The following is a 72,089-nucleotide window of genomic DNA, read 5'->3' as shown; positions in this document are numbered from 1 at the left end:
ATTGGGATGGGATAGTCAGCTGAGCTGCAGTTACATGCTGAAAACACAATATTAGTGTCCATCATCGCAGGACAGGGTTTCGGTTTCGGGTTTTTTTGGGGGGGGAAATCAAATTAGTCTGCCAGACATCCAATTTGCGTTTTGGTTTAGTCAAATGTAGCCGCTGCATAATACGTTGGAGGCCACAAGGCGAGAGGAGAGTGGCTCGTTCTTGTATGACATAACACACAGATGTAATGCCACTGATATTGAAACTTTTTATTTTTAAAGCAACACTTGACGCACTGAAGAACTCGCAATCAAACAGCTCTCACACAGCGAGCCGCTCGGCGAATCTGATGTGATTAATACGTTTCCCTTAAAAAGGCTCATTAAAATAATTGCTGGTCAATAAACTAGCGAGAGGAGAAGTTTGCCTCCAAATGGTCCGAGGGATTGTCGAGCTTCTGTGGTGAGCACACAGTTCCTCCACAGCTAAATCATATCAGATGGACTATTGACAGCATCCTGTCAATAGCTGAGCACCTTGGAGGTTTAGCTATTTGCACATTGACTGATTGACTGTTTCTTAATAGACACATAATTGGTGACAAAGACCTTCCAATGAAGTGTCATTTGCCAGAGCATTTGTGATAATTCACAGCCTGTCCCGTTTTCTGTTGGACACCGTCCCAAAGTAGGGGCTGTGATGAGAAACATGATCCACTAGACAGTGTCACACCGACCAGAGAAAACCTACAGTGTTTGTGAAATGGTGCAGCAAGTCCTCGCAATGAGTACAAGACAAACAAAGCAGCCGCTATGGAATCTATACTGCAGATGGAAACACGGAGGATGCAATATGAAGCACCTCAAACTTTGACCCGATATCACATTATTCATTGGCAGTAATATTACAAGCTATTTCCTCTCATTCCAGGATGTGGACAATGTTGATGCAATTTTCACATGTCACTTTTTGTTTACCTTATTTATCTTCCCGGGTGTCTGACATAACCATCATTGCCTTCATCCGGGAGACAGAGGAATTTACAGCCCGGGCTGCTGTGATTGCAATGCAGTGCAGACATTTAAGGAGGAAGAACAAGAAGAAGAAAGAGAAGGGGGGGGGGAAAAGAAAGGAGGAAAAAAAAATGCCCCCGCGATCCTGCCGCTTTTCATGAAGGCACTGCTTTTCAAACCAGCTGCTTGGAGGATTTTTAACATCTATTAATGCAGAATTACTCCAATTACAAGCCTTCTTTGCACCAAGGCCCCCTTCCGCTGCCTGCGTTAGATAGTGCACACCTCTGGGAGCCAATCACAGCCTTCACAGCCACTGGCAGCAGATGTAAGCAATTTACTTCTGATTTCTTCATATTCAGTGTGAGACAAGCTCCTGGTGACCCACGACCCCGGAGCCTGCAGGATTCTAACCCTATCAAATTAAAGCTCTCTGCTCACTTATTCCCTAGCGCTCCTCCGGTGCTAAGCAGCCATCTCGCTGCATAGCAACGCCGGCCGGGCGTGCTCGCTCATACGCCCTGCCTCATCAGCTGCTATTAGGGAAAATATACAGTGCTCTAATTGGATGAGATTCAGCTAAGGAAGTGCAGTTAAAGGTCATTTTCCACCGTGTGCCTCCTGCTCTTCAGAATAATTTCTGTGTCCTCCGTCTTTGGGAGCTGTTAAACAAAAGGGCCAAAGTTACAATCCTTTCTCCCTTTCCCTGACAGAGTGCCACAGGCCGTGATGAGCAGCGAGTCCTGAGAATCATGTAAACAACATAGCCAGGCCGTGACTGATGTGCTCCGTGTCAACGGCACTGTCTTCCTTCAAAGTGTCCCGGTGCCTACGTCGTAACCTTGTCGTTAGTCAATTTCATAAATTTGCAAAAGGTTAGAGACGACCGCGTACCGTTCTAATTAGTAGTCATTTACTGTATTTTCTCCTTACGGCGTCACCTTCCTCCAATAATGGATATAGAAGTAAAAAAAGATGAACAAATATTTACAATGTGTCTTCTCGGGGCTAATATGATGCTTTGTGATGGTCAGTCCTCGCAATAGCCAGTGATTACCAGGCGATTTGAGCCTTTAGAAGGTATTCGGCTGAAGTACCAATCATTAACAACAATGAAACTGTCAAATACTTTGATGTAATTTGGCTTTAAGGTGCCGCTATCGCAAAATTAATATTTTTTAGAACATTCCATGGTGGTAAGCGTTGAAGTAGTTAGCATTAGCATGACCCGAGCAATTTTGCTTAGAGCTTGAAATAACGTTCTATTCTGAAGATATGTTAAATGTCAAATCATGCTTGAACAACAGAGGAGTGAATTGTTGCACCACAAGAGTCTGATGTTAAAGTTTGTGTTACTTTCTATCATATAGGATCATGGGAGCTGGAGGCTTCTCTGAAGCCACAATAAACAGCTTTGGAACGATGACCAGTGACTTTGTTTAAATGCACATTGGTCGTTTTATGATAAAACGTGTACTGTAAATCCCACATAAGATCCATGATCCTCTTAGGTCACGGGCCACTTCATAAATAAATGATATTCTCCACTGAGGGGCTTGTGGCTCCAGTTTAGTTCAGTTCACTTGCTTGTGATGCAATAATGATGAATGAAGATCTAAAGCACTTTCACTTAGTACTCTAATGTATAGAGACTTTCAACGCAGGGATCACGATACAGAAGCAATGCTCGAGTAACAAATGATGCGCAGCCATATTTCCAGAGAGTCGTAACATAATGTGATGTTTTCCAAATATTGTTGGATGATTCACTGGTTGATTATCTTAGTGTATTTTATATTGTGTACCGTTTTGTGAGTGTTTGTATTTTATTGTGTATTGTATTTTGTTGCGTCTGCTTGGTCACGCATCTTTTTATTTGCTGAATAATCAATGTAATGATGCATGTTGTCCTTTCACAAATAAACTAAAACATTTTTTTTTTTAAAACAACAATTTTGTCAAGAATTTTGTGTAGTAATATGATGTAGTTCAGGATATATCGTTTTGGTTGGTTGATTTAATCAAAACTAGTGAGAAATAAAAAAAAATACCAATTATTTCCTTTTTTGATTTGACCAATATTTATTGCTGATTGAATAATTTGAGTTGTCTACTGTCTAGAGCTATGAAAGTAATCTCACAAATCACTTTCAAAATGAGATATGTTCCTCTAGTAATCAACATAGCAAATCCATTTACACAACCCGACTGTTGATGCAACAAATACTTCAAAACACAAGGTGTTACATAAGTTCATATTCTAAACAATTATGATTAATTAAACAATCCACTTTGTATAAACAAATATCTGCTTTCACTGATTACACTTCACATAGTTTTAACAATAATGCCCTTTCAGACCTGTATAATAACCCATCTGTTACGTGACAGAAAGTATTTATTCACTGTTGAAAACACACTACATTGCATACAATCTTGTATTTACATGCAATGCTAGTTTAATTCTCAATAAAAGTATGGAAAATATGTTGTTTTCAGTCCCCATCGCTGTCTGATGTGGACTATGCTATAGCCTGGTTTAATCCACGAGTAAATACTGCAGATTTGTGTGGACTCACTGTAGTAGGGGATTTTAGAGGCTCCCCGTCTGCCAATTTTACAGCTGGAAGGGCAAAGGCCTTTTGAGCTCCACTGGAAAACTGAGAGACATTCACCAAAGGAGAGGGCCCGGGCCCTGAGTCCCACAGCTTGTCCCACCTTTTGTCCTGCCTGAAAGGCCTCACTGCCTGAAACGCATCACTTGACGCCCAGTGTTTGCTGTTGGGGAAACCTGATTAAAGTAGGCGAGACGTACACATACACAGCCTAAGCCTATCAATGACTCTCACAACCCCCCAAGATACTGTATTTGTCCTTGCAGCTTGGGCGCTCAGAGTGAATGCTACCGTCCATTGATCTTTGTCTGATAAAGCCGCTGGCATGGTGTGCATGATGCCTTATGGGCTTCATTCCACTCAGGCGAGTCCATTTCAGTGAGCTGTGGTTGAGCTAATGTGGGACACGCTGCGCCAGTCACGGCCTTTGGGATTTGGCCTAAGTGCTGTGTGTTATGACGGTTTGCTCTGAAATTCTCAAGCACAGGCAGCCTTGAAAGTCTTTTACACTTCTTTAACAATTCCTTCTCACAAACATCTCCAGTGAGGGAAAACGGGGCTAAAGTCAGGAGATTGATTGGACGATATATTATCGCTAACAGCTATTTGATTACGTTAATAATTGTCCTCTTGATAAACATCCTTTTTAACTAGTGTCAAATGACATTTAAGAATATCTCGCCATCCACAAAGTATTTCTGTGTCTTTAAAAGAATGCCGTCTGATTGCTGAGCAAACACTCCTGTCGAACACATCTGACAGATGCTGTTTGAGTTCTATTGGCTTAGATCCTGCTGCCTGTCACCTTTCACATCTCAATGGGCCCAGACGTGACCTCTCTGTTGCCTTGGAGCTCCATACGTTATTGGCCCTAACACAATCAAATGCACGTTCAGCATTTGGGGGTCGAAGCGGTGGCAGCCACTAAGGTGCCCTGGTGCACAGAGAGGGCCAACTGCTGTGACCTCTAGCACCTGAACCATGACCCTCATTTACAAGCAGGTCACCTCTGCAACAACTGCATTTACGCAGGGTCAGCTAAGATCTCTGCAAACCAAAAAGGTGGATGTAGGGAAAAAGGAAACAATATGTAGGGTTTTCTAAAAGTGTGTGAAAACATTCATTTTTATTTTACTGTGTTTTTATAATATAAGTGATGGTAAAAACATGCAGCCTATCCCTTTATACTGTTTTTCGAACACGGAGTAGAGTAGGACTTAATTTCCCAAAATCGTCTGTTTCCCGTTTTGCAATAGTTTTCTTTAAATTACTGTTCATGTATTAATTCTGTAATTCGTGTATTATATTGTTTAAAAATATTATATGGCCTTTAAAACTGATAAAGGTTTAGTTTTTCCTGTTTTAGGAAAAACTATTGTTTATTTCCGCGGGAGGAAGTCTCGAGAAGTTCTCCGGGACAGAGCCGAGCGGCTGTGTTTTTCCTCGGCAGACGACGGTGACGGCTTTTTCTTTTCTCGAGCCGCGCTGTTGTGAGTTAGCTTGGTGCCAGAGAGCTAGCCTGCTTCACAACACGGACGCGAGGAACGACATTCGTGCGGGTCGTGAGGACGGAGCGGACGGCGGACGATGTACGGCAGAGAACAAGGACGTGTTGCTGGGAGCCCGGGCTACGGGAGATGTCTGGACATCGCTCTACGGCCTGGCTGGCTAACGCCATCTTGCATCTGCGACGGCAGGTTGCGTAAGTACTTGACATTGGAACGGAACCGAGAGACGAGACTGTTTTAAAGCAGACTGTGTGAACTGTCCTGGTTTCCAAGTTTAACGTCTTGTGACCGGATAAAACTTCATGTGCACCAACGCTACGAATGGGCCCCAACTATTGGGGTAAATTATCCAAGCGCTTGGGTTAGCTTTTTGGGTGGTAGCATTATCATTTCTTTTCTATTTCTATGTGAACTGTGAAAATACGTTGGTACAGGAAATGTTGTTTTCTATATACTTATCCATGTCTGAAGCATTTCTCCAGGTATTATTCCAAAGATTTAAAGAGGTTTAAAGCCAAATAAATGTTTGTGTCTTACCTTTACATATTGTTCGTGAACATTCTTTAAGAGTAAACTGTATTTATTTGATTTCTGAGGGCTTACATAATTTTATGCTAGGGCATAGCATAGTGAGTTTTCAGTGGAGGCACTGCACTAGATACATGACATTCCCTTTTGTTTTGCACTGATGAAGTCCCTTGCTTAATAGAGAAGACCCACAGCGAATTCACCATCTTTAGCTGAGAACCTAGGACCTGTTTTATTCTTATTGGGTGACCTCAGTGTAGATTTTAAACACTAAGGAAAAAGGGTTTACAAATATAACAGTTTGTATTACAACATTAAGAAGAGTGAAACCAGCTTTTTATTTAGTCACGTCAGACAATTTCTCCAACGTCCCAAAAAGTCCCAATCTATGTGTAAGCAAATATGAAGAAATCTTGCTCCAAAACACTCTTCTGCTCTACTACTCAAATGATAACACTGGTCCGCACAGTATGAACGCATTTTGCAAAACAATATGGAAATCTATTTCGTCAGTAATATGAGCTAACCATGTTTCAGCCATAAACCAAATCCCCCCACCCCTATTTTTTTCCGAATCACAGCCGTCTCAAATGTGATGGCACAGAGACATTCATTGTTGGTGATTGGCCTGTCTTGATATACAGCTGTGCTGAAACAGTGCCCTTATTGCTGAGACATCTCAATAAAAGTAAAAAAGGGGTCCTTTAGCTCTGACCTTCTGGCGGCTCTAAATCGCATAAATAGGAATGACATAATGCACCATTTTATGGTTAATCAAATTCCCACAGAGCAGAGAATCAGGAGAGCGGCTTTACAGTTGACAGATGTTGTCGCCTATTGTCCGCCCAGCCCTTATATTTATAAAATGATCCCGTGACTATCATCATTAACGAAAGACTGATGTATTAAAAGCTACGCCTTTATGGTGAAGAATGTATCCCCTCCACTTTGGTAGATCAGTCTGAATAAAGAAGGAATTTCATTTGATTCATATTCTGCTTAATGCTGCACACATGCAGCGATTCACCTGTCATCTGCTACACTCTCATAACACATTTATAGAGAGACGGACAAAAGGGAGCGAAAGAAAAGAGGAGGATGTGGAGGGAGAGAGAAAGGAAATAAATTGAGGGAGGGGGAAAGAGAGAGGGAGAGGGAGGTCATAGCGACCGTGTGATGGTCGCTGACACAGGAGTTCAGCCTGCGGTCAAGGGAAGCAGTTGAAGATGAAGCAGACACACAGGCAAGGCTCTGTGTGCAGGTGCCCCCTTGCTGCCCCGCTCGCTTTCATCCCCCATCCACTCCCACATTGCCCCGCCAGCCCCGCCTGCTATCCACCAATCAGGGCACAGGGGGGCGGCGGCACAGTGGGGACACATCAAAGCGTTCTCTCGGTGAGAGGCTCAGGGCTGATGCTGGCACAACACAGAGGAGCACAGAAGAAAGCAGGGACGGCCAGTTAAAAAAAAAAAAAAAAGAGGAGTCCAAATGGAATGGAAAAAAGGAGTCTAACCAGAACAAAACATTTCATTCTCCTCACAAACCAGCATTATGCCAGCCGTGCATCCAAAAACCCAGACACATTTTTCTCACTGCCTTGAGCCAATGGCCCCCTTGAGTATGTGAACAAGGGGGATAATTTAATTAAGAAAATCCAATCTTCCAGTTTGAGGGAACAAAGTTAGATTTGAATGAGCGCAATATGTTCCCTCCTTTCTTTTTTCAAATTAAAATTTCATAGCTGAAATCAAAGCGTCGCTGAGGTCTCCGCGTCCCCATTGAGTGTGTTCTTTCAGAAGAGACGCGAAGATGAGGAAAAACTGCATGTTTTTCTATGTCCTCAAATCTAATTAAAAATATTTATAACGTTTTGCTTCTTCAAAAATAATGCAATGGTCTGTAGGTGAACAAAATACCCCAAACAAATGTGTTCTCAGTTCTGGGGGGAAAGAATGCAAGGTTATACCTTCCATCTTTGAACTAACAGAAAATAGATAAACAGTGGATATGTGTAAAATTAATAATGTCCAATCTCCAATAGTGTATCCAACACTGTAGCACTTTCAAGACGCTCAAACTCATATTAACGTCTTCCCTTTGATGCGTGACCCTTTATGTTCGCTCACAACTTACAACGACTTTCTTTGTGAAAGCTCTCAGAGTGAAGAGAGCGTTCCAAATGAGAAGCACCCCTACAATGACGCCGAGCGGCCCGCGCACAAGTACGAGCCTCAAAATACGAGTGTGTCAAGTCCCCGAGTGAGTATGATGCACAATCCAACAAGCTTGTGCATATGTTAAGGAGGATAATAGGTTCCTATGGGAGAAAGAGGCTAAGGCCCAAACGTGAACGTGCCTGTAAAAGTGCTGTGAAGGGGATTCGCGCCACATGCGAAAGTCATTCCATTTTTAATTTTGAACTACATAAAGGAAATAAAGCTGCACTTTCTACAGGCTCGGCGTCACCTTCCCTAAGGCACTGTCAGTAATTTGAACAAAATGTCACGTAAAATACAAAGAACGGGAGAAAGACAAGAGAGCATGTGGTACCCTTGCTCAAAAGCAGAGCTTCTGATTTACTAAACGCTCTCTTTACTCATCTTTCCCCAATGGAGTCCTCGAACACGGAGTGCAACGTTAAGATCAATACTTAACAAAAAAAACAAAACAAACAGCAACAAAAACAACACCCCGGTGACTTTGTTGGATTGAGCTGCGAGGGAGCGCTACCGCCGTTGCTATCCTCTCATCACCGCCGCCTTTCTCAGGCCCCCCGTCAATAAGACGAGCAACGCCTTGAATTTCAAATGTTTGAATTCAACCTTTCTCTAAATAAACACAGTTAAAAACCATGAGGTGGTTGGACGCGTTGCAACGCCTTGATGACTGGAGGTGCGGGATGAAGACAGCGCTTTCATCATCCGCTGCCCCGGGAAGAAACCATCGCACCGTATTGACTGAGAGCAACCCCTTGTTGATCATTACGCCAGTGAGGACATACAGGTGTGGAAACATGAAGTCTTATTGACGGAAATATCAAAGCCGCAGACAGGCGCCGTTGACCCTTTCACCATGTCAATGCTGAGCTCTTGCTGTTGGGTACCGTTTAAGTGATAATATAGACATGGCATCTCAACATAATGAAAACCTATTGATGCCCTGTGCTGCAGTAATGATGAAATTGACTGAACGCACCGAGCTGTTATTTGTATTATTCAGAGCGTTGACATGTGTCAATGTCCCAGGAAAGAAAGGGGGAAGGTTTTTATCTGACTGGTGTCAATCACTTTAAAGCACATTATACACATATTTGACGGCAGCGGCGGCGTACCCCGTCTGAACAATGAAAAATGTGGCAGTTGGGACAAATCTCAGGATTTATCACTGAACAATAAAACAGAGCTGCTCAGCAGGAAACGGGACACACCGAACACATGTTCCATGGTGTGTGCAATCTCATGTAAAGACCCAGCTGACATTCTGGCAGCGTCCCTCCTTTCTGTTTTCACTTTCTCGTTTCTCTGCTCTCGTGCCAGCTTGTCCTGCGTGTGTGGTCTTTCGCTGCGACTTGGCACTGTACCGCCGCGGCTCAGATTACCAACGTTCACGTCCGTTTTACTGAACCAGCTCCGCAGTGGCCTTTTCGGGTTGGAGGGAGAGGGCAAACGCAGCGACACGGACGACGTGGGCAAGGTCGGCCGTCAAAAAAAGTGCAGAGTTTTTAGTAAAGTGAGAGGTGTCAGCTGAGAAGCTGTGGTCACGGGGTTTGCCGGCATGTATTTGGGACGACCTTCCCATTGTTTGCGAGCCGAGGCTGCCCTGCCCCTGGTTCGGGCTGGGTCTGTGCCTGCGGCCAACCTCATCAGACACTCCGTTACTGCCTATCAATCTTCCCTCATTGTGCACAGAGGTGACAGCTGGCATTCGGCTGTTTGTAAAAGGCCTTTTAAAAAACACGCAGGGCCTCCGTACTCGGCTACATTAAAGTAATTAGCTGCCAAGCTAGTAGAAAGCAACCCCCCACCAAGTGCCAGCAAGACTGCGGATTGAAGTCGGCATCCTGTTTGACACATCTGGGCAAGGGAGAGTAATGAAAACAGCTGCTTCTGCCCATATGGCATCCAAAGGCTGGCAGCGTGGCTGTGTGCTGTGCCAACCTTAGGCAAATTATCCATCATTAATCCCGGGATCTGACCAGCATACGAGTTGCTGCTAATCAAAACATCTGGGGATGGAGGCAGAAAAACGGGGGAGGTCTCACTTGAAAGGGCCGTATTTTGTGAGTGGAGTCAATGCAAGGCGTTCAACAAAGAAACCCTGGGCAGATTACAGGTGTGACGTCTGCACACAAATAGTGTTGAAATAAGGCAACGAGGATCTGAATAATTGTATAATCTCAAAGAGAAAAATAATGCAGCTTTATTATGTTTTCCTTCGTGTTTCTGCCACATTTTCTCCGACAAAGTGCGGCCATCAACGTTTGGAATTTAACACGAACCCAACATGACTTTTAAATGTTGTTTTATGAAATCCTTACACTACAAACAACCTCCCACCCCCCACCCCCCCCTAAAAAAATCAATTCCCAGCTATTCTTTGATTAGCTGCAAATTGCCTTCACATTTGTTTCTGCGTTTTGTGTATTGTGTGTCCTTTCCATTCATAGGCTGGCCCGCTCAAAACCAGGCTTCAAATTCCCTCAGAAAGTCAGTGACATTAAAATGTCCTTTGATGTGCCTTCCCCAAGCAGGGAGCACTAACAGTAATAGTGATTCTGTCACTTAATGCTTTTCCGGGGATCAATAGCTCTTAAATGCTAAAGTGGGACAATTAAAAATAAATAGGAGGTTGCTCTAGTCTAAATCAGATTATACATTGCTGCCCCTAGCAGGTCCTCAAAAGCACAGTATGCCTCCTCAGTGAGTCATCTGCACAGCACCCTGGTTTGTGACTGATGCATATGTAAGTGAGGATGAACTGGAAACACACAGCTCGTCTTTCCCTGCCAGCGTCAGTCAATACAAATAATTTTTAGGCGAATGCAAAATGGCACGTGTTAAAAAGGCACGCAGCTTAACGTACCGTGCGCCAAATGTAACCGGTATCTAATGAAGAATAATAAAATGCAATTAAAACCCGGAGCAAACCGCAAATGGCAAAATAATGACATGACTTAGATTTATATTGGCTTTTGAGGATCCATCAGCCTGAGCCATGGCGGCGAGGTCGCAGGTTGGCTACCGACTCCCCCGTGGCTGCTGCTGTAATGTCAACTCTGGCAGTAATACAGCTGTAACTGGAGGCAGAGCGTGATGGGAACCCGCTCCTGACAGACATGACCAAACCCAACACAATTAGCTCGTGACAGCAGGTGCTGCCTAACTCCGTTGCGTTAACACGTCTCAGGTTTCCTTGTAATGGCCACAAAGTGATCCTAACTTTCAATTAACACATCCCCTGCCTCCACCGCCCCGGCCAGCCACTCGTCTCCACATCCCCGCCATTAGCTGCGTGGGAAGCACTGCTTTGGCACTAGGCTAGCGCCGAGAGTTTCCACAAAGACACTCATGTACTCACAGTTTCCTTTTTTCCTTTCTCTCCAGCTCTCTCTCTGTCTGGCTCTCGCACACAATGCAAACACACAAACACTCCATTCTTCAAGGGTATAAGCAAACACTCCATTCTTCAACGTTAACATGGCAGATTTACCGCAAAGGCAACTACGGATGCGAGAGGCTGCATATCGGTCTCTGTCCAGCACAAAGGGGAAGTACTGATGCTTCTACTCCAGACTAAATCAGGATAAATGGCTGGACCGGAGGCAGCTCCGCCGAGTGCACAAGCACACACAGACACCTTCTCATGCGCAGGAAGAGGTTCATCTATCCATCACTTCTTCGTGACTCCACAACAAAGGCCTGAAAACCACACGGCTGTCTGGGGATGCATCTCCGTGACACCGTGCCAGGGGAATTACATGGCACATATGATTTGCCCAGGTAGGGAGCGGGTGACTGTCGGAACAACGCTCTCATCTTTAACTGACTCTCCGCTCTCCATCAGAGCAGAATGAAGAAGTGTTCGGCTCTGTCATTTGAGTCTATTGACCTCTGGTGATTCACTGGCAGGCTGCACCTGAAACAACAGACAAGGGGTGAAGGGTTTGGGCCTAACCTACGCACTGGCATACATCACACAGCCTGATGAGTGACACGGCTCTATAAAGTGTCATTTACCTTGTCAGCTGGCAGGTACACCATCCATATGGATGGACACGCATCCTCTCTAGGTCACACACGCTCTGCCTGCACACGGAATAGCAAATGACCGCATGGGACGCAAGTTCAATTTCTGTGATGGAAATCTTTTGTCTGGCGTCGTCTGTACAGCGACATATCTATACAGGATATGGCCCGTGTGAAAGCATTAAATACAGTAATTATGCGTTCGATACTTCAAACTGACTTTGTCTTGTGATGGGTTGTTGCTGAAATGGAGTTAAATCACGTACGGAGACATGTGTAAGATGAACCACCATGCTCGTATTAGAGAAAGCATTTCATCTCACACTCTAATTGACACACACAACAGTGGATGTATGGTGCATATGCCAAACCTGGTCTCAGAGGTGCAGTACCCAGTAGCACTTGTCATGCTGGCTCTATCACAGTTTTGACCTTGTTTGAGGGGCAATGAGTCGTCGGGAGCTCCCTTAACTTCCTAGGGACTCGGTAAAAAATGACAAGTCCCTGTGGAGTCTGAATAAACATGTGCTTTAGTGAAAGTTGTGTGTAATTTGCTCTTTGCCATCTTAACTGTAGTTATTACTATTTTAAATGGATACATCTGTCTATGTGAAGTCTTTCATTACCTCCACTCATTACCAAGCACATCACAGTGCTCCCCATGGACACGCCTTTTACGTGCTCATCCGCTGAAATCCACTTTAATGTTCTGAATTTGATGCCTGTCTCAAAACAAATTTGTCTGAAGCAATTAAAAGTATCACCTCTCAAACAGCCCCTCCTAAGTGATATGTTTTACATTAGCTTTTCTCCTACTGTCTGGTAAACATGCACAGCGTTACATGTTTGACCTCGCTTTAAACTGCATGAATACATTAAAAGCTAAAGGCTTACTTTTGATTTCACATGTTTTGATACATCCAATATTTGTGTATCAACTTGTCATTTTCAATAGTTATAATGGCTCTTTAGGTTTCAAATGTGCAATGGAACAGCATATATTACAATATACCTAGACTCGTTCAAGGAATATGAAATGATACCAATTTGCAACTTACTAATTTACATGGTGCACACGAACTCCTCAGCAACATGATATTTAGTCACCACAACACTGTGTGACATGCATTAGTATGTCCAACTCCTTAGTATGTAACGAGTAATATTGTAAAAGTAGAGTAAATAAAGTAAATATCACCGTATGAAGTACAGTGGTGCTAACGCAGCAGTGTGCTAACACAGGAGTTTGCTAACGCAGGGGTGTGCTAACCACCGCTAACGCAGCGGTGCTGCTAACGCTGCAATGTGCTAACGCAGCAATGTGCTAACTATGTCATGTGATACACATTGACCCCACACAGTCCAGCCATATACTAGGTTTCACCTAGTTTTCTTATAAGTGTCTGTTGATGCTGGTAGAAATTATTGAGAGTGAAAACCATGTTAAGGCTATAAAGCCAGCTTTAAGTCGATTGTAGGTCTGGGTACTAAATGTTGTGTTTATTTTTGTATTCACCTCTGAATAAGTAATAAGTAAATATTGTTCATAGAATGTTGAGCTACATGCATTTTAGAGAAAATGTTTGCATTTTGATGTTGGAAAGCCTTATACTCTCAGTTCATGTATTGTTTTGGACTCTAAGAAGTGACTTTGGTCTGTATGATTGTAACCTTTTGTCAATATATTTATTATTTGGGAATTGCTCATGAATATAGTTTGTAGTTTCAAATGATGTTATAATGAAGGTAAAGTTCAAAAGATTTGGAAACAGGGACCCTTTAGAGCCCAATATGTGAATGTCGACGGGCCACATTTAATAGGTTACATTCACAGACACCGTGTTTGTGCAGATCTTAAAATTCCCTAACGTGGAACTATCCATACTGCAAAGGTTTTCTAACCTGAACGCTCTACCCCACCATGACATCAGACGTCTACACCAGCACGCCTCAGACACACTGCCATGCTCAATAAAATCCAAGTCAACATAATACCGGTTGAAGCGTAAAAGTAGCTAGAAAGGTCTCGACTGCTGCAAGTGGACAGAAATATGAGCCTCTTAGGAATGTAAGCGTTTTAGAAGTCATGAAAAAGTGCAGCTGTTGCTGATGAAATCAGATGGTTTCAGCCCTCATTGAAAGGTCAGAGTTGGCCAAAATGACAATTGCATAGCATAGGGCTGTGATTCAACATATGCCTGCACTTACCTTAATTACATTTTGAACGTGGCTCTAGTTCATATTTACTTTTGAAAGTGTTACTTGAGTACAGTCCAAAGTACCCAATGGTTGTGTTTAAAACTATGAGAGCATGTTGGAAATTATTAAGGTCACAGGGTGGAGGTTCAGTTGCAAGCAATCCACTCCTTGTGTCTTCATCTCTACCTTGCCCTTGATTTCTGGTTGAATTACTGGCTTCCTTTTGAAAATATTTTCCCAGTTTGTTTAATAATGTTTATACAGCTGTAATACTGACCTGCACATACGTGCTGGCAAACTGGTTTCCTGTCTCCTCTAATCCAGTGTCTCGTAGACGTCATTGGCTGTGACACAGCTTTGATCCAAAAAGTAGGACTGATGCACCATTCAGTGGGTATAATGGGTTTGGTGTGGTAGGCTGAATATACACAGTAGCCGGTGGTCAACGTGATGGGTTTTATAGTCAAATTTAATTCTGAATTTGTTCTGTAATTTGTTTAGGATACAGTCACTTAATTCCCACTGAACACTGAGGTCAAGTAAATGTGACCTAAAATGTGTATTACTGTATTTTGGGGGATTTTTACCATGATGGAATAATATACAAAATTAAGAGGCATTAAATAATATTTGGAAATAATTTAACAGTTGTTTTATTTGAACTTTTTCCACCCCACTTCTTTTCACCACAGCCAAAATGGGACAAAAAGACTTTGGTGGGCCGCCACGGTCTAGGATTCCTGGGAAGCACTGTAGTTCTGTTAGTAATTATCACTGCAAGGATTTAACCTGTTACGAGCAGCAGTGTGATACATGAAATAAAAATGTATGTGTAAAAATGTATAGCTGATCTAAATTAGGAGTTTCTCCACCACTGGTTGCATATTGTAGTTGGACGTCTTCCACTGCCTTGAATTTACATTGTCAAAATATGCTACGTTAATTTAGTTGAAGTCTCAGTCGGCAAGTCTGGCAGATCGAGTTGACTGGAGTCAAATTTCAAATGTTTACAACACTCACGCCCCTCCCCCTCTACCACCGAGCTCTTCCGCTCCCTCCCATCGAGTGCTCGTTCGTGCGCGTCACCAGATTCTGTGAATGCGCCCGTGTCTTCTAATGTCTAAAATTCTATCGTCATCTGTTATTCCCTTACTTTTAGCCCTGGTACTGTTTCAGTATTGGTATCGAGATACTAGCATCATTTGGACCACAGCACCAGTGAAGGTGTGTTCACAATAAATGCAAAGGGAATTCTTTGCTCAGCGCTATTGCACACAAAGTCAATGCAAAGATACAAATTCCTGCCATGCCTGCAAATAACACAACGCGAATGAGGAAAATACCTCGAAATCATTTGCATATTTGTTCATGTTGAAATAGGCTATTTATGCTACAGTGTTAGCAGAGCCTACCTCTAATCGATCCAAACTGCATTCAGAAAACAAGCATTTGCAAACTTGTTTACTTATTGTTTATACGTTTTCCCATGATTTAGGACTTTTTATAAATCATTATGCTGTTATTTTCATTTTATTGCAGTTAAATCAAAACAACATTGTTTATTTTGTTGTCATACCGCTGTAGTAAACCAGCCGATGTTTGGCTAGCTTGAATATCATTCAGGACATTGATAGAGCACCTCTGGGTGATGCTATGAAAGCAGACAGGATGCGGTTTGACCACCAGGGGTATCTGGGACTTCCACGAAATGTACAAAGCAGCAAGTTATTTCAGCCATGATTTATGTCTACATGGAGTTAAGTCCCCTGCCTCTGGCGCATCTAGTGACGCAAATAAACACAACTGATCCTGTGAATAAACATAAACCAAACTCGTGTGAGTAACGCAAGGCTCATTGCTTGAAAGCTTATTTCCCTACCATTCTTTTGTCTTTTCAGAGTGCACATTTCATTAGAAACATAAGTTTTGCAGAATGGGTTTGTGGGTGTTAAGACACATCCACCAATAACCTCATGCTGTCAGGCAATAGCACCTCATTGGAAAAAGCCTGATGAAATAAATGCTGGCTGCTGACTCCTCCAATTTTACGGCAGTCCTCATTGTCACCCTGAGTGCCTTTCTCAGATTGAGATATTTGCAAACTGTCTTCTCCCATAAATAGCTCTGTGGTCTGATGCCGCCAGTACTCCCCTGACTCCGATCCTCAGAAGCTTTGGTGCATGATTTCCACATCCTCGCCCAGCTTGTCTATTAAAAGTCAGAACTGCTGCAAAAGAAGCCGTGACAGTGACTGACTAGTGATGGAGTAAATACCCGTTTAAACAACACACAAGCACTCACATATCTATGCATATACCCTTCCTCACTTCACGCTGTCACTCACTTCCCATGCCTCCTTATCTGACATGCTGCAATCTTTGAACTCCATTAGTGGAAGCAAATCCCTCTCCCTGTCTTTGGGATAAAATGGGCTTTGGCATAGTTCCATGCTGAGATTAAAAGTTGTCATGTCTTGTGTGGCCACAGAGGTTTTCATGGCTCCTCAGGATGTTATCTGGCAGCTCATTATTTCATGCACATTGCTATTGGTATCCGATATAAAAAAAAAAGAAAAAGATACGTTTTTTTTTCTGGATTACAATGTCATAATAACTTGAATGTGATACATTTTGTAAAAGATTTTCTCCAGTGCTCCTTATCGTCAGGTAGATGTTGCTTCCATTCTTCAAGTTACTATTGGGAATATGTTTGATGAGGCCAATGTTGGGCTTGTATTAACATAGTATGGTTGTCGTTATAAGTTGGTATAATCAGACATTAATGCTAAAGGTGCTGACATCAATGTTTTAATCTGATGCATGATTTTTTTAATCTTATAAAAACCATCAACGCCTCTGCTTGCTACCTTAGAAATGACATTGATTGAGTGCTTGAAGGGTAACTTGACCGATTTGTGTTACTGCAGCATGGACAGTATTTTTTGTTAGATTTAGTAAAAATGAAATGTTTGGATTAATAAATCTAAATTAGCTGATAGATAAAAAGTATTGAAAATGAGTTCATGGCAGTTCTACAAAGACAACATAGGTTTAACAGCATGATTTGTTATCCTATGCTTGAATAAATGCCATGTTATATTGTGCTGTTTATCCTCTAATAATAACACTTCTGTTTATTGGCAACCGTTCTGGAAACATAATACCCCACATGGAACTATTGTGAAGACGTGGCAAGGTAAATGTCCAGCCAATAACAAGTGGACTCAATTTGCCAAAGGAATCCATACATGCAACAGTGTGAGGCTAATTGAACATTAGAAAAGGCTGGAAGAGCATGAGCCCTAAAACACATTTATTTGGCCATACAGTTATTTCTTCTTCTCAGGCCCTCATTAGGAATGGCACCATTGAGGCTAAGCAGAAATACAATACTGTTTCAAATATGGCAGAGGAAGTTAAAATGAGGTTAATGAGAGGTTTAACAAAGCGCCATAAAGCTGTGAAAAATAAACCGTAAAAAGCTGCATTCGCGACCATTAAAATGGTTGTTCTTTCCTGCTTCTCCAGCCAGTGTCTCACTGTTACAACAGGAAATGCAGACAGGCTGTTAGGCAACACAGGCCTTTATGAGCTTAGTTATTACCACTGCTGCCCCACTTTTAATAGCCATATGATCCACCCAGCACACAATGGACTGTGCCTCATAATGTCATAACCAAGTATTTACCATGGAGCCGTTTAAGATTTCCCAGATAAAGCTGAAACACTAGAGCTGCAAATTTGTTAATATCATTAAAAGATGTTACCAGTAACTGAAGCTGAGAGAATATGATCCCTCAAGGCCCCAGTCTGTGGAAATAATTTATAATGTAACAGCTATAAAACATGTACAAGTTATCAGGTTCAAGACCTGTCCCAGTATCTAAAGGCTCCTGTTACACATGGCACTGTCTTTAATACACGTGGTAAAACAATTAAGGGGAATGGATTTTCCACTGTCAGAAATCAACTCTGCAAGTCTGTCATAAAAGCTCCAATCAGAGTAAGTAGAAGCATGTTCTTTACCTCATGTCTGGATGTAGACGATGTGTTTTCTGGTAGATTTACCACATTATAATAAATGGTATGATCCTTGCAAACACATTACATCGACAACGCCCCTTTTAAACAAAAATATATATTTGGGAATAAGCATGATGTTCATTGCAAAATGTAATAACCTGATCCCACAGTAAGTGGGATAAATAACTACTCCTTGGGGCTGCTGGCATCCTTAGTAGCAGGCTCCGTTTTTCTGTTCAGACTGTAGGTCAATCTGATTTTGTGTCTCGAATCAGATCTCTAACACAGACTGTCAGCACTATACGTTATTTGCAAGAGTGATCAGATCACATTTGTCCATCCAGACATCACCAACATGTCTGCATGGGTTGCTGTGGTAACAACGTATAGGCATCAGTGACTACACCGAGCATGAGAAATGTCCATCAAACAATCGCTGTGAGGCCGCATTGCAGAACGTGTGTGTGTGTGTGTGTGTGTGTGTGTGTGTGTGTGTGTGTGTGTGTGTTTGTGTGTGTGTGTGTGTGCATTATATTGAAAGGATTAGTAGGATCCTTATTATCTACAGCAAAACAGACTTAGTGACAAGGCAAGCATAAAAGGATAATACTCAAACACATCATTTTGTATTTTCTGTAAAATATATATATTATATATCTATTATAAGTTTTTGATACCCAATTGCAGCATGGATATTTCTGTTATGTTCCTCAAGGTCTTGGTATTCTAGTATGTAGATTTTTGATCATTTTTCATCCATTATCAAGTGGTAAAAAGTGGTTAAATCACTCTGTGTGTGTAACAAATTGTATCAACCCCAAATAGCTGCAGCAGCAACTGCATAAGTCAGCATGGAAATGTCCATCATATACTTCATCATCATTTTTAGTCCTGTATACACTTTCAGTGTTGAGCTGCATCTCAAATTGATCCCCAGGTTCTCAGCTTTCAGTTGATGTATATCAACTCTATGTGACATCTGCTGTTGACCTGCTATATCCCCTTAAAAAAATATCCCACCATAAAAACAGAAGAAGAAAATGGTTTATGGTAAAGAGGAGTGGAGTGGAAGAGGTTAAACCCTGCCACAAATGAACTGCATATCTACACTATCAGCATGCTGTATGTATAGTATCTATCTCCTTTGTCTAAGGTGTCATTTGTGTGCAATAAATCAGTTATAGCAAATGGGGCATAATGGCCCCGTAGAAGAAGCAAGAAATGGATGGTCATTGAAGCTGCCATAGTGTTTAGTATCTCCTTTATTGTATTCACGGTGGTAATGTGATATGTCACACTGTTGCTAATACACTTCTGTACGCTGTCATCTGGCTGTAATGCTTATCAGGCCTGTGTTGATGATTCGCCCTCTTGTCAGGGCCAATTATGCTCGGATGTGTCATGGTGGCAGGCTGTGTGACTGCTATTACTGGTGCAGAGGGATGACGTGAGGCTGTCGCAAACGGCCTGGCCTCCGCACCCAACCCCAAGTTAGCAGGTGCTGCACAGCGGTCTTCCTGCTGTAGGTCGATGCGGGGCGAGAACCCATTTTCAGGTGACATTTAGCATGGATTGTTGAATGAGTGAAAATTGCACCTATTTTTCTTGACAATATTAAGTGTCAGTATATGATCTACCTTTGTTTGTTTCTTTTTTTCTCTCTCCATATCTTTACCTTAAGGCAAAAAGAACCATTCTTGTGTCACATGACCTTACCTCCAAGGTAAAGCTAAAGAAAAAGACACGAAAAGACAATCAAGCAAAGCTAGTTACGTAAATGTTACAAATAATAATTTGTAAAGAAAAGACATTTTCAAGGAGCTATGAAAACAACTGTATGCATGCACATCCGAGTAAAATCATGATATCAGAGAGCTTGAAAAGCTCAATAATTAAACCACATTTTAAACATCTGAATTGCTCTCTTTTATTCCACGTTTGTTTGAAGTTATACCAGTTTGCAACATTTGCCCTTGGCTTTGATTAGTCAGACATTTGAAAATATCGTGTCCGATGCAATGCATGCATTTCAAAAAGGTATGAAATTAAAATTCTATTGCCGAAGTACATTGCTGACTATAGTAATTCTTGCCACCAGGACGACTATATAGGACATACGCTGTCAAGTCACTGGAACTTTCTAAGGTGTTAGTTGCCTTTAGACTATGATAGTCAATCCCCGGACTAGGACTTTGTAGTGTTTCCCTTTTAAGCTCTGTTTGGTTCAGAAACAAGACAGTTTCCCAAAATAAAACTCCTCTCAGTGACCTTCCCTTTCCACTGAGTAGTGCAAATCCCCATTTTCTCTGCCAACAAGGACTCATTACTCCCCGTTTTAAAGAGAGCTTTCTGGTCCAGGAGGCCTCATTACAGCTGAGAAAGACACCCATGGGACATGCAAGGGAAAACAGTGAAGACCCCCCCTTGAGTAATAAGCCTGCAAACTTCCACACAAGATTCAGTGAAGAACTTACAAACTGTAAAGCGAGCAGCCCCCTGCTGTTCCATAGGAAAGGTGTCTTTGAGGTGTGCAGATTGTATGGCTCAGTAGTCAGGAGAAGTTCCAAATGCTCACAAACTGATTAGCGCTGCACAACGGTTCAAGACAGCAACGCAGATACTTTGACACAACTGATGCCTTCACTGTCAAACATTTCCAAGAAGAACATACTTTGAAGCTTCCCTTTCAGCCAAATGTCAAAGCCAATGCGCTGTTTCTGTCCTATCCAGTTGTCAGAATAGATTAAGAATCCACTCATTAAATTAGCTTCATTAGTCAAATAATCTGCTGAAAAAGGCTGATTTCTTTGATAACAAACACGTCCATACGTGAAACGAGCACAGTCCCCGCATCTGAATCCACAACAATTGTTGAAACAAGGAATTTTCGAGGGAGTTATTTTTAGCCGGTGTCTATTGAGTGACCTTGTGAGCAGGACAGAAAACACAGCTGCTCATTTCTTTGGACCAAAATGTTATCTCAACTAATAAACTTTGGACGGCAGTTTACTTTAAGAGAAACATTAAGGGACCAAAAAACTCACAGTTCAATTTTCCCACAAAGTCTTTCAAAGGTTTTTGTTTCAATATTGCTGCAAGCTGTGATTCCCACGTGAAAGGCATCAGCAAGCTGCCTCCTCCTGTCACTCACTGCTAAGGACAGAGAGCCTGGTACGTCGGTGTCATGACCCCACGCTCCAGGCAAGTGTATCCACCCACAACCAACTCCATAGTGTCAGTAACACCGTCTGGACTCCATCACCATGCTGAATCCAACTATTCTACTTTGGGCCACTGAACAAAAAAACAACAATAAAACATGTAAAATGCATTTGCAGCGTGAGGAAGGAAGTTGACAATTTTCTTCTTCTGCATTTCTTGAAAACAACTTCAGATTTTTACTCCAAAAAAAAGGTCAAAGAATGAGTTTACACGCACGCACAGAGACATGCTGGCAGTAGTATTATATTTTATACCTGTCAGTGAGTGTGCCTCTCAGGATCTGATCAGGTTTGGATGACTTCATTGTCTGCAGAGGTCAGCATTCCCAACAGTTAACACAGTGGCAGATGGCATCTCCATAAGATTTAGTAACACATGTCAACTGAGGTGCCCTTAGGGAGTTACCCGGCCCATTTATAGCATCAACTTCAATCTCATCTGTAACAACAGAGAGGTGAGTGCAGCTTGCGCTCCTTATGCAAATGCAAGGTTTTTTCTTTTTCTTTTTTCTTTGTTTTTAACTCTTATTGCACCTGTTATATCTTGACCTTTCCTTTTTTAAACTATTCATTTAGTGATAAGATTTGTACCATGTATGGAAATATAGGGGGGATGGATGCCTTGTTTTGTATTATGTACAACAGCTTTAAATCACAGTCATCTACATAATGAGTCGATCATCCTTGAATTCTTGAAGGAAAAAAAACAAGGCTGTTCATTTAGGTTTAGGGTTGTTATCTACATTCTTAGACAACTAACTGACTAATATTCCAACAACAGCGAAATCTCTAGAAAACTTTAAAAAAAATTATATTCTTAGTTGACATGTTTTATTTATCACATTTAAATTACCCATGTACTCACACATTTATATATAACACTAAGGTAACGTTACTTTTTCATTTTAATGGCAATAACATGTAAGAATGAATTGTGTTATGACATTGAGATGCAATTACTGGAAGAAAGTGTCTTTGTAACTGAGCCACATCCAACACACTTCAACAGGTAGTGTTGAGTCATAGGGGACTGTTTATTGACGGGCCTTAAATGTTCAAGTCATTTTAATTGATCAGCCTGCAGGCTGCGAGTCGGAGGGTGCAGGGGAGTTGTAGGGCCACGGAACTTAAGAGCCATTAGGCACAAGTGAGTGCACAATCGTTGATGTGAACAGATTATTGTGGCTGGTCAAGCCTTAAAGAACACTGATCGCTGTGATTATCTTTTCACCGGGAGCACTCAAAGTGCACTGACACTGGCAAAACATTTAAGAGATGTCCAGGATGAAGTGCAACTGGAGAGGATTCCTCTCACCACCAGATCAATGTGTCATGGCCTTGCAGAGTAAGTGGCTTGCTGTTGACAGGGGGTCATCTTAATTTTTATAAATGTATTAATTATTTACTGGGTTGTGATACCTGCATTACAATACACATGGAGAGTAACAACTCTTACAATGCAGCTTTTAGTTCTGCTACCAAGTGTTAAAAGAATCGATCCTGTTACGGAAGGTTCATCAGTTAAATCCCTGCAGCATATAACACATCCAATTCATCATCATCCTTTTAATTTGCTGTATCCCAAACTCCTATATACTCCCTCACTGCAAGGCAATATACAGTAGATTAGAATATTACCTTTTACAGTGTAGGATATCACCACGGTCAAATGCACACTGTTGTAAGATGAATCTAAAATACTATATGTTGATGCATGTAATGCATTGCTTTTTACTGCACATATTTTAATTCCAGATACTCCGATGGGAGGCACTGCGAGTTATTTCTGTAATAAAAAAAAAATGCTCTTTGTTTGCTGAGCTGTCACACTTTTTGTTTAGCGATACCCATAGCAAATTCTGTTTGAGTGACAGAACATTGCAAAATGCCAAAGTTGGAGAGAGCTTTCAAGTGGAGGGAAATTGAGTATGCAAGACTGACACTGACTGATTTAGCAAATGTCAAGCAGTTATCTTGAGCAACAAGAGCCACAATCATAATCGGAAAAGGCTCACTTTCAAGTAGCTGTTGAAAGAGAAGATATTTAAAAAAAAAAGAAAAAGAAGAAGATGTTTCATCTACTCTCCTGTTCTGCTCGAGTCCATAATTCTTGAAGATTTCTGCACTCCTGTTTTCATAATGATAGATATAACCTTGATATTCCAGATTCCTTGAATCACATGACTGGGGGAAAAAATATCTGCACAAACTTTGGATGCCGCTGAGAAAAAGTGTGCACAACACCGTTCTCGGTGTATTTCGAGCTGTCACTGAGTTGTCAGAGTACAGTGATGCTGACAATTGATTCATGTGCAAATGTCTCCGCTCCCCGGATGGCAGTCAGAGTATATAAAACTCACTTTTCCCTCTGTGAGAATGACAGGATGCAGTGAGTCAAGACAACAAAGCTGTCACAAACAGCTGTCTGCACTGACAATTATCAGATTTATTTATTGACAACGATCGGGCAGAACCACTTCATGAAAAGCATCGTCTGACGACAGGGACATCCTCTCCTGTCAGACAGGACGGACAACTATGATAACACGCCGCACACTTACACTGATAGGATGTTGTCAATCACCTCCCCCTTTGAAAGGCGGCGGAGTGATGGCTGGAAAATTCTCTGAGGCACTCGTTCATTACCTTTCACCGTCCTCTTATAGTAAAGAGCTCCCAGTCAAGTCAGCGTTGAAGTACCAGATATTGAACTGGGTCACGATAAAAAGAATGTTCATCTGAGTGAATTCAGTAAAAAAAAAAAAAAAAAAAATAGCCTCAATAATGAAGATTTACTGTGTTAAGCACATAATGATCAAAAGGCTAACACTGTTACAGACCCGGCTGCCCCCGCTGTCGTACCGCCTCTCTGAGGACGGTTATACGCCGCATCTCAGGAAACACTGGATGTAGGCCGCCGCCCTCGAGTGGCTTATGTACTCCTGGTCACAAATGCAGTGCCCTGCGGTTAATTTAATGATCTCTCCGTCCAAAAACCCCCTCTGAAAGGTGAGAGTAATAACACTTGTAACCCCTACTTGTTTGGCAAAGAGCAGGCCACGCATGTGACTCGGCTGTGGGGGACGCGTTTTAATCCTTGGCGGCCCCCGATAGCATCAGAGGCAGCGGTCCTTCATGTCTCATCATTTCGTCGCCGTGCCCCACTGCTACCCATTACATAAAGAGGCCGCGCTGTTTGTTCGCTGGTGGAAGTGTCAAACCTATCTGGAGAAGTTCATTTGTATTAGTGGACGCGCACAGCAGGCTCGGGCCACTCCGCTCCTCATGGGGGAGACGTACACTGAGGGCCACCAGCTGATTTGGGTAACAAGGTTTTTTTTCCCAAAGAGCAAATATTTGGATTGAGGTAGCTTCCAAGTGGTGCTGAATAAGAAGTATGTAATGAGTAGTGTGGTATTAGATGTTGGGCTTTGTGTCATGATACTCCTGGTGACAAATCCTACTTGTCCACATGTCAAACATTGTAATATATCCAATAATGCCCTGGATATTTGCAGCTAAAGATAGAAGATGTAACCGCCGAATCCAAACATGTGTAAACCATCGCTCCTTATTCTTTTTTCATAAAGAGTTTAATCATGTTTTTGCTGATCAAAGTACCACTGCTTTTGATAATTTACTCTCATTTTCCAAATGCGCCTTGGTGATGTAGTACAAATACTTTCTAAAATTAGAGGTCAAATGATTCAAATTATTGCCATCATATTCGGTCCCAGACTAAATACTAGTCAAACAAACGGGGGGAACAAAAGACATGGATGTGGGATTTAATTTCATTATTCAAATCAGAAAGCTGCAGCGTAGTCGACATGAAATACCGTCTTCTGTCATAAGGAGTAATGAGTGAAAGGAGAGTAACTAAAAATACAAGGAGCACCCACACATGGACTCTGAATACAAAACAGCTCTTTTCTAAAAATAATATTTCTTCAAAAGCAGAAGGAATTAACGCATTTGATAGATAGCCCAACATGTTTTACCCTGACAGGGAAGAGTGAACTGCCCGAGAAAATACGGAATAAGGGTGATATAATGTAGAACATCCGCCACAGACATGATGTCTGACCCCTGGGTGTCATTTGTCCATACAGTATCCATTAGGTCACATTCTCACTTGTGTCTTGAGGCTGTTCTTCTCACACGGAGTGGCAGATATAACTTCCCACAGTGTCGGCAAAACTTTGGAATGTAATGCATCTTCTGCTTAGCTGAAGTGCACCAGTGAGGTCTAAACGGTCTGAGAGCATACAGTAATGCATTGAAGCCCACACACGTGCAGCCATTATGCCCGTGGTCTGAATGTGGGACATTTTGTGAGTGAATAATGTCAGGCGCTCTGAATGCCGATGTGCAGCGAACGTTGAACTGACATTTTATAATGGAAATTCCTCGATCACAAGCAGCTGATTAAATGTAAATTCACTGTACATTGGTTTTAAGACACATTTTTTTACATCCTACAAAGAAATAGAGCTGTAATCAGTAGCAAAGTTCCATTCCAGACATGTTTTTTTTCTCTAATTCAATCTATGCAACATTTTCACTGTGGTCACTGTGGGCTCACCTGTAGTAAGTAGAGCAGCAAATCTTAACAGCACCATAAATTAAACTTTTTTTTTTACTTTTTGTTACAACAATGCGTTGAAGCATAGTGGAAAAACGAGAAAGAGAGACTGAATATAGTGCAAAATTCTAAATTGGCGTTACATATTTGAATATCGTTCTGTTATCGTGGACACACAAGGACCATTATCGTGGTCAACCAGTATCATGTTGAACAATAACACATATCGCCCAAGGCTAGCCGGCATACACAATGCCAAGACCGTGAACCTGAAGCAGCTAAATGGAATTCAGCCATAATTCATTTTATTATTTATACCGTGTGATTTCCCCCCCTGTGACATGTCAAAATGCTCTAAAAAACACATTTCATTCTACCTTTTGACATCATTCCATGATTAGTTCTATTTTCTGTGAAAGGTCTGTATTTGTGGTTCACTAAGTCCGTTAAAGAACACTTCACCAAGTCTGAGGCTACAATTCTCTCCCATTAATGGTTTTCACATAAGCAGATGGAAAGTACAAAAAGTCTACACTATCCAGGACGTACAATAAGTATTGTTGTGGTGCACCGTTTTCACGTCACACAACATGGCAACCAATGCACTATTTTAGAAAGTTTGTAAGAAAAGCGAGGACTTTTAACATTTAATACATTGCACTTCAGTGACTTTCGTCTACAGCATGGATTGGTAAACAAATCATTCACAAATTATGCCGGGATGGCTCATTTTCTTATTGAGTCCCAGGTGCCGCTATTTTAATCATTACCTAATTGTCTGGCTGCTCAATCGACAGCATAGAGACCTCCCACTCTGATTCTGCTGACTCTGGCAGGCCCTCCAAGATCTGGGTTAACCTTTCGATGTCCATTGACGCTCCACAGGCTGATGATGATTGATCGAGGTGGCCCTTGCTGTTAGATAATACCTAATCAGCGTTCAGAGTAATTTGTGTAAATGAGACCTCATTATTGATGTTAGGCAACTTTAGGAGCTTTCATGCACGCTGAATCCAAACAGGGATTGGATCAGCAATAAAACTTTGTTCCATGCCTTCTGCATCTCCTGTTTGAGATTGAGGGCAAGCGGGCTGCTTGAACTGTCGAATGGCAAATAAGTGGGAGAAGATGAGTTGCACATTGTGAATGAGAATAAACTGCATGCAATACCCCGGCCCGACTGAAATGCTGTTAGCCTATATGTTGAATGGTTGGACTCGTCTCACTCTTTAATTTGGTCAATAATAAGATTATCACGCAAAACAATAATAGCAAAATCCTCATTAGGCAAAGAATGCTCGTCTGTGCTGCCTGAAGTTTTCTTTCTATTTGCTTAATGCGACTTAGATTTGTTCCTTCTTATCTTAATTGAGCTATCTGTGATGAACCAGAGGAAAATCATTTCTCCTCTCCATAAGACGACTTACTCTCAAACCATTCTGTCAGCACCACGGTGGAATAAGTCCAAGCAGGGTATTAAAATGATAATAGAGCGTGTGGGTGCTTGACGAGCCATCCGCGGTGGAGATTATAAAAAAAGGTAACTATTATATTCAGCTCTTTACAAATTTCAGCTCTAATGGAAATGACTGCCAAAAGACGGACAAAAGTCAGCAGCTGGACAGCGGTGCCCACTGATAATAAGCCCGCGTTGGAAACACACCATTATAATCACATACAGTACCGCCAATTACCTTTTGATAAAACACATCTGCCCCATCATCTGGTCGATGCTAGGTGCTGGTCATGGCAGAATTTTACTGTAAAAAAAATCAAAGCCAACGCTTCAGGTGCTGCTGTTTTCTGAGTCGTTGATGTTTGGAGGATGGATGGTTGCCCCAAGGACATGGCCCAGTCCCGGCCCCCTGTAGATGACGCTCCGGCCCGCCAGTCACAGCGCAAGGACCCAGGCTCTGACATGACCACACCAGGCCTTGATGATGATTGATCATGTTGTTTTCTTCATTACTTTAAACCCAATCAGTGCTTGCTGTAATTTGAGTGATGATGGCTCATTATTGGCAATTGCAGAGTTTAAGGGCTTCTTTATTTTACCCCACCAGTGGACCCTTTGGGACGACATTAAAGGATCGATGATTTTCCCTTTTTTTTTTTTTCTAGCACACCCTGCTGGCTTGGAAATCTTATTTCAACTGTGAAGTTCACATTATTGGCTGTAAGATGGCTTTGTCTCTTCACAATATTTGTAAAAAAAATTAAAAAAAATCCAACTGCTGTTACTTTAAAGCTTAAAGATCCTATGAATCACTGAAATAAAACTGAATTTACTGCAGTCAAATGAGCGAGAGGGCCACCAAACTGACTATGGTAATCGGGTCCTTGATTTGATCAATACATTATAAATGAGATGTAATGGTGCAAACACACCAGCATATTTTGAATCTCATTTCAATATAATTAAGGTGAATGGAAACTAGCTAAATATGAAAATACAAAATTTGAAGTGGTATAGGGCATTTTGTTTCAGAGCCCTTAATGAGCAACTCATTAGGCATACAACACTTGAATTAAACTGATTACTGCAGCAGATGTACTTACTTTTAATAATTCAATTAATTATAGACTTGTGTATGATCATATAAAACGTGGTGGAAACCTAATGTCAGACATTTTCTTTAAACCTGAGGCAGGTGTTTTACCTTTGCTGGATATTTGAATGTGAATGATGCGGCATTAAACTAGTTCATGTCAAATACTGTGAAACAGACACTTTTTATTTACATTTTATGCAACTTAAACATCTTCAATTTGTATATTTTGATATTTTGCCCTCAATTACTCCATAATTTGAAACGTCAAACATACTTTTCAAGCATGAGATATTAATACATTTATAAAATCACACTGAACAAATATGAAAATATAATGTATGTATAAGAAGGCACAATGTATGTAACACTTTGATCATAAAACATGCTGAATATAATTATGACATTATTACATACAGTTAATAAATACACGTTTGTTAATTCTGTGGGTTCTGGTACACAACTGTCATATGTTTGCCCAAAGATCTGAGTGTGGAAATGAAAACGCAATTTGTTCCCAGGGCTCTATGTGTTCTGAGCTTCAGCTGGATGCTTACAAGCTTTGACACACATTTGACGTCGCTAATAGTCATCTATTGATCCCAACCATACAGATGTGGCTGCAAAAGACGAATAATCAAATGGCGCAGTTATTAAAAAGTAATATACAGAATGTGACAGCTGTTAATTAAAACTAGCGTGCTGATCACAAAGCAAAGTGACGCTGAGCTATGATGGAGACAGACACCACTGCTGATATCTGCAGTAAACACAAAAAAACTACCACTTCTAAAGCTGAATGCTGCAGTTGAACACTCCATCTATAGACGCGGTGAAGTGTAAAGGTATATCTAAATGAAACTGTTTCGGAGGTGGATTGGGATCATATATTCTTAGATGAGGGAACCAATGCGAGCTGACCTTTGTAATAAATACCGTGCAGGTGTTTAACAAAACAATCACAGCAAAGAGCATTTCCAATTTCACTCGATGTCAACAATCAATCATAGGTCCAAAGATGGGACATAGCAATAAAGACACCTGCAAAACCATTAATGAGCCTTGCTAGTGCTGAGAGACACAGATGCTGAGAGAGACCCAAGCAGGGGAATTGTAAAGGAAGGTCATGCCACAACTTTACACAGTCTGATCAGAATCAATACAAAATTTGGAGATAGAATATCAGCCGTCCTCTAGGATTCAGTGGCAGATGGGGTGATTAATCTTACTAACACTTTATTATTACTCCTATTATTCTTTAAGGTCACAGCATATGTGCACAGGACGCGTTCTCAGCACACAAAACATATTAAAATAAAGTGTCGCCACCGCCACTGTAACAAGCCGACTATCACACGGCATTATGAAATCTGCTGCATAAAAGAATGCTGCGAGACACATGAAAGAATCTACAGGAGTGAAGTCTATAACAATTCCTGTTTGTAGCCTTGACAATGTTGATCCTGTGAGGCACTAATGCCCTGAATTAGAGCAGATGAATGGGCCACTCTGCCGGTCATGACAGGGTTTCACTAGCCATCTAGTCTCTGCCTTTTCATCTTATTCCCTTTGGTGGATCCCCCGGTCCAAATGTTGTCCCCCTTTCTTCTGGTCTCAATTTCTGTTCATCAAAAGAAAGGTGAACATATGTCCAAATCCCGTGGCCTCAGCCACAACATACCGTGTCATTAGAGCTGAAATGGGAGGGTTTTTCCTGCAAACACACACACACACACACACACACACATACACATATCGAACATATCATAATGGTGGATAAAACGCAAAAATGTACAGAACACACACACACTCAGTGGACACTGGCACACACAAACATACACAGAGGTATTTGATGTTCCCTGTGTTTGAAGCCAACTTCTTGTTATCACTGCTAGCTATATACCACGCTCCATTTCCAAGGTTTTTTGAGGAGAGTCCAGCGCTTTCATCTGAGAGCCATCGTCTCTACAGCAGCCAACACTCTTAAGAACCGGTGACATGCTGACTGATGGTTAACATTCCTAAAACCCCTTCCCTTATATTAACACATGAAGACACACACTTGCTCACACAGATACTTAAAGACCCATGCAAATCCGACTACCCCCGTCTTCAAGCATAAGCTATATTTAACTTTTTTTGATGTCATATCTCATCACTCTATTAAGTCTTTCTGCCCCCCGCGGCGCACCTCAACCAATAGCACCCCTCTCCTCCCCGCACCAACACCCACTCCTTGTAGCTCTGTAGAGAACCACTTACAGACAGAGTAGGTAGACATTAGCCATTAAACCCTGTTGCAACCATTTCCCGTCTCACATTAGCACAAGCTTGGACTTTGAGCGGCAGGGACTTGAAGAGGACGACGGTTCCCACTTGTATAAAACATCTGGGGTGTGGGCGTGGACTTCAGGCATGTTCCACAGTCTGAATGTTTTTCATTTTTCACCTCAGTGAGGGGCCCTTTTTTTCTCGACGTCCTGCGTTTAGACGGTTTAAAAAAAAGGAAAAGAAAAAAATATGGAACCACAAAATGACTAACCATACTAACGGTAATGAGCTAGGAGGTGAGAGAATCAATAAAAGCTTGTATAAGATGATGTCATCGACAAATGGTAGAAATTGGCCATGTTCCCACTGGAATGCATTAAGCTATAGAACTAGTATTATTGTAAGGGATACATGGTAGTTTTTTTCAAATAAACTCAACACTATTTAAAGGGCAACAACAGTTTACAATACAGCTGATATATTTGCTAAGAAAATGAAATATATTAACTATAAATTTAAGCATAAATACTTTTTAGTAAGTGCATAAATAAATGTCTTCTGGTAAATAGTGAAGACTTATCAGAGTTTGTTCATATCCACAGCTTATCTAGCAAATGCAAAACATGCCACGTCTCTGTTCCTCTTGCAGAGGAGGTTTATGTAAAACAAAGAAAGAAAAAACAACAACTGGACACTAGCTACTAGATAGGTTTCTCCATTTTTGACTCTCCGGCTCTCCATCCCTGAGTGCTTTACAGATGCTGTGTGATCAGTAAACAGTGTGAATTTGTGTTAAAGTTGAACACTATGCAAATTGACTTCATCTTGGCAAGTAAATCCAGCGACTTTTATATTAAAAATGATTTACCACCACGTGAAAAAGCTGAAAAACCTGATTCTGACCCCGTTTAAATTTGTACATTTTTTTATCTAGTTTATTTAATATATTTTAATGTGTTATTAAATCCTGTTTGTCTTTTTTAATCAATCTTAAACTACACTGCCCTTTTTTAAAACAAGTTAATACCATTCAGCTAAAAGTTAAAAAATATTTGAAAAATAATATGTAACTTTGATTTCCGATGGCATGGATTAATAAATATATTATTAACAATACATTACGGTGGTTTCATGTCATCGAAGTCGGTGCATATCATCATGCCTCTCCTTTACTCTCTTTGTTGCTTGTCAAAAACAATGGCATTTAGGGTGTGGCCAAGAGTATGAGCTTTTACATATGGATGAGGTAAGCGCATGCTTTTTCTCCCAGTGTGCTTCTCCTCATTATCCTCTCACTCAAAAAGTAAACAATAATGGCAAATAGAAAAAGTGGTGCTTAGAGCTGCAGTAATTAATGTTCACCATTTGGGGGTACAGAAACTCCACAGCAAACTGAGTACAGGAAATCTGACATATAAACATTCTAAAGTTGATATGGTGAATGCGTTCTATTGACAGAGTAAGTCAGCGTAATTGAATTTGCCAGTCACAGGTACTGACTTGTCATCGCGACAGCACCAAGAACTTAGTCATACCAGATAAACAGGCAGAGAAAAGGCCGTGGTTTCAAGTAACGGAAAAACGCACTGAATATGTGAATCCACCCAGAATGTGCTCTTGAGTTCCCTTAAAGTACGTGGAACGAAGCACAAAAATCTGTGTCCATCAGTCACTAGAGGATTTCTTCAGGCGCTCGTGTGAACCCGGCTAAGCTGCATTATTATTCCTGGTTTGGGGGATGACAGGGAACAGAAAAACAATTCTGTAATGTAACTAAAGTTGTCAGACAAATGTAGTGGAGTAAAAAGTAAAAAGCACAATAATAAAGCTCTGGGGTGTAGTGGAGGAGACATTGAAAATAAATTCACCTTTTTACAATATGTTTGACGGCAAAAATCTAAGTTGCATAATAAAGTCATAATAAAGAGTTGTTTGAAAATATTTTGTTTGGTTCATTGTGTGAATATTGGGTTAATTGAAAGTTAGGCTACTAATAATAGCTAAACATGTTAAATTAGCTCAACCGTAATTTTAATTTGCAGAAAACAAAAGCAAAAAAAAAAATGGTAAAAAGTAACTTAGGCAATTTGGTATTCTCGACGGGGTTGAGTGAGTAAAGTAATTTTTTTTAACTCAATTTACTCAATCACTTACCATAATACAATTAAGCAAATTTAACAAAAAAAGGAAGACAGAACCATGTTTTGGCTGTTTGAATATAGAGTGTATCTTACCTTAACCTTCTAAACATGAATACATATAGATTAAAATGCTCTTACTGTGGTATTATACAGTAGGATTAGGGTTAGATTAACGCTACCATTATGTGGATGAGTGAACGAAAAATGAAAAACAGAGCAGTAAAGGCAGGGAGAGAGAGGGAGAGGGAGAGCGGACGGGGTGGGGGGGTTGAGGGTGTACTTAACTCTATTGTTCTAAAAATGTTCACTTCCTTTTTGAACACATATTTGATTTACTATTTGGCAGGATTTCAATGCACTTTTACCCTCCATTTTCAGCAGAGGAGGAGAGAGTTGCCACTCTCGATCCAGAACTCCAACCAAACGCTGAGGGGATCCCTGGAGGATCACTCATTCATTCAGCATTCCCATCCGCCCATTAGACTGGCCATCAGCCAACGTAACTGCTTCCTGTTTCTCTAAGACACCTTTTTCATCCTCAGTATAATTCAGTTGTTTGAGAAACTTCCAACGGGGGGGGAGAGGCGCTGGTGGATTACTTTAGCCTCAGGATGCTTATACATTTAACAAATCTGAAACTCAAACCAAATATCAGGAGGATGGTGATGCATTCATTCCCGCAATTCATCGCCTACTCAAAAGCACGAGGACGGGATTGAGATTTAAATCTGCGGCACGAGCTGCACGGGAGTTGTTGTAAAAGTGTCTCAATGTGGAGCATAAGTGGGAAAAGTAAAGGGTCATCACATGTAATTGGATTTCACGGAGTGAACCATTTCAACTGAATCTCTCTGAAAACTGAGTACCGTGTGAGTCCATCGCCGACTGAAAGTAGACACCTTCTTTATGATGTAGAGAAATAATAGTGATGCTCATTCAGGACTGCGAGTAACATATCACACATATTAAAGATGTTACCAAGTATTATTAACAGGAAAGAGTCATATTTTACACTAGCAATGAATGGAACATTTCCAAAAGTCATTTTGGAAAGTTCTGTCAAAAGGTGTTTCACATTAAATTGAAGCGCAGTAGAAGTGTTATGATGTCACGATGCTACATCACATACTGTATGTGCTGCTCATGGAAAGCGCTATATGTTTACACAGCGCACATTAGCCAAATTGAAGGATAGAGGGTGAAAACAGAGAAACAGAATAGTGTGTTTTTTTTGATACATGTAGGGCATAAATTATGTCCGATCGTGCGAGCTCGATGCCACCGTCGAACAGCTAGTCAATGGAGAGGGCAGGGAGAAGCAATGGAGCGAAGTAATGTGTAATCTTACTACTCAATGGGCTGTGCCCAGCAACGGGCCTCTGAATGCTGGAAGTGTCAGGGAGATAAATAGCAGAGTGTCCCCCTCGAAAAACATGATTAATACCCCGCCTGGTGACGCTGCTGAAGATGAAGTGGGAGCAGCTGGCTCAGGCAGCGTAGGCACGCAGGGAGAGGTGGGAGGGGGGACGGGAGCGAGCGCAGCGGAGCAGAGAGGGCAAAGAGTAGGACACACTGGCAGCTAGGGGAAAGGAAGGCAAGGCAAGGGCAATCTGGGCCACCATAGGCACAGGGAACCTACCTCCCCTTATCTCCCTGTGTATGCAGTTTTATTTATTCCCCCCCTCTTCCTCCCCTTTTTTCATCATTGTTTAACACTTAATAATCAGCAGCTATTCAATTACTGCGGGCGTTTGTACACACAAGACATGCAGGACTTCAATGACATCACTTTGTTTCTGTGTGAAAGTGTGAGAGTTGAAGACTGTGTCCTTTTTAATTATACAAATCTTACAGGAAATCAAGGCTACGAGGAAATTCATCTCAATTCAATTAAGCAGCCCAACAGGTCACAACCTTGCCATTTAAGGCATCCGGAATACAGCGAAATGTCCCACTTATATATGGTGCTCAACCATTTTCATGAGTGTTATTAACATGAGTGAGCACAGAGGTGAGAGCTGCGTATGGTGGCGGGCTGCAGAGCCTGCTGCACTTTCTTAATGCCAATTTTTGTAACCCCAATAAAAGCATGTTTTGCATTGTTTAACACCACATGAGCTTGTCTTTCTTTAAAGCTTTGTAGCCGCCGTACATATATCAACCTACACCTCTTAATTGTTACTCAACAGACAACGTTTAGTCAGTCAGTAAAAGGAAGCCAGTGACTGTTAAACACGGTGTCCCCTGCTGACTGAGGCCTGTTTCACTGGAAACTGTTGAAAGTCTCAAAACCCAGTACAGAACACATGGAGTTATTGGGTCTGTTCTGTTGTTCCAGTAAACATGTCGAGGGGTGGGCTACTTTTTCATGGTTCAGGGGCCCCAACCCTCCCCTCACACAATTAACTTTTCCAGTGTAATGAGATGATTGATATGCTGGAAGTGTGTGCTTTAAGGAGATATTAATCATTCCCTCTGGTAATTTTAATCATGCGTTCCATCATCCCCAGCTGCTGAGGATCACCTTCCTAGCAAACAAAGGGCGGCCACGCCACTTGCATAGTCATTCTGTTCTAGTTTAACTTTATTTTATGCTGGTTCCTCCCATCTGTTCGCACAAGCCTCCACAGCCCACGTTGCACGTTGACAAGCTGGGGAAGCAGTGTGTGGGTGGGTGATTGTGTGAGTGTGTGTGCGCGCATGTGTGTGTGTGTGCGTGTGTGCGTGCGTGTGCATGTATGTGTGTAAACTTTAGAAACACAGGCATCTTTGAAATGGTAAATCTAATCCTCCAGGTCCGTGACTAGTTGGTACACCGCCACCAGCCACCTCCACTAACACGTACAGTAATGCATACAAACAGCAGGCAACACACACACGCACACACACACACACACACACACACACAGTCTGAAACACACGCAATAATTGTGACACACATCCTGGCGCACACACACAGAGATGTATACACGAGCACACGTACAAACACACACATACACCACATGGTGTGGGCAATATGTCAGAGCAAAGCATAATTTGGCATTTGAACCAGTCACTATTATTGGAAGTATGAAGAAATGCTGCAGGGAAGATTTGTTTAGATGACAAACAACTTGGAAACTCTTTCTCTCTCATGACTGCTTTGAAAGTCAAAGAGACTTATATATTCCCAAAACACTGATTAGTTCATGTTGAGCGCCTCCATTGTGCCGTACTGTACCTCTGCGTTGTTGTTCCATGTTTTTACCCAAGGCTATGTAAGATTTGGAAGGGTATTCCACAATCAAAGGCATTTCTCCCATGACTTTTATTCAGCTGCTGTGTTGTCACAGTCACGGCCACGGGGAAGCTCGTGGTGACCCAGCTGTGCTTTCAAACACAAAACGGTACAACTCTGACTACACGAAAGCAAGAAAAGTGCACCTCTCTCAGCGGGACCAACGGAAATATAAACCATACAGGCTGATCTAGTAACAGTCGTGTTAAACAATGTGAGAGCAGAATGTGAGGATTATCAATGAATAATCCTATTTTTAACTTTACTATTTCACCAACCAGCTGGTTTTGCTCCACGAGGTGGTGGGAAACAAAACATAGAGGCTTCATAAGGTTGTACAGGAAAATGTCGCTCTAATAGAAGACAGCTCAAAACTTCCGCTTGACGAGTGTCGTAAATGCTCACTTAATCATGCACAAAACTAATGACAACCAGCTGACAGATATTCCATCATCAATGCAGAAGTTTTTGAAAGTTATTGAAGGGGGCTTGTCTGGTTTTGCACAGATTAGCATTGCTTGCATGCGCTGAGAGGCCAATGCAAAGTAGATAGGTTAATCTCCAGGACGAGTTGATAGGACACATCCCTAAATGCTCTGAGCTTCGCTGCTTCTAAAACCCATTAATTGTGCCCAATATGAAAAAAAAAAAGTAATTTAATTTTACATGAAGTCCAGCCTCATCTGTTATCTGTGGCACACTTCTGCTGAGTACATAAAGGTAATAGAGGGGCTATCCCCCACTTATTATCTAATAATGATGAATGAATAGGCTGGGAACTGACAGGTGTTTATACGTTTGGTTGTTGGAAAAGCATTTATTTGCAACTTTTCCTGGAAAATCAGTTCTTGTTCACTCTGAGGATGTGCAGCAAACTTTACTGTCCTGTCCGGCTCAGAACAAAACAGGAAATATTGAACAGCAGCTTCATATCTCTCTCTAAAGAACACCCAAAGTTATCCACTGAGACTAAGATGTGAGAAAATATATGTGGATATATATATGTGCCATATTTGATGAAGCCTGACAGAGGCGTATACTTTCATGCAAAAATATACATTTAAAACATGTTTCATAGGGGTGTCACCATGTGTGAAGATCAATATTACAGATTTTTGAGGCCAAAATGAACAAGACACTATTAATGCACGACACCTTTAATGGTGTATTTTCACAGGCCACACAGCGTCAGTATAACTACCAATCCAGTATTTAATAGCAAATGAATGGTTTGACAATGCATTTCAGAAACTATTCTCCATTCAAAAGCATTTGACTTGCTCATCACCGATCTAAATGGTGTAGTGAAGCACCTTATAGTCATGGTTTTTGTGAAGGGTGCTTATAAAAAAAACATGACGACTGCTGGCTGGCCCTCATTATTTCCACCTTGCTTTACCCTGGCACTCCACTGCATGACTAAAAGACAATTAATCCTAATAATCAGGGCCTTAGCCATCATTCCTCATTCTGGCAGGCCTCTTTTTCCATAGGGGCACAGAGGGAGTGCCCGAGCCATGGATCTCTGCTGCACAGATGAACCTCTTACAGATGTTGAGTGAGCAGCGCGGTTAATCGCTTAGCCATCTTATGGCCTTCACACTCATACAGAAATGAAAAACTGAAGGTGGCTTTTCATCATGTCACGTCTACCGTTGAATACAAGCCTGGCTTGATGTGGTGTATATTTAGTTTGGTATTCTAAGCAATGTCATACTTAACGTAATAATAGAAAGATAGGCATGTGGGCGCCTGTTAAAGCTTGTTGTAAGGCATCGTTCCAACATGTTTGCGCTAGTTATTTCAGCCTCAGTTAATAATATATACGTGTATATGTATTTCATTAAAAACGTCTGCTCCTTCTGCACCAACACCTAAAATAAGCAGTATAGCATGCTGGCAACCATGATGCAAAATTGCGCATTCTTTTTTTTCTTTTTTTTCCAGCAGTGCAAGCACATGATGTCATGTCATATCACGGCAGAAAGGCTGTGATGCAATGTTTGACTTATCAACATGGGGACCTAATCTTCTCAAATTAGAGCCCAAATGTTTGGTGAGTGCCACAGGCCCGGTGTGAGGAAACAGAGGGAGTGCTATGACCGCCGCAGACAGGAGGCCCAGACAAACAAGCAGATGCTAAGGGGCTGCTTTAGATGCGGAAGAGGAGAATCATCATCACAATGCGGCAATTATGGCTGTCTCAAATTCACTAAGCTGGAGCACAGTGTGTTCTCGCCGAGTCTCAGCAGCACTCACAGCATCCCACACAACAAGCTCATTAGGCCAAGCACACCCTCCCTCTGATTTAGGGTGGAGGAATTAATGCAACAGCACCTGGTCTCTCAGAGCCATCCATCCTGCCGTGTACAGCCGGCCGCGCTCAGGTTATGCATTATCTTCTTTAAAAGCGTGAAATGTGGCCACCCCTGCTCAGTTTTAAGCTACACCTCTCTTTTTCCAGAGTGCTATGTGAGGGGCAGGCATATTAATCACACTCACGGCCACTAATGCTAACAATCAGTCAACACAGTTGGCCGGGCTCTCCATCTCTGGTGACAGGGAGGTTTGTCCTGAGGCCTGCTGATTCGTCCTGCTATATCTGCCTCGAGGACAAAATACACAACACGGACATTTCATCCAGATATACCATTATATCATTTTCTAAATTAGGGAAATGCTGGAAATGTGTGGTTTTCTAGAGTAATAATAATTATTATTATTATTTATATCATTATAATGATACAACTTAATGCTTTAAAAAGATCCATTAATGCTTCAAATAAAAGCAAATCTGAAGGGCAGATACAGCTTGGGAGAACTAATTTGTTATTGGAGTGATTTTCTACAACATGGATACAACATATGTCAAACAGTCAAGTTTTGATAAACTAACAGCTGGCTGGTTCAGCTGAGAGGAAACTTCCTACTGAGCAAGAATGATCTCTCCCCGAGTGTCATCCGCCAGCAGCATGAGGCAGAACCAGCATGTTTGGATTCCTACTGCACCACGAGAATGTGGCTCCTCTTGTCAACTTCAATCTGACAAATGCAACACTGACACAAATTAATACAAAAACCTGCACAATTAATGTCACCCTGTGCTTCAGCATACAGAGGGAAAAAACAAATAAATTAACATGAAATTCTGCAAGAATGTGCTGAGTGCAGTAATGTGTGCGGGGCGCGTCCGTGTGTGCGGATGTATGCGTGCGTGCACAGTTGCTTATGCAATTCTGGGGAAGCACGTTTTTTTTTTTCATTGCTCAAAAAGAAATACTAATTATTGAGCTTCAGGTAGCATAAAATGTACAGCTGTTTTGACTGTCAGTGCTCGGTGGACTATTGAGCTTGCGTACGACTTGACAGTGGGTGGCATCTCTTGCTCTCATCCCACGAATCACTCAGTGGCGTTGCCATCTTCTGGCAACGTCAAACAGCAGGTTGCTTTCGTAAAATCTATTCCTAGCATTTTTGTACTTAAAACTTCTCCCTCTTTACTGTCAAGAAATCCAAGGTTTCTGTGTCAATATGCGTCTCTGTGTCATGGATCGGTAGTTAGAATCAGTTAACTTGTTCAAACACTTAGGTTGAGCCTTAATGTTTGCATTTTAGATCACCTCACCTTCACTGGTAATAGCCAGATGGCAACGCCAGTCCGTGCACAACACTTATAAGTGGGGTCTGTTGGCAACAGCTGCCTGCTATGTTCCACTGCTCTACATGACTATATGCCACAAATCACTGCTATTTATTAATAAAAAATGTTTCTTTACTCTCCACACCAGTGTTGAGCCAGATTGCTGGCTCTTGGAAACAAACTTTGTAAACCAGCTTGATGTCAACTTTGATCGCTTAATTTCTCAAGAATTCCAGATGTTTGAGGCTTCACTCCAGAGGATTGCCGGTACCCGTGCTGACAGAATTCGAACCTGTGTGCTGTCACAAGGTAGAGTAAATCTATATGCTCAGGGTAACATTTGAAAGATGTTTTGAAGATGTGTGATTTTATGAATTAATGATATTAATATTTCATAACAATCACTTGTAAGTTTATCCAGAGTGGGAAAAGTAACTGTTTTCCAGCGATTGACGTGGATTCTTTACTGCGAGAGTAAGTGATTACTAATTTTAATTTAAATATGGCTACCATTCAACAGATCAGTCAAAAAGGACAGATTGCTTTGAAAGAGTTCCGTTGGCTAGCACACAACTATGTATGAGCTCTGATGACTTTGTGACCACAGGTTGGGTAACCTCTGCGGTACGCTGCTGCTGACATAAAAGACAAGTGTGTGCACTCGACACCCATCACTGCTGCTTTTTGATGATACACGTTTGACGTTGGATAGAACTGAAGTCAAGCTGTTTCCCTTCGCTGCAGAGAAAGTATCTCTCTGGCCTTTTGACGAGAATGTCTGCGCCATGACATTGTCTCCCATGTAAAATCCCACAACCACTGTACCGTAGCACGATCAGACCAAGTATGGTCAGCTCTAGGTTAAAGCTCTATTTAGACATTTTCATAGGGAAAGAATGATGCTAGCTGTTAGTGAATCAGCATTATAGCAGGGTGGACCAACAGACGTGGATCTAGGTACTGTAGGAGGCAGGAATGTTTGACTACATGACCACCTGCTAGTGTGGGGACAAGTACGTTTCTGGGTAACGATCACTATTACACGATATTTAACCGTGATTAGCTAAAAATTCACAAAACTAAACATCTGAAGCCGATAAGAATTTGAGAGGCGAGACTTAACAAGGGTCCATTACCGAACCTGGTTTTTAAGCCTGAACTATTGCACATGAAGCATTGCAGGGAAAACCAGCCTATATTTATATTAATGCGCTGTGCTTTACTTATTATTGCTTGACAGTAACACTATTTAGCAGGAAGCTAGTCTTTGCCGATTGAACCAAGTAGCAGTTGAAATGTGCCTTTAGCTAACTTTTGCTAGTAAGGGAATTGCAGGAATACGGTTCTTGTATTGCATGACATCATCGGCTGAATTTCAGAAAGGTCCCGTGTCCTCAGCAGAAATTAATTTGAGCCCCTTCGCCGCTAACATCCTCTGCACGTGCCTGCAGTGCAGTTCACTCTTCAAACCCTTCTGTGGTGGCGGTGAGGTTGTAAAGCTCATTCTCTGAAAGCTCTCAACATTATGTTTTTGTGGAACGCATTAAGTATGTGTTGCACAGTTCTTTATTGTTTGTACAGCTCACAGTTCACTGCAGACGTACATGCCATCAATCACGTATCGTTGAGTTACACTAAGTCACACTTGCCGAGTCAAAGTGCACAACAGGGAGATGTTAAGGGGAAAAATAAGCTGAAAAAGGGGGAAATGTAAAACAGCATATGTGGTGGAGCAGGATTCAAACTCACTTGGCTGATTCCATCGCCCTAGGGAGAGCTAACACTAAAATGCTCTTTGACCATGAAATGGCCCTGCCTGGTAATGGTGGTTAATGGCTGTATGGTGCAGTGGTGCCGAGGCCAGACAGGAGGGGGACCTAACAGGGGCATCCTGCCTGCTCCAGTAGGCCCCATCCAATGAAGGACGAGGGAAAGGTTGGGATAGTAGCCATGTTTTGCTTGAAATTATAAATGTCAGTGTGCTCTAGTCAGGGGAATATATGCGTGATGGGTAAATTTAGTGCATCACTAAAAAAGAGGGATATTTATGTGGTCAGAAAGCACAAAATAACAAAAAGTACACTATTTTTCACCCAAATAAGCATTAATACAGACATGGTGTGTAATGGAAAAATATGAATTGTTTCCAAAGAGAAATGTATGATAACCATCATATGCATTCTGAATCACTGGAACAGAATATCAAATTCTTGGATTGCTAAATTTGAGATTCACTATCTTAATTGGTCATTTTTAGGTTCATTTGACTCATTTAAAACAATGATTCTCAAAGTGGGGGCTTAAAGTGCATACAGGCATCCAGGATTTGATTGTACCTGTTTAATACACTGTTACTGGTCACGGCTGATGTAGCTGTAGAGCCGAACAGGCTACAGTTAACGTCAATGCATGTTTTGTGTTGTATCATTTTAAAAAGGGAGTTCGTTTCGTTTTGTTTCTCCATTTATTTTTCTTTGAAATCCTTGAAAATAGAGTCATCTTTGAGTGAACTCTCTAAGGTGGTTTAATATCTGATTTCTTTTATTTATTTCCTTTTCTCTTTTTAAATGAAATTACTAACATTATTATTTATTTATAAATCTTCTATTTTTCTATTTAATTACATCCTGGGTGTATTGGCTACTCATTCTTGATTATACATTTACACATAGGCCTACACAAGAGGGAATAATTAAAAGTGTACAACTAGCTATAGATTCTGGGGGAAATATATAGTATACTAACTAATTGTAGGTGTAGCATTTCCCGGTGGAAGCACCGTGCTATTTAATTCATTAATGAATCATTAATTTTATATTTATTTGCATGTATAAGTTGCAGACAAGATTGAACACCCACCGTTTAAAGCCCAGCATCCTGTTGTGTGTTAAGTTGCAGTGTGACACTAAGGTATAGGTAGTACTTACTATATTGTGCTGGGCATCGCCCACCGGTGAGAAAGAGGTTACATAAGCACTTACTGAAAGTCAGCTTTCGACTAATCATTTTAAAGAGCTAGATTCGTTAGGACTATGCCAGTCTTGCTACTCTTCATTTTCTGAAAGCTTTTTCCAATCCAAATTCAATTTGATGGTAAGGCATACAAATGGTATTAACGTTCAATAACATTGCAAGTGTCCCCACTGTAGGACTAATAGAGTATTATGGCATTTTATCTCATCTAAACATGATTCAATTTGAAATGTGTTTCTCTTTATTACTAGGAAACAGGTCTGAAGTATTTAGGATGGAAAGATTAAGATTAAGAGGGGGTGTATCAGATTACATTTGATTCAGATGACCTTTCAGATTACACCGTATGTTTTACCCTTTGTCCTATGACCCTTTGACTACTGAACTATAGTTGATGCAACTCATTACTTGTGTCCAGCTATGCTTTGACTTGAAGTGGCTTTGACTGCTGACATATTACCCTCGTCACTGCGAGGTTTCACCGATGTGTCCTCCAACTGAGATCCTGAAAGAGCAAAACCCAGGGGCAAGATGTGGGTATCAAGACCTCAGCAAATCATGAGCCTACCATGGTCAGATGAGGTTACTATTTGAAAGCCATCTGGCAATATAGCATGTGACAGTACAGAGGAAATGCATGTATTGTAGCCTAAAAGCTTCTCTTTCTAAAGGTCATTATTAGGAGACAAGATATTACACCACCAGACATTGCAAGTAGCCTTGCCTTTGATATGTGGATGTTTTGTAATTATTTTTAAATCAAATTTAGGTTTGAGGAAAGGAAATATAAAATGAATCGTGGCTCCATCCACAACAGCTAATAATGGATGAACTGCCGTTTGGTGCTGGGCATGTAGTCTACAAGGGTTTTAGATTGCATTTGATGAAATTGGCTGTATGAATTGGCATGGATTGATGAAAGCGAATCAAAACTGTAAAGTTGGGCTGTTAAACCAAAATGATGATCTGAAAGACACTATGGCATCAAGGAGCTTAGGGGTTGGGGTCAGAATTCATGGGTTCAGCACTACACTACAAGTCGGCCAGAAACTGACTCATTTTGGCCCTGTTTTCCAAGACCTTAAGCAAAGTCTTCAACCACCTCACACCAGGCCGCTCAGGCGCTGTCCGGTCTAAGGCAAGGTCAACACTGGGTTATGGATTGTGCCATTGAGTTTCACACTTTGGCTGCTGACGGTGGCTGGAATGCTGCAAGACGCCTTTGTTTTTGGACATTACAATGCTATAAAAATCAGTTGGCTCCCCTTGATCTCCCCTCTGATCTGGACTCTGTTATCGGCCTGGCTATTCGCATTGACTCTCTCCTCACTGGGGACAGTCTACGATTCCTCGCCCTACCTGCCAGCTCCTCCTTGTCCTCTACTGGCCCAGAGGAGCCCATGCAGGTAGGACGAGCCAAATTCTCTCCTGAGGTCAAGCAGGTGTTTAACAGCACATCCCTGTCTCCACATCATGCCTACGACTGCAGCATCAACCTCCACTGGGAGGAGTGGGAGGCAATAGAAAAGTACATTGACATTCGCTGCTGGGATTATTAGTCCTTCCTCGTCTCTAGCTGGGGCCGGTTTCTTCTTTGATGACAAGAAAGACAAATCCCTCCGTCCCAGTATTGACTGCCATGGACTGAATGACATCACCATCAAGAACAGCTCCCCTCTCAGTTCTTTTGCTTTTGAACTTTTGAAAGGGGCCAAGGTTTTTAATCAAGGTATACTTAAAATGAATGAATGATTCGTGGAGATTGTGAATACTTAGTCATGCCTTTTAGACTAACCACTGCATCAACAGTGTTCCAGGTCCTCGTCAGCAACGTTCTGCGGGACAAGTAGGACCAGTTTGTGTTCATGTATCTGGACGATATCCTAATTTTTTCACCCCGATGAGGCCTCCCAGGTCCTCCAGAGACTCCTACAGCACCAACTCTTCATGAACGCTGAGAAATGCAACTTTCATGCCACTCTCCTTCCTGTGATTGGTGGTTTCCCCTAACTTCAGCACTGCTTTGATGAATGCAAAAGTATCCTTTTGAATGGTGGTCTGAATATGTATGCTTCTGTATTGTTTGTTGACACCTTAGAGTTACACATTTAAAGCAGTTAAACAGTTCTGTATTTGCATAATGATGTCAGAATATTAAAATTGTATGCCAATAATATTTATTTCATCTAACTATGTGAAAAGTGTCCTCAAATTTGCTTTTGATACAGCGGGTGCTGGATTGGTTGGATTAATGTCTTTTCTGTCTTTTACTGACATTTAGTGTTTCTGCAAATCTTTACACTGTGAAGAGAAAATCATTAGAATACACTGGCAACGGTCATTTCACTGGCCACCAGTGTTGCTCTTTGAGTTACCAAACATACACATGTATGTACGTACACGGACATATTTTATGTTATAAACAGACACATTTATACATAGCAATAGCATTAGTGCAGAGACATATGTCCAAGATGAAGACATATTAAGACTGTGGAGCAACACCCGTTTTAATCAGATTACAGATGAGTCCTCATGAAAATGTGAGGTATCAGAGCGTGGTGAAGCCCAAGCGGGAAAGACCGAGACAACTGAGGGTTAAGCTGCAAACCTCTTCTGACAAACCTTGTCTGACAAAGCTTTAGTGGACAAAATGACAAGTGAAATATGGGGTCAACTATCAGTCATTCATCAATGAACCCGTCCTGTCATCATTTGAATTTTGAGCACTCGGCAATATTAACCTTCTTAACCCCCGAGTCGCACAGGACAGCTCGGCGATGCCTAAGACTGACAGGCACAGTATCAAAGTAACTGTTGGTTGTCACTGTTATAAATGCTTTCCGTCACATAAAGCCATGGATGAAATACCAGCACGATGATAGGCACTTGAAGAGCTCTTCGTAAAAGTCTTATCCTAACTGCTTTGCACTGAGGCTTTGGCAACTCTATGTGGACTCTTCAGACACACACAAAAATCGTGAAAGTGCTATTCTTTGTGAGGATGTTTTAAAACAATTGTTAACTTTTGCCTCATGCAGTGCTTGTCCTTTGTGCTCCGTGAGATAGTTCTGCCAAGTAAAAGCTGCCAACAGCCATTCCATGGCTCAAGGCTATTTAATCTAAGTGTGATGATCTACATGACTGGACAGAGCAACATGGCCTCCATGTGTAGAGGGTAGTGCTGTGACCTCCACCGACCTGAAAGTTCACTGGTCTTAAGTTAGTCTGAGATAAAGTTACATCCAGTGGGAGCCGAGTGATATCCACTTACTGCCATCGCCTTGTGGGAAATGCGCTTGACACGAGGAACTGTGACTTCTAACACTATACAATATTAACGGCGATACGTGATAAGCAGGCTCCGAACGTAAGTGATAGCTTTATCGCCATTGCTATCTTTGTAAAATAATAACTGTAGATAAGTCTCACCGCGCTGACGTTTAAAATGGCAGCTCCCCCCGTCCTGCATTTGGCTGGATTATATTCTCTGTTGGTAAATTACTCCCTTTGGAGAGAGAAATTAACCTCCGATCTCCATATCAAAGCGTTATGAACCGAGCCGTTTTCCCTGCCTTCCCTGTTTCGGTGAAAAGAGAGATTGGAAGTAGTCTGTAGATGTAGCCTGCAGTGATATGCAGGCCGTACAGAGTTCCTTTCTTACAGGAGCAACACTCTAACAGAGAGAATCAGCAGCTTTCTACTGAAGCGAAGAATGAGATCACTGGGCTTTTTGTGCAAGGTCAACTCGGAGGCAAGGCACGTCGTGTTTAAAATTCAGTCCTATCCTCACCGAGCACTTGAAACACACTGTGCCAGCCAGGGAACCTGCTTGCCATTATGCAAAGAGGCGACTGGCTTAAAGTAAATACGTAATCTTAATGAATGCTGAGATCTGTGGAGGTGGGAGTGGGGGGGAGACCAAGTCAAGTAGAGAAGGGTCAGAAACACAGGGTGAATAATCCTGTGTGTCAACAAGACACAATTATTTCTCTCAATCACAATATGTAGCCGTGTTTACAGTAAACAGAATTCAAAAGTTTCTGACGTTTATATCGCAAAATATGCAGGAGAAATAATCTCACTTCTTCATGTAAGAAAGAGTTGTTGGATACCTGTCTTGTGTTGATGTTGGACAAAAAGTAAAACTCATTCTCATTACTTGATATGATGAGGTTTGTAGCTGCTAACAATAGGTTATTTAACTTATAGTTTTTATCACTGTAAACCTTATGTTCATTTCGTGCTTATATTTGCTTATTTGCCTTATATATCGTGACCTATGTCATTGGCCCCAACTTGTCTCAGATGCATAAATTTAAGACAAAAGGACAGTCATTAGATGACATGTCACACAATATAGGGGTCTTGTTCTGGCCCCGTGCCTGCTGGCTGTGTCCTTTGCTTTGCCCACTTTGCTCTACGGGACTGCCAGGACATTGAGCCTGACACATCAGAACTGCTGCTCTCTCGGTGCCCTCTTTCATTCGCACTATCACAGAGTCAAAGCCTGCAGAGACAAAGCTGTCCAGAGACTCAGCCCTGCTGGGTTTGACTGGGCCAAGATCCGATCAAGCCTCGAGGAGAGGGTCATCCTCTTCCCTGACTTCTACTTGCTATGATCTCTGAACCGTTTCTAAAAGGCCCCTGACTTGATTTGAGCAGACAGTCCCCCTTGAAAGCAGCCTTTGGTTTGGCTTCTGTAGCCTGGAACGGGAAGAGCAGGGTCATGCTACACACAGGCAGGAGAAAGCTCAAGCAAAGGCAGTGTGAGGGAGGGAGGGGGGGGGCGAGGGGTGGTCTGGAGCTGATAGCCATGCTCCAGGTGCAGATGGCACACTGTTTTATGTGTGGCCTCAATGGATTATGTCAGCCAAGCTACTGGAGGCATATAATATGGAGAGATCACACAAAAACATCGTCAACCAAAATTCAAAGATTCATTAACAAAGGTCATCTCCATGACAGCAAATGCCTAATAGATGGCCAAGACTCTCGGAGTCACCACGAGGATAAAAGCAGGCTGGATAAAGGAGCATTGAAATGAGGACAGTAATTGTCATTTTACAATCTCACAAAAGGTTTTACAGTAAATTGTATTGCATTCATACAGGATTTTTTTTCCAGCAGTGTCTCACTTACTACATGAGATTTAAGTCATGTTAAACTACAATTTTCACAATAAAATGCTCAACCCAAATCCTCACTTTACAACAAAACTTACATGAAAAATGTAAACCTACCTAACAGAATATGATTACTTTGACTGTACGAACTGAATCCAATCATTAGCTAAGTAATACTCCTAATACTGCATATTGCGATGATATAATCAAGGTGGGCACTGCCCCAAAGGAGTCAGGGATGCTGCAAAACTGAAAACCAATAATGGTCAGAGGTCAGAAAAGGGGAAGCAAAGATCCAAGTCCCATCCTATTGTGTGACATGTTTCCTTCGCCTGCTCGCCCCAAAGGCTTAGTGTCAGTGTTAACACTTCAAACACTCAATATCTTCACAAAACACAAAGGACACAACTGCATGCTATCCACATCATTTCTTCCAGGAACAAAGATATGGATCCTTCCCAAAGGTCACTGCCAGCTGAAGTTTCAATGATTAAGCAAAGCTTTGTTGTTTGGTTATTTTCCTGTCGCAAAATCTACTTTTAGGTGCAAATTGGGTGGTTTGTTGAATATTATAAATAAAATTGACTCACATTTTATATGCCAACTTTAAATTGTAACAATTTAAAGGTGGATAATCCAAATGAGGAAAAACCCCATAATGCCTTTTCCCTTTTTTCTTTTTTATCATAATGCATATCTGTATACGTAGTGTTGTTGCTTGCAAGATAGAATAATAATGCCACAATGATTTAAACAGTGATAATATATAAATATGCAGAGGGCAGTTTGAGTGGGTGACTGTAACACACCTACATATGTTCCTTACTACAAGTTAATTTTTTTCCGAGCACAAGAGTGATCTCTTTCTCTGGAACTTTCCGTGTCCTGCCACTCTGAACCCATGAATACTGTGCCTGCGAGCGACGCTGCCAGCTACTTCAACAGCACGCTCCTGAATCGGTCAAAAGACAGCATTGTTACCAGACAAGGGAGTCTACAACCGTCTACTCTGTTACACATTTATGGCATCATGGACCAGAACACAGACAATGTCGTCGGCTAATCTCACAAGACCGGGATCCAATTTCAAGTAGGCACGGGTGATTCAGGAATCAATCTGGTTAGCTTCCTGTTTTTAGCCTGCCGCTGTTATACTCCGGGTGTAACTCAAAGGGATCTCCAGTTTCCCCCGGAATGTGTTCCTGCTCTGAAGGTGGTGATAAAACACCTTATTTTATGGGTCGCTGATTACTCACTGTACCCTGATGTGTGTGTGTGTGTGTGTGTGTGTGTGTATGTGTGCTGATACCAATCTAAGCAAAGCACAAAACTAGAGGACTCTCCATATTTACAGTAGCCTCCAATTTTTGCATTTTATTTCCCATTTTCCTGTACAACCACACATGGAAAATAAAGAAAAAAATCCTGCGGCAGATAAATATATAATTGTTTGTTCAAGTGTGTTTTGCACAGTGTGAGACCTTCCGATTGCTGCACCAAGTAGAATGCACTGCAGGCAGTCTCTTGAGGGAAGGTCTCATTTTCTGCCCCCCGCCGTGAAATATTCAGTCCGGCCTGAAATAATATGGGACTAGTTTCAAGGCTTAGCATTTTCAAATATGCTGGCAATAATGGACAGGGCATCAAATGAAGCACAGCCTCTCAAAGCAAGGGGCAGAGGTTTTGAATCCACAGCCAGCGTTTCACATAACACCACGGACAGCTGAAGTGCTGCCTACACATAGAGTGTATAGTGATTAGTTATTGGTGGGGTGAGCCTGTGAATTTTGCCAACATTGATTCAGTCATATACTCTATATTTATTTGGTTCGGGAATATTTAATACAAATGAAAGCCCAATATTATTTTCTAAATACCTAAGTTGGATACTGTAGTGTGGCAAATTATATTTTCAGATTTCTCTGCTTTATGCATATCAGGGAATCTGAATTTCATTCATTGTTGAAAAGGAAAAGAGGGGGAAATCAAGTGTGCACCATAAATACACGGAGATGGAGTGCAGAAGAATGTTATAGAGGGGGCTTTGGTGAAAGGATTCAAGGATTTAACAATCCCACATCCTCTCAGCCTGTCCTTCATCTCTAATAATCAAGCTTGGCCACAGAATATCCCTCTGGATGGGAAAAAAACATGTTGCCTGTCCGCCTCTCACTCATCTTTAGACTGCCAGTCTTGGGTCTTCCTCTTGAAGTCTTCTGTCACATTTATGGCTTCAAACACTAAGCACAGCCTTCTTTAACTGACTGCCATGTCTTTAAAGCTAGATATCTTTTTTGTACTACATTAGCATGAGATGAAGGGCAGCGTGTCTGATGCAAAGGAAGCCCTGAGAAGGCTGGACCACAGACACTATGAACTTGTTGTTGCTGTATGCCACCAAAAACGCTTTCAGCTCAGGTGGTGAAAAATAGTAAAACTGTGTAAGTCCAAAGTATTCCTGCATATTCGTTGGTACTCTAAATGCAATTTAAGATTAAACGTTAGTGCTTGAAATTGATGTATAGGCCTATATGGTTCACAGACTTGGGTCAAAATTACATGGGTTTCCCAGAAATGGTGCATGTAGGTCAAATTTGTAATCTGATAATATTCAGAAACCTATCTATCTATCTACCTATCTATCTATCTATCTATCTATCTATCTATCTATCTATCTATCTATCTATCTATCTATCTATCTATCTATCTATCTGTCTGTCTGTCTGTCTGTCTGTCTGTCTGTCTGTCTGTCTGTCTGATGACATGCACCTAAAGCAGTGTTGATGAAACATTACATTACATCACATTATACAAATATTATGTTTTTTCTATTAATAAACCCGATAAGATGTTTTATTTTGTGCGCTCTTCCAATCAGAGATCAAAAGCTTAACAACAACAACGATATATATATATATCGTTATATTATATAAAGTTTGAAATCTTGAAGAAGAGTTTGTGTATTTTATTTGCCGTGAAAGAAATCTCGAGAGGAAGAGGAAGAAGGAGGAAGAGAAGGCGGAGGAGGAGGAGGAGGAGGAGGAGCAGCGCCTGAAACCGGAGCGTCCACTGAGCGGCGCCGCAGCCCGCAACTTCCCCGGCAGAGCAGCGCGGAGCCATCCGGCGCTTCCTGCCTGCAACGCGCTGCAGGCCAACCCGCTCCTCGCTCACTCACTCCGTGCTGGGTTACAGTGACAAGGGCCCCGTCTGAACCGCGACTTTTAGAAAGATAATATTACAGGTAGGTGCAAGCCACGGACCGTGTCACTATCGATGGACAAATTAAGCACTGAAAAACAAGACCGTGACCCAGAAATTCTCGCTTTAATCGGGTCACCGTGCTTGTTTTCAGCACCGAGTGATAATGGCACCTCTCACTGTCCTCAGCATTTGAAGTCCCCTCACCGCAACCTGTAGCTTGTGGGACAGTGGAAATTGTCCAGCTGGACCCCTTGTATTCTCCCCTATTGGCGCCTTTGTATGTTTTGAGCCATGTACACCTGCCTGCTGATAGCTTTCAACGTTTTTTTTTTTTTTTTTTTAAAGCTAGTTGAAGGTCAGTTCTCTCCTCTAATGAGCTGCTGTGAGGATTTTTATCAGCACAGCTCGAACCAAGGATGTAGATAAATGTGTAGGCTGTGGCCTTAATTCACTTGCAACTCTATAATGTAAGTGAAATGGAAATGAAGAGTGGACTCCTTTCTTCATAGTCAGTCACTTTCTTTTGTTTACACTGGTGGGTGTTTTCCTCTTCCGCCTCACCATATCTGGTGGTCACCTTTTTTTTTTTTTTTTTTTAATAAAAAACACTTAATATGCCGAGTTGACCGCATTATTCTAACCCTCTTGTTAACTCCACAATATGCTGGAGGATTGTGCTGATTCAAGTCAAAGTGAAAAGCCACGGTGAAAGAAGGGTGGATCTTTCTTTATGTTGCACATGGGTGAGGTTGGTGGGGAGGGGGGGCTGAAAAGTCCAACGAGGCTGTCGGATGCTGAGATGCAAGCTGAAATTTCTCTGAAATAGGCCGAACAGAGAGTCTTTAGCTCCTACAGGGTTTTTGTTCAGGGTTCCACTGAGGAAGCCCAATGCAAAGTGGGCCTTCAGCCAACTGGGATGGATTCTTGGGTGGAACCTAAACAGATGGAAAATAGTATAAAGGTGAATACGAGGTCAATCTGAGCTTCGGTGATAAAGCTGTGGGCACTGCTCGTAGCAGTGTTTTTAAAAGTTGACTTAAGAAAACAGATTGTGTGGTCAGAATAAACTCTTAAGACCATATTGGGCCATTTTTTTTCTTTTGTCTTTGGATTGCCATGGGCGGAAGCAGCAGACACCAAATGGTCAAACAATTGTTATCATTATGTTTGTCTGGAAATCAGCACAAAAAAAAGGGGGGGGGGGGATTGTCGGCCGGTGGGTTTTTTCCCTTTGTCCCTATTTTTGTTGTTGTTGTTCAAACCCAGATTTTCATGTTTAACAGGTCTACAGCTGATCCATCTCCCAGCACACAATTGAGACAGAGGAGGTTAAAGCACTCTGAGCGCATGGGACCATACTGCAGGTAATTAATATGTCAGCTCAATGATGAACTTCGTCAATACATCTATCACCACACTTACTTGTAACTGGAGGAGCTCGTGGGATGTTGCCGGGAGCGCGCGACTGAGAGCCCACATTTGTCCATTAGTAAACACTTCATGGCGCGTGTTGTGATTGGGGAGGTATAGCAGAGCTCCTCTCCATCCGGTCGCAGTCATTTTTGCCCGTCACCTCCTCATTGCTGTAAAAACACTTGCTGTGGTTTGGTAGATTAACAGAGAACCCCCCCTAATGGAGTAATTACACCGAGCCAAACATCTATTTTTCACCTGTGCTCTGCCATTATTCTCTGTCCCCTATCCACTCCATTGGAAGTCACTTACTCTCCTTACAATGAGTTATCATTGACTGCCATTTAGACGTTCTGGAGCAATTTGTCTTACTGAGGCCACGCGCTGGCCTCATTGCAAAGAACAATCATTCTCCCTCCAATATATAAAACATTCATGGGGAAAAGGAAGAGAAAATGCCCCACAAACAGATAGTAGAGAGTGGCTAATAGATACTATAAAGGTGACAGACAAGGAAAATAATGTAGGAGATTACTGGAGCAGGATCAAGCCTGCACAACCAGTACAAAAGCTTCAGGGACTACAGCTGTGGGGGGAAAAATCCTTCACGGAACAAATGTGTTAAACGGGTAGTATGGCTGCAATTGATGGTAGTAATTGCTGCTGTAGCAAACACACTGTAAAACATAATTCATATTTGAAATCTTCATTTTGCCACTGTAATTTACAATATTTTTCTTTCACTTACTGTCATATTTAGTTAATGTTTAGCCTCGTTTGGTAAGTTCTTCTTTGACTCTACTCTTGTTTTGGATCGGCATTAGGTCCTTGATTTTTTTTTTTTTCAAGCCTTAGATCATGTATTCCTATGTAGAATGCAAAGGGGAAACCTTTTCCCATCTCCTGTAGGTCAGAGTGGGGGGAATTGGAATGGCACCAAACAAATGGGGGGGAAATGGAGAGAATATTACATCGTAGTTTGAAGGAATGGAAACGTTGTGCGAGGGTAGATGTTCCTCTTGTGTGACTGCAGATTCTTTTTTTTAAGCTTTTACAACCTTCATGTAGTGAAATTTTGTCTTCTGCACAATTGTACAGCTTCTGATCGATTATTCAACCATGCGTCAGTTGAACACCCCTCTTTTTGAAGACAAGCGTTCATTTTAGACAGTGGCTTGGCGGCCGCGAACACAGTCCGGACTCATCGGACTCAGTCTCCCCAGACAAGGTTAATCACGTCCGTAACTGAGTGTTCTGTTGAATTAGTCTCTCTCACTGCTTAACACAATGACAAACAACCATTATTCTTTTTCCGTGCACTGATAATCGGGACAACTTAAACATTTCTTACTAGCACAAGTGGAACCATTAATCCTCTGCGATAGTGCAGATAAGTGGTGACTTTGGAGTAATGGCCCTGTCACCTTAAAAAAGAGAGAGAGAATTTGAACAATTAAAACAAGACGCCCGTTATATTTTGCGCATCCCATCTTTTTGTGTCATCGGGGGGGATCCGTCACTGCTAATAGACCAAATAATGGAATGAGTTTTTGTTCGTTATGGATTTTAGGGAAGAATGTCCATACAGTACAATGATCTGTTTAATTACTTACTGGAAAACTTGCTCATGCAATATTTCTGTGTGGTGCATATCAATATGGAATGAAAGTACATTTTGCGCAACGATTCGAATTTACAGAAAATGAATCAGCAACTTTATTGATAATTGATTACCTGTCCATCTTCATGCCCCAACGTTTGATGGTCCCTTTGCATTCTAGGAGGCTGTGATTGACATTCTTTCATTTAAATGAAGAAGAATAACTGCTCATTGCATCCCGATTTGACTTCTCTCCTGTCGGCAACAAACTTAACGGTATCGTATTGCATTTTGACCCAACGAAACGTCTTCTGACAAGTTTGGAGATGGTTGATGGCTTCATAGTCCAAGAGGCGGTTAACGCGACCAGCTAGAGACGACCTGTTCAAATGAATGAAAACCACAGCTGAAAAGCTTGGTAGAATAGTGGCGCGGCATGCAGAATATACCAAGTCCTAACATGTCTGATTCCACACTAATCTTGAGTGAAATACAGGAAGGCATAGATATATTTTCACCCAGACTGTGGTGTTATTATCTTTGACAAAAGAATGACACGCTGGTGGAATTGCAACTACAGGTTATTCTGCTTTCCAGCTGCGCCATATACTGCACTTCTATGTCCTTCCCGTCCAAGTCAACTACAGCGGACGATGTTGTTGTGAAACACCAGTCCCACTGCACGACTCGCCCTACACCCTTTGAATACCTTTTTAATGCGGACCAGCGACATGGTGATAACTGTATAAATACGATGCTAATCACCAGTGCCATTTTTATACATTCAAAGTCTTCTCGTAGGCTAATTGAAATTCTCTCTATTTAATCGTCTTCACCATCGCATGTTCCATCTGTCATTATGGCTGTCTCCAGCACTAATCAGTTGTTGATGTAGCTTCCAAGAGGTGTTACACTATAACTGACAGGATGATAATAAACATGCATAATTGAGTTTTTGATTGATTGTGATTTTAGATTATTTTCCCCATTTTTATTTAACGACTTCAGCTATCTTGACATTAAGGAAAAGGATGTATTCATTGCACTTTACATTTGGTCTGGTTATATTGTTAGCCTTATTGCCAATTTGATGATAGCAACTTTAAACACAGTTGGGTTCCCTAGGACTTTATGGATGTATTACCAGAATAAGACGAAAATATGCTTACTTAATTGCTTGAGGCTGCTCGAGGTAGCAAAAAAAAAATCTGTTCACGTCTGAGTTTGAATCATTTCCCTTCTTGTTTGTTTCATCAGGCACACTAAACAGGACACTCGCTGAGAGTCAAAGTAGAACTAATTAGCCAGTTGAATATTGCCAGAGTTAGCATCTTTAAATAGATGTTGTAGAAAAACACTTACCTCCTCATTTAATCTTCATATGTCATTAGTTTAAAATTGAATATAAAAAGGGATTATCCAAACCTATCGCTAAAATTGATTGGAAATTGAAACTTCTAAACAACTTCAGGTTACGCTCACATACTTCTGTGTCACGAGGTTTCGTTCATACGGTACAACTTGATATAGAAATGTTGATGTATATCTTAAGATAAGGTTTAAGATCCGTGTTGGCGCCCATCAGGGCTGATCTGGTTCTGTCGGAGGAACGCAGTTTTAGAAACTACCTCAACTTCTCCTGGCTGTAGGTCATTGGGTGGAACCCTGAGTCTTATTATAAAATACATGCTTCCTGCTATACTCTTATTTGTATTTGTCAGCGTCTCATCCTACATGACAAACTCACCGTTCGTTGGGGACAACACAGTCCCAGGCACTTGATACTTAGTATTTCAATGGCTGTAGCTCTGTTTTGATCAAAGGGGTTCAGGGGCCTAAGTTTCAAATCCCCCAAAGCCCATTTTGGCGACTCTTTGTTTAGCCCATTGGCATTCTGACCCCATGCTTCTCAGACTTTGAACTCAAAGCTTGGAAAAGCCGTATCGCTTCTTTAAACACATTATCAGTGGGCTAGGTTTTAAGAATATCACTAATCATCTTAAGGTTTTAGTGCAGTGTGGCGGTATCGTTCAAGCCTTGGGGCCCATTTACCGGCGTGAAGAAATCTTCAGCGAAATACAGGATAACTTGTTGGCAGGCGTTTTGGTGTTTTTATTAGTTTATACGCGTCATATTAGAGCAGCTTAAGCCACGCTGTTACAATAAAAGTGAGATTGGTTCATTTAATACCATGTGGGTGGCATTTGAAAGACGAGGATGTCCAGTATTTATTTACTTCGCTTATTTAGCTCCAACAATTGAGCTATCTCTGTATGACGGGTTCAAATATGCTCCTGCACATTAAAGAACTTGTAAATGAATCACTCAATTCTGCACTTTGTGTTATTGTCAGGAAGTTGGCATGGACTTCATACTATTGAAAGGGTGATGGAGCTCATGCATATTATACAACGATTATGTAAAGCTCAACTATGAAGCATTCAGATTTCGGTAGACCCTGCTTGGTGTCATATATTTTTGAACTAGGTTGATCAGTCAACCTGCTTGTTTTTTAAAAATGTTTTGTAGAATCATTTTCTAAATCGATACTTTAGTCTTAGCCTCAATGGAAGCCATACATGATGTTTTTGTCTCTGTACAATAATTGTACACAATATCTCTGCTTTCTCAAAACTTAAAATTAATGCTTCAAAGCACAGTCTGAATGTTAACAATATATTATTGCATTATTTAATTGGACATATGTTATACTGTTTCTACTGATGATCATGCTCTTTGTCGAAATAGTTGTAAATTGCATTGTTTAGTTGTTACAAAGATGCACCAATCAGGTAACCTACTTGCACTACCTGGATGTACAATTGTCCATATGCCGGGCACATCTGCTTCGTCCTATTGAGCCACTATCCACTACCGCCTGTGCAACTTGTAATAGTGCTAATGACAGAGATGAATACATAATTTTAAACTTAACTGCATTCTAGACTAGTTTCAATGATAACGTCCTGTGTGTGTGTGCGCATGTGTGACCACATGCAAGTCTGTTTGTGCCCCTTAGCTCCTCTCACACCTCCTCAATCTCATCAGCCCTCATGCTTACGAGTTGGCGCCTCGAATCACGTCGTCTTCATCTGGAAATATTTCAGCTGCATGTCTGCCACTCTTAAGCGAGATAAGGATAAAGGAGAAGAAGGTAAAAACACACCCTGTTGTGTGAATCCTAGAGAAGGCCTTGAACCCTGCCATTCATCCCTTTCACTTCATCAGCTGAGTCTAATTGCCAGAGAGGACAGGATACCCAGGGCCCAATTGTTCCTTATCCTCTTTGGAGCCTCTGAGGCATGAAAAGCGAAAGGCCTGCTTTTGATCTTTTTTTTTTGTTAGTTTTTTTTCCTTTTTTTCTGTTCATCCCCTACTATCCTTTCCCTGAGAGTGAGACACTCCTCTCACACTGTGCCCTCTTCTTCAACCACGCAAAATAATTATCAAGCTCTGCTTCATCAAATAATGGTAGATATTGGAGGTCATGATGGGGAGGGCCAGAGGTCTGCAGGGGTGGCCCCTAGGGCGTGGTGGAGCTCCCAACTCGTCTTAGAGGCATGCTCCTTAGCTGTGGCTACCTTTTTATATACCTTGACCCCGGTTTTCGTTTGTCTGTCCTAATGAGACCCTCTCATGCAGCCAATGCAATAGGGGTCTTGCAATGGCAGGGTTTGGAGGCCAAAGTACAATGAGACGCAGGGCTGTGCTGAGACAAGGGCGCATCTGTGCTATCTTATTAAGCCTTGGAAAAGAGCTCATGCGTCTCAACGTCCCATAGGCGCTGAGAGCAGATCTATTGACACCTACTTGTCCTTTGCGGTCAACACCTCTCTGTGAAGAAGCAGGCCCGCCCAAAGTTCCCCGTTAGAAGTAATTCTTGGCAGAGTATTTAGCGAGGCAAAGTGCTTAACTCGGTTTGGGTGGCCATGCGGTGTAAGGAAAAAGAATGCAGCTTTGTAATGATGAAAAATTCCTTGGAATTAGAGACATGACAAGGGATGTCAAAGACCAATTTGTCAAAAGCAAACAGTCCTCATAGTTGAAGAACAAAGGGCACCGAAGTCTTGCTTAATGCTTAATTCCACACTTTCTTTTATAGGTTCAAAAGCATTCCTAAGAATATTGTCAATCATCTTTTTTTTTTAAATGTTTAGTCAGAACAGTTTCAGCTTTGTAATCCTTAGTTATGGAGATTGTCAATGTCCAGAAATGTGTCAGAATTTGAGAGAAGAAAATGCAACGTAAAACCCCTGCTGATTTAAAAAAGAAGAAGAAGAAGAGAAATCACTGTGTAAGAAACAATGAGAGCAAAGATCACCAAGCTAACCACCTATCTAACTTGACAAAAGGGACAGCAGGATACACTAGTAGAGCAAAATGACAGACAAAAATACAAGTAGGCAAACAAAAACCTTTAAGCAATCATGTTAAGCGCGCCTAACATCTGAGCACTGTGTGAGAACAAAGCAGGGCTCCTGTCAGCGCATCGATCCACTCCTAAAGGCACACACATCCATAGCGCTCTGATTGCTCCCCGTCTCTCACGCCTTCTCTCCCCCGCGCCTCTTCCTCTCTCTGCTCCTGCTCCTTTCGGAGAATGTGCTCATCGATCGGGCTTACTTCGTTGTAGTTAACTCACTGATAAAACCTGACCAAGGGCTTCCAATGGCCTGAAAGAGTTTTGGAGAAGTGGTGAGAAGGCAAAGATGACAAGAAGGGAGAACAAATGGGTTTGTTAAAATCACAAAAATAGTCACAGTTGATTAAATGTGCAGACATATAATGTGTTATTGTCTGGATATGGAATAATGTGCATTTTACTGTTGGCAATTTTGCAAGAAGAGAAAATGAGATAATTGCTCAACTTAAAATATGATTCAATTGAATCAGCGGATCGTAATTGTTGTCATTGTGCCCTTCAGTTGTCAGAGGCATCATCATAAACCGGAATTGTATTGGGAAATTCTGAGAATATTGAGGGAAAAACTGGGATGGCAGTGATGTATAAAGTATCCCTGATTCTTCATTCATGTGTTATTGCTGTTGATGTAGACTTCATCTACAGATTTACATTCCTACATGTTTTACAATAGCAAACTAGTGGAATGTTGTAGTAAAATGTGTCCAATGGCTTGACTCATTGGGTTAAAATACCAGTTGCATCCAAGTGAGTGAATTATTGTAATATTGGCAGTCTGTTATAAGATTGAATAGAAATAAGAGACAAATACCGGCATTGTCTTTAATGAAGTCACTGTTGTAATACTATTGTTGTGCAGTTCACTGTGGATCTCAGACAATCAATAGTTCCTTGTTTGTTTGTTTTTTAAAGAAAGCACAGAAATATGAAGAAATCAGTGTTTCTTAAAAAAGAAAAAAAAAAGTGACTCAAGTTTTGTGTGTCAGTGTGTATAATCGCGTCTCCAGTGTGTGATTACGCTGTAGTTTGTGTATATTTTTTTGCAAGTGTGTTGTGCTGCCATGTTTGTAACATTCCATGTGGGAGGGTCTGTTGATAAGTAAGCCATCTGTAGTGTTCTGCCGAGCGACATGTTGTAAAGCGAGATTTGAGAGTGTGGAGAGACTTGACTTGACAAATCTTGGCACATAATGAGACAGAAGGGAGTAAAGGCAGAAGTCTGTCCAGAGATAAACAATTAGATTTGTCCCTGAGGTAAAGGCCAGGCAATGCAAGGACTCTCAGACTAACAAAATCAATATGGCTTCCAGTAAGAACACTCAGGGGGTAGAGTGATGAAGAGGTTATCATTCATTTCTCAGATTAGGACACACATACACAATGAGGAACAATAACACTTTAAAAATCAATACGGACACTAACTCGAAAAGCTGCTTTGACAGTGATGTATACATTTGAAAAGTATGCATCTGATAATCAGCTATCTGTCAAACATCATCGACCTAATGAGACATGATGACACGGATCAACAGGGACGCTGAGCTCAGCCAGTCAAGCCAGTTTTCTTCCGCAGCCAATTGTGAGCGGATCTTAAAGGAGACAGCATTTGGGAATGATGGTTTCACACCCTCGGATAAAAACATAATGGAGCATGAGCCATAGACAAGTGGGCAGTCCCTTTGCGTTTTTATCCCCTCTTAGGTCCTGCCCAGACTTGAACGTCTAATCTAACGTCTCACCACTGTTCCCAGCAGGCCTCACAAGGGTAGCACTGCCAGGGCAACTAGGGTTGGACTGTTTGGGAGGGGGGCGGGGGTCCGTCCTACGCTGTGCTCGCACTTGCTGTAAAGACAACAAGATAGGGTGAGCGTTTTTTTGTGGTGGGAGCGGGGAGCGATCATAACTGCTGTTAGGCAGGGAAGTCTCCTCAGAGACGCCAAGTCGCTGACCATAAAGGTGTGAGCGTGAGCCGTGGCCAGCCTGTCGCCTCATCTCCATGGAGACTGCGACATGGCACCCCAGTGGGCTTGTCTCTGCTGTGGCCTGGAGCAGCAAGAGCACTTGGGGATGTGGCCAAGCCATCACCTGGGCTCCAGGGGACCAGGAGCCACTGCTCCGGTGACCTTCAACAACCTGCCAGTCTGTCATCTCAGGGTTGGGGGAGTAACAAGAAAACAATCAGCGAGGGATTTGTGTGGAGACATTGTTTACTTGGCCGTCGTATCTTTGGAGGAGGCTCTTTGTTCCAGTGGGAATGAAGTAGAGAAGGACTTACTTTTCACAACAATTCCCCACTTGACATTCAAAAGTTTTCCTTTGCCTTTATTACCCTTTCACGTCAAGACAATATGGGCGATTTTAGGCTATACTGGACTTTTGTATCTGATTTCTTACTCAGCAAGTTACACTGTAATGAAATCACTACATTTTCTTTGCTAAAGAAATGTGTTGAACTGTTACGATCCCCAACATGAAATACAAAAACATACTAGAGCAAAACTGTAACATCTTAAATGTGCAAAATCCATTTGTTTCCTGGGCTGCGACTAATGATGATTCCAATATTGGAATATTGATGAATCTTTTGATTGTTTTCTTGTTTAATCGTTGTTCTATACACTCAACAAATTGTGTAAAATGCTCATCACCATTTTCTAAAGGTCAATTTTACTAGTTTTGTCTGAGCAAAAGTCCATAACTCAATAATAATCCAAATAGATCCATAAACAGGAAAAAAAACCCACATCATTACATTTGAAATGTATGGTATATCAATTGAAAAATTACTTCAACTATTAATCAATTATTAAAACAGTTGCTAACCACAGCAAGAATATGCTACTTTAAATTTCAGTGTTTTTAATGCACAAATATGATTTAATGTGTGCATTATGCATTGTATATCCTATTGTGCTTCTGCAACTCACTAGAATATTACTAATTATAATTTTTTGTTTCATAGTTTAAAAATAAAAACGTAAAAAGAAAAATAAGTTTGCTGCAACGGGATTAGATACACCATCAGAGTAATTCCTCCATTATGCTATGGACTAATGTTGATATCACTGTGATAAATGATTGCCAAATGGGATCTCAAATCTTCTGCATTGGAGTGTAAAACGGCACCATCCAAATCAATCCCTGGAGACACTTGTGTTGTATTATCTGACAAACCAATACAGGAGATTGTGTGGAGAGAGAAAAAAAAAAGCTGTGCTGCTCTGTGAAGGAGAGAGAGAGCGAGAGAGAGAGGATTTTGAATGGAGTGGTGATTCTTTATGCAGAGCTGAGACGCGACACCTTCCAGACGGTGAGAGATGGCGAGCCCTAATAATACAGAGCTGTACAATGGTTCTGACAGGCGAGCAATAAAGCAATCAGGGTCCCAGGCATCCAAATCTCTTTACCACCCACCCTCTAACAGACTGAGAGATGGGCGGCTGACCTGTGAGCTGTCAATCATGGGGGGGATACCTGCTGGAGCCTGATCAGGGAGAGCTGAGGGCACCGGTCCATCAGATCTGTTTTCACACTCCAGACACTAACATTGCAAGCATAACCACAGACACAAAAAAGCCCCACTGCCTCACTCTTAATTAGGAGATGTGGGTGCGTTGTTTTGGGGGTGGGGTGCGGGTGTGTGTGGGGGGGTTGGGGGGACTTGTTTGGTTTAAATGGGTATGGGAGTGTCTTAGGTATAGGGGGATAGTAAGTGGAATCCCAGTGAGACAGAGAATAACCTTTTCCCTTGATTTAGGAATCAGGCATTGATCTGTCACGCTGTTTTGTACAAGCAAGAGCTCTTTCAGCGTCGCTTCTCAGTGTGTGTTGCTTCTCCGTGTGTGTGTGTGTGTGTGTGTGTGTGGGTACATGTGTGATGGGTTGTGGGTTGAGAGAGAGAGGGGGGGCGTAAGGCTTGTTCATTAGCTGTCTGTAGCCCATTCCAGCAAATAGATCACCATAATACTGTGGTTAGTTAATGGCTTTCTGGTGTTTCCTCCAGAGTCTTCCTGTCTGAGGGCTGACTGCTAAAACTCCTCCGCTGTTTTCTCTCCTTCTCTTTCCAAGTGGGGAGTCTCGTGTTGTGCTGCCTAACTCAGACAATTGGCTTCAGCCGGCGGTCAATCCCGTGAGCAGTCTGGCCGCGTGGACTCGCATTAGAGAGCTGAGAGCGACGTCACAAGAACAGTGCTGATCAGACGTTCTGGCTCACGGGTGACTGGAATTATTCTCGTCATACTGTTGTGTTGCGTCTGTCGCGTTTTAGACGTAGTTTATGAAATGTGATATATTAAATGTCTAGATAAAGACAACACTACGTAATATTACAGTATCATAGTATGCACATTCACATGCCAATTAAATGACTATGGTCTTTACTACATGAGCGATGGGGAAGCCAGTGTCTGCTGGATCAAGGAAATATCTAGCAGGATTCAAGCGGATGGATCCGAACACCAAATAACTCCCATTTTAAGGATTTATTTCCCGTTAAGTTTCGGGCAGGCTCTTCACCAGACTTCCGTGTTAATTCAATGGTCTTACCATTCTGGCAAACACGTTCTGTGTTGAACAGATTGTATGAGGCAGATCTGTGATATCGGGCTATAGACATAAAAATGGCTTGACAGCACCTCTGGTTTCGGGCTATGGTCCAATGAACACAGTTGACTTTGTTCAGTCTTTCAGAATTATTTAGAAGCACAAGGACTCATGCCTATAATGGACTTATATGCATATATACTGTATATCATTCGCAGTATTATTCCTGAGTACTTAAATATATTCACAAAAATCACATAAGCCATTATCTCCAATGGCGATGTAGCAGAATCACAATGTGGAGTAGGTCCACGTTGTATTCTGCTACACCGCCATTAAGTTTGAGCTTCACTAGGTTGTCGTTGGTAACTAAACTTCCAACCACTCCTGCACAGTCAATTGGAGGGAAAAGAAAGCAAATCTCTTCTTCAGCTTCTTGCCCCCTTACACCAAGTGAGTTAGGCCTCCTTAAAATACCATGTCCAGCCAGATAATGGTGATATTCGACTATTGATAGGCAGCATTGCTTGTGCTTGTTCCACATCTACACTCAATTATTCCTAATGCATCCCTTTGCTAATTGCGACGTATCGAGCAGTTTCACTCAAACATTTCCCAAATGGGAAAAAAAAGTCAGGAGGTTGTTTCTTCCCGACATTGTGCAATCCTGTTTTGACACTTCCAGGAAGCGAATGTGTGCAAACCTGGTTCTTCAGTCGCTGTTGTGTGATGGAATCTCATGTTGTGATCCGTGTTCTAAATGACAGTAGTGCTTTTACCCAGAAGATCTCAAGGTTTAGCGGCGTACATGTATCTTAGGAGCCGAGTATAAAATTATTAAATCTGATTGCATTATGGCATTTCACATATAATTTGGGAGTTTGTTTTTTGTTGCTAGGCAACTGACAACAAAAGAAATGGCTGTTGCGTGCTTTGTGTTTTGGATAAAAGGTGATTTTTTTTTTCTTCTGCATTTCAGCACAATGCTTTCTATTGAGAACAAGCAGCTGACAGAATTATCTTCCGTTGAATCAGGCATTTTTAAATTCAGTGTACATAAATAAGTGTATATTGTTACTCATTGTCATTGTTATGACCATTACAGCAGTGATCAGCTTCGCTTGGTTAGTTGTCAACACGGTTCAAGGTAAACTTTCACCAACTGAACAGCTTAGCAGCTCAGTTAAACTGATTTATTCACGTACAGTTTTAATTGATATCTTAGTAGCTCTGAATCAGCGTTACTCTCATCAAGTATGCAGCTGAAATCAATAAATACACCATTATCAATATTAATGACACAATTTTGGTGTCATTAAGATTATTTCTGAGAGTAATTTCAAGTAGTACTGTAGACTATTAAATGTGGATTAATATATTAATATTTGTAAGCACTTGTCTGCCAGATTTGTTTTAAAAGTACACTTGTGTTAAGTTTCACTTATGGATTGCATTAGCAAATGAGACCTTGACAGAGAAGATTGGCTATTTCTAGACTCTATTCTTCAGACAAAATCATGTAGGTTCACCAGAAACACCCCCAGCCGAGGGCCTCTGGCAGCCACCAGACCCCGATCTGGCTTCCCGAATGCCTTCAACCTGCAGTCAGAGATCTGGAGGGAGGTGGAGAGCTCAGAGTCCGGTAACAGCAGCTCCTCCTCAGGCCAGAAGCAGAGCTTCACTGCTCCACCAGTCCCCGCTGGGAGCCAACACAACACCACGCTACTGGAGGCCCAGGCTGTATTGATGGGCCCATTGGAGGGAAGGGGGGTACTGGGAAACCAGGACTGCATGGTGCAGAACGTCAGACCCCGCTAACTACAGGTTTCCTAAAGGGATTCAGGAGCTCGGAAACACTACTGCTTTTATCCATAGGGAGAATCAACATTAAATGAAAGTTTCTTGTTATAGTAGTCATAAAACTGGCATATTTGTGAATGGGGGGAAAAAAGTAAAAATTTGTGATTTGTCAAATCTATTCCTCTTCTATAAACCGTAGGAGTACACATTTGCATATCATCATTGTCTTGTATTTTAATCAATGTTTTTAAAGATATCCCTGTCTTCCTACCCGGTTCTTTATTTGGCTCAAGAAACTGTGAGAACTAAAGTCCATTTGAAAAATTCTAAATCAGCAAACTTGAAGATCCATCAGTGGGCAGTGACAGTGAGATGTTTTTACTGTATTGTATTGGGAGGCTATGCTTATGGTGCAAAAAGCATATTCTTTTAAGGCGCTGCTTGGGAAGTTGTCTTGTCATTGGCTCTGAGTTTGGGTTTTTCTTCTCTCGAAGATAATCTGTATAATAGTATCCAACTGTTTTGTGTGAAGACTGGGACAGCTGTCTCGTGTGCCGGAAAGTAAACGTGCAATGATAGAAGATGAAAGGTGTGTATGTTTTAGGCTGAATTTTCACCTCAACCATATTTGACAATGAGTGATGAGTTTTGCAGAAGTCTCGACTTAAAGTGTCCCACGGTGATCCCCCCCTCCCGCATCTGGGAAACTAGCTCCCTTCTGGGGTCAGCAGCCTGAAGTCTCTCGTCCAAAGAAAGGCTTGTTTTGTTCCAGATCTCTGATGTCATCCCAGAGAACACGTATGTGATCTTCTGCAGCTGGGCGAGCGGCCCCATATGCATTTTACATCACGGGTAGTTATTTTTGGGTCAGAGAGATGCAGGGTTTACTGGACCATTCACAAGCTGACATCACACTGGAATCTGGCCGAGACTGGATTTTTCTTCCCATGCTCCTGTCCACTGACCACAATACCCCCAAAATGCATCATGCCTTTAAATGTTTTTATTCCTGCTGTATAACTAAACTTAGATGTCTGACTCTGCATTAAATTTTTTATCCTGATGTCAAAACCTTTTGGTCTGGTTTGGTTTTCTTCCACTATATGGTTCATTACACATATACATTGGTTGCTACTTCTTTACAGCCAAGTCATTTAGCAAATTTCCAATGGTGTTCCTAGTTCATATACACACTTTGTTGGACATCCATGGGTTATAATGCATTTGAATGTTTCAAGTGTAGAGATCAATGCTGTTCCTGCTTAATAGTGGAATAGAAACCGCGAAATTCTATAAAATAATTACAAATAGTTTTCACGCTTGAGGATTTTCTCGAAAAACAGTTGCGATAAATGCATTGTTGAACATGTGAATGCTTGTGTTGGTCTCTGGACAGCATGAAACGTTTCCAATACTAGCTGGCATGAAGGAATAATTCAAACTTGCCCAACTTCAACAAATTCCTGAATACATCGTGGATGAGTTACATTGTTGTTTGGTTTGCAACCTCTTTCTCTACTCTGTTTACTGGTAGATTACAGCCATGTGTAGCCTACAGTGCCAAACTATGCTGTGGCCGAGTTTAATCTCTCCTAACCAGTGGATGGAAGCGCGCCTAATTTGCATTTCTTTTTTTGGCACATTTCAGAAGTTTGCTTAAAATTCACTTGACAATTGAATGGAAACTATTGTCTCCAACATCTCTGACTGAAGCTTCAAGTCAGATGTAGAGAGGATTTCTCATATTTCAAACCTGAGCCCCGGTGACCCCAGTGGAGTTGTACTGCTTTCCAAGGATTGTTCAGAAATTAGTCTTGTTTGAGAGTGCAAAGAAAGTATGTCATGGTTGAATCATACTGGCTTCCATCTCGGAAAAGCCTGCGTGATTTTGTTTGGTTTTGTTCATTTCCTCATTTCTCAACTTCAGCATGAACACACAGCAAAACAAACAGACCTGAAAGCCTGCCCCGGCAACTTCTTCCCTTTTATTGGCAGCTGATACATGAACAAGAGGTTGTCTTGGATGAAAAAAGCAACTGCTGAGGCGTTGCTGGACCCCCAGACCTTTGTGACCAATGGCGTGTCATCCCTCACTTTGTCATGTTTAACTTAAACCAATCCCCATTCAAAGCGGCATCCATCAGTGTTAGTTGAGAACAATGACAGATTGCCTTTCTGCAGCACTCAAAGCATCTGGATCCTTTCTCTACTCCCCCTCTTTTATTTATGGTAAACAGCCTGAATAACAGCTGGGCAATGGAAATTTACAAGTTAATCAATTGTTTGTTAGGAGCCACAGCGATGGCCCATACCCAACCATCTGCAAGTTAATGCACATTTACCATGCTAATTTCCCCATAAGCAACAGCATATATATTGATTTCTTCTTGAGAGATCCACACTTAGCACTATGAAATGTTTAATATATAAAAATGGCACCTACGTTGAAGATGTGGGAGTGTTTAGTTTAGTCTGTGAGGAATAAAATGTGAAAAAATAAAACCTTGTATGTGCCAAAAAAGCACCAAACTATAAGAGCAGTAACGCTGTGGTCCCGTGCCCTTTTCCTTTTCTTTCTTCCAGCAGGATGTGCTGGAAGTCATATTAAGTTTCACTGTTGATGCACCTTGGTAAGCACGGTTTATCCTGAACACTGTGTTTCCTGTTCAAGTGAAGTTGCCTTTGTCTCTCCTCCCAGGTGTTTGTGCCTCTGGCAGGGTCTTTGTGTTCTGTTCCCCCTCCGCGCCTTCCTCTGTACCACAAGATGACCCGCATGCACACGAGCCTCAGACAGGTCAGTCACACGGATCCCTCAACGCGGTCAGCAGTCCGCATGGTTGCATCTTGTACAATGTCGGCACGTTTGCAAAATTCCTCATGAGAAAAACACGAGCAAAAATATTGTGAATTTGTGTTTGAAGTACAGATTAATCTTACATTTTGGTAGATATGTTTGGGGGAAAAAAGTATAATTTTTCAATGGTTATTTCTCAATTGAACAACAACAAAACACATGTTTTGTACGTCTTTCAGATGCGGAATTTGGGAAATATTATTTCCATTAAATGTACTTTATTTGGCCCTGCTGTCGGCGCAGCCTTGAACCAGTGTTAGGATAGGGCACCATTTACAGCTGTGCTGTGAGCACTAATGTTCACCTTTTTCCTATTTTTCCGGCTGCACCACAGAAACCACACACTACTTTATTTATAATCCAACCAACCTCAGTGTGTAACTCTTGCCCTGTACTCTTGCTCGCATCACACAGTGAGGTCACTTCCCTCTGCACCTCCATCACCGCTCTTGCATTCCAACATGGCTCTAGGACAGCAGCCCAGCAAAGCTCTACACTCCTCAAATCACAAAGAGGCCCAGATCAGAGCCGAGCTGGACGTAAGCCAGGATCCAGGCCCTCACAGCCCCGGCAGCTGGGGGCAGCCTATAATAAGTGGGAGACAATGAGAACTAGCACACCTCCCACGCTTTGCATGTGGATGTCGAATCGGAATTGAAATTAAATGGTTGGATAGGTTTCTGCAGACCATACTAATTATGAAAAGATATGATGCACATTGGAGGGTTTAGACCATATGCACATTAAAGGGATATGTTCAACATAAGGGACATCAAATGGAGAGAATCTGTATTATAGAGTTCACTATAGTGTGTTTTGAAAGTGCAGAGCTGTAGAGGACAAAGATTAATACAATCCACATGAAGGTATAAAGAAGGCTTTCTGGAGCTTTCAAAAGTGCTGAACTTTTTATTATTTTCTTATGAATTCCTAGCTTACTTTTTATGTATTGCATAAACTTTAAAAAAAAAATCTAAATTTAATTGCATCTGACTGTAAAGACTGGGCAACTGAGCAGTTTTTCCCAACAGCCGTCAAAAAAAACATGTATGTACAAATTTTTTTTTTCACATGGTGGTGAAAAAAAGTAGACATATTAAAGACATTCTGTTTTAATGAATAATAATGAACAGTTCACTGTGATGTAGACGGCGCTGGTGCTTTAATGGTTCCCTTGTAGCTTCTTAAGCCTCTGGTGATAAATCTCACAAAGGCTCACTCGTATAACTAAAACCCAAACCTCATTCAACTTCACATCCATCAGTGTTTGGCTGAAAGCGATGACAAAGCACTTTCAATTACACCAGTAACTGACTCTGGAAACAGTTCATAGCAGGGTCCGGGCTCTAAGACTAGGGGAAACACACAAGGGGGGAGGGCAGAATGACTGGTGGGGCATCCGTTTGACTCGCTCCCAAATAACAAAAAAAGGGTGGTGTGACTCTGGGACACAAGGGATGCCGCCAGCATCGCGAAACCCAAGGACAATTCACCTATTTTGTGTGCTGTCACCCCTGTAGTCTGATTTATGGTTTGGACATCCTTCCTATGACCCGTTCGTCCATCAACTCGGCGCTCTAAGGATACTCTGGTGATCAGAGGCTGGAGTATCAAAGCGTCCTCAGTCAGGGCCCTTGTCTAGCACCAGAGGGCCTTCGCACTATTGAATGGGGAAGCAATGCTGTTGGGAGGGAGAGCGTTGCGGCAGCAGAGGAGTGCCATTCTTAACCCTGAGCACCACAGGATAGAGGAGCGTTTTGAGAATCCATCATCTCTAAACGCTCCGTTCTGTAATGTTGCTGTTTTCTTTTCCATTTTTCCATCCTGGTTTGTAATTATATTACGTGGAGTGTGTGCTCTCTAAAAGTTAACACGCCGGTGTTTAATTGGAGTGATTTTTACCCGTAATTGCGTGATCCTCTCTGCCACTTTTGGCTCCCACTTTATTTGAATAAGCATGCTAATTTTGGAATTCCATCCTCAAAATTAATCAGCGCAACATACTTAATGTTGGAATTAAATAATTCAGGAAAAACGTAACGAATAACGGGAGGAGCCGTAATCATCAATCAAAAAATACACAAAACTCCAATGACGGCATCAGGCAAGGAAAATATCTAATGCTCCTGTAGATAAGTGATGATCATTTTGTCTTGTAAAATGCCTTTATTACATAAATAAAAAAAAGAGTCTGATCCTCCAGAGTGCCTGATCTTTTAAAGCAGCTCTGACTCCAAACCCCCCTGATGAAAGGCCCACACTAACATCAGGAGTCCAGAGCCTTTACTCTCTAACTTCAGGCAATTATGACACAGAGGAGATCTTTGCCTTTTGCACTCAAAAAGAAGAAGAAAAAAGGCTCCTCTCTTTTTTCCCGAGCTTAGTTGTAAAAATAAGCTTGCTCTCCTCAATTGCAGTCACCCGGTGCCCTTTGCAATAGCAGCAAGGATGTATCAAAACAAGCCATGGGGCAAAACAAATCACTTGTGATTTACAGAATTATAAAGATTTTAATAGCTGCAATGTTTCTCTCTCAGATTGGTCTTTATTTCCAGGAGTCAAAGTTTCCTGCGTGCCCTAGGCTTTTTAAAGCAGTAATTGGCCAACAGAGAGACTTAGGATCTCCCTGAGTGATTGAGTGTATTTGTTGCTATGAACTTGAGGGTATCACTCTAAAGATCACAGGTCCAGGTTGTGAGAGCTCTGCAACTTATCAGCGCAATCCGGTTTGCAGCAGCCGTGGAAGTCAGCCTACTTTTCCATACAGTGTTGTTCAAAGTTGTAACCTTTCTGTGGAACTTGATGCTTTTTTTGCTGATTAGTTATGTTTCCAAATAATTCAGCATAAACTAAGGGGCTCCGGTTTGTGAACTTAAGACAGCTTTGAATTAATGCAGAATAATTGTTATGATGAAGAGTGTGACTGTTCTTCTGGCACGCTAGAAAGTGGTACACAAAGTAGATCTTTGAGAAATGGCATTGATTTTTTATTTATTTTTTTAAGCATTATCGATTTATTTTTGGTTTTGCTTTTTCTTATTTTTTTTTACTCTTTGTTTTCACCCGGCAATGAATCAGCACACCTCCTTTTACCATAAATGTCTTACATCCATTTTTATGTATAACAATGCAGACATGGCAACAATGAAAAATCAATTAAAGTTTGTCACCACGGTGCCTCACAATGAATAACAAATCAAACAGAATTATTAGTTAGAAATGTAATAACCACTGCTTGACAGAATATAATGAAAAAATGTGAATCAAACAACTGCACCGCTCACCTGTTTCCTTAGAAAGTCAACTGTCAACATAGCTCCCCTTTCAAGATATAAACTGTCAACATTACGCAATTTATGATTAAGATTATTAAGTGACATTTTATCCCTCATTGTACAGTTTTATATAGATAGTTTTACACACTATGTCTGTCATATTAATAAAATGGTAAGAAAAAGTTAATTTACACTCTTTAGACATATTAGTACATTTTACATCACATTATCTGCATACATACACATGTTGAGACCGGGTGCTTTCTGGCTGTTAGGAGAAAAACAAGCCAGCCAGTAGCTAAGCTACATTAAGGAAATCCACCAGGGAGGCATAATCGAGTTTGACTCTCTACCGGTGGTCTCCTTGTTAGTGTTGTGAGTGTCAGAACTGACAGTGCAGGTAGCTCAAATGCCACTTAAGGTTTTAGCTTCAGTGGCTTTTGGAAAGAAATGACCGTGACCTGTGTAGCTTGAGCCCACATCCCACACCCTTTCTGCCTGACAGCTGCTCAATGGCAAGTGTCTGCCAGCATGCCGAGGGGGAACGCTGCCAAGCAGCCGGAGATAGAGATGATTACCACATCCCTCTCTCCCTCTCAGCCTGCTCGCTGAAAACTGATACCTACTAACAAACTGCTGTCAACATGTTAGCGAGGCAGGGAGAGCGAGAGCAGTAGCATGTGCTGAGAGAGGGAGAAAAAAGAGATGTGTGGGAGAGTCAACGTGAGGAGTCCAAACAAGTTAGGATTAATGACACTGAAACAAGTTCTTGTTCCACTGTTTTCGGGGCTATAACACTATTGTGACAGACTGGAGGAATGCAATTAACGCGATAAGGAAGTGCCTTTTAGGCATTCACCTATAGAGGGACGATCAGATGGCGAATGTCAGACAATGTATAGTCGCCGGCTTTCAGCCTACTATAGCTATAGCTCCATCGTGCAGCACCCTGTGTATAGATGTGCAGTCATTAATGCAACTGCAAGGGGAATTATTTCTCAGGGAGAAGTTTTTTTATGCTGTGACAATACTTATTGACAATTTAGTGCACCGTGAGTGCTATATTGTCAGGAGAAAGT

General features: G+C 41.7%; 1 long non-coding RNA gene across 1 annotated transcript; it reads left to right on the top strand.

Moving 5' to 3' along the window:
- Positions 1 to 50,899: 50,899 nt before the first annotated feature.
- On the top strand, positions 50,900 to 67,671 carry LOC311018608. Its single transcript, XR_014597739.1, has 3 exons — positions 50,900 to 51,143; positions 52,387 to 52,467; positions 67,580 to 67,671. It is a non-coding gene; the product is annotated as an uncharacterized lncRNA (long non-coding RNA).
- The last annotated feature ends 4,418 nt before the right edge of the window (positions 67,672 to 72,089 follow it).

Source organism: Eutrigla gurnardus, assembly GCF_963514095.1.
Source record: "Eutrigla gurnardus genome assembly, chromosome: 9".
In the NCBI taxonomy this organism is placed as follows: domain Eukaryota; kingdom Metazoa; phylum Chordata; class Actinopteri; order Perciformes; family Triglidae; genus Eutrigla; species Eutrigla gurnardus.
This window is presented reverse-complemented; position numbering and strand designations above follow the sequence as displayed.